The sequence below is a fragment of the Pempheris klunzingeri genome, chromosome 17 (assembly GCF_042242105.1).
Source record: "Pempheris klunzingeri isolate RE-2024b chromosome 17, fPemKlu1.hap1, whole genome shotgun sequence".
Taxonomy (NCBI): domain Eukaryota; kingdom Metazoa; phylum Chordata; class Actinopteri; order Acropomatiformes; family Pempheridae; genus Pempheris; species Pempheris klunzingeri.
Genome location: NC_092028.1, coordinates 20,305,362 through 20,375,427, shown reverse-complemented (window position 1 = coordinate 20,375,427; position 70,066 = coordinate 20,305,362). Strand labels below are relative to the sequence as shown.

The following is a 70,066-nucleotide window of genomic DNA, read 5'->3' as shown; positions in this document are numbered from 1 at the left end:
ATTATAAAGCAATCAGAAATACAGAATCATAAGTTTAGTAGGTGCAGAATAGCGTCTGATCTTGTTGGTTATGCGTGATGCCACTGGAGCGTCAGGATGTGGCAGGCAGGATGGTGCAAAAAGCTATTTTTTCACAGTGTTAAAATCTCAAGGTTACACTTCACTTGAATCAGTCAGTGCTCATATATTCTCCTCACATTCATTAACGTTAATTCAAGATGGTAGTGAGTTTTTTCATTTGCCTGTACGAAACAGAATTATAAGACAATAAGAAAAGCAGAAAGCAAAGTCTAGAAACCTAAATAGAAACTTTTCAATGAGAAATATGTAAAGAATATGTTAAAATATCTGGTTTTGTAATTATAGAGCTGTACAGTCTGTGCAGGATTGTGCAAAAATATGAAATATGAAATGTGAAAAATAAGGAATGTGATTGGCTGCTGTCTCTGTGTTGTCAGTGCTAACAGTTTACCGATAGTACTCACCCTCATTTCACAAACTGCTCCCAATGAAACAAAACAACTCGTGTTTCTCCACCCAAACATTGTTACGCTCTCACTATTGTCAGTTCATAATTATCTCCTTAAAGATTTGAGGCCTCAGTGTACGGTTCAGAGTACAGTATGTGACAGGTGGAAAATAGAACCATCGGCAGAGTCTACATTTGGTAGCTATTTCTCAGCTGCTGTCAGGGGTAATGCTGCTGAAATACATTTCTATCTGGCAGTGAGGAAATGGACTGTCATGCACCAGTGGAGTGTTGGCAGTGAGCAGGGACTTTGTTCTCTCTGGCTGACTGCCTGGAGTAAAAAGAGGCCACACTTCACAATTGCCCCATGTATGCACGTGGCCAGAAGGACGCGAACATGGTGGCACTGGTCGCCAAAACCCAGCTCACAAAATCTGTATTACCAATGTCTTGAGGAGAATGAGAGCTCATAGCCCAATCTAACAGATTTTTGTTATCTTTGACAGGCAATAGATGAGGAAAAGGGGTTTTGGGCTCCCTCTGGAACGTTTGAATCACTGCTTTCCACCGCTGTCCGTAGACTGATACAGCAGCATCACACCTGCCACTAGAAAGCACAGCTGGAGAGGCCAAGTACAGGACACATCCATGTGGCAAGCAATATCACCTCGCCTCTTGTAACCTTGCAAGGATTGCTGTCAAGAAAACAATAATCATCCCTGTGTTGTTGCCAGCTGTGTTACCCAGAATCCCCCCCCCCCATACATCCCTGTAAAATAGAGCAGCCAGCACACTGTGCCCTGGATCTCCATCTCCAAGGTCACCAAACACAAAGACACATACATCAGTATTTACTTCAGTGTGATATTATGTGCAATAACTAGCAAGTATTCAATAAATAAAACTTAACCCTAACCCCTTTTAGCGTGTATGCTGTAAAAACTCCTGTCTAAAATGCTCCACAGCAGCTCGTTCAGCGTGTCAACTGGGAGATGTCCATCATACAAAAGTAATCTTCTGGCTTCTGGTTTCTCCTAATTTAATTTCCCAATTGTGCACTTGATATTCTACAATGTGTGGATGAGGTCAATGCGAGTATAATACACTGCAAACTTACTCAGACTAGTAAATTAGTCATTCTTTGCAGATATGTAAATTAGTATGGTGTGAGCACAGGATAATTAGAATGCAGTGAATTGCCTTTACAATAATATCTGGGATCCACATTATCACAGATTTACACTAAATGTGTTAACATGAAGATATAATGACCATCAGGTATAACGTTGTTTTCTGATTATGATAAATTATGAGACATGATTGCACATTTTTAAAGCAGTTTCACCTTTTTATATTTAAGTGACAAAACCTTTAAATAGTGAGTGCACTTTTAATACAGTACAATTCACAAAAGTCATTGTGTTGTCATGCTGCATTGTAGGTCCTACTGCAATAGGTGATGAAAAGTATAATACTAGAGATGGTGTACAGTATCTCTTTCTAAAAAACTCTAACCGTCAAAGTTTTTGGCTTGTGATGAACTGCTAATTATTCTGTGAAGAGGTAAGGTAAGACAGAAAGTGCTCTGATTTCAGAATGATTAATTATCACCTCAGTGCCGACACCTCATCTCACCTGATTTTAGGGAGTAACAAGAATAAACTCGGCTAAAACAAAAAAGTCACCCAGCTCTTAAAATAGACATTTTTTAAGTTAGTTTTGTTTGAAGTTAAATTTCACTTCTCGCTTATATAATAATATTTACAGTAAATATGGTGGGAAAGTAAAATGTGTACACAACGTGGCAAGTTGACATAAATAATAACACTAAGAATAATAATAATGAGCCAAGCAATTACATGAATCACAAGCAAACAAACAAAAGAGGCAGCAAATAGCAAAAACAGGTATGCAAAGAACAATGTGAGAGATGGATATAGAACAAGCATAAGATAAGATATTCCTTTATTAGTCCCACGGCGGGGAAATGCACAAATATAAATATAACAAAGTAAGAGAGACACAGAGAGAAAACAGTCAGTGCTTATGTCCAGTTATTAACTGAGTGGTTTGATTACATAACTTTTTCTCACCCAAGCATTGGTACGATGTTGGGGATTATTCATCAAGAATTATTGGTTGAGGGCAGTTTAGGGTTTTAGATTAGAACTAATTTAGCTAAATCTGTCAGTATTTCTACTGTTTTTGCATCTAAACATAATGGAGAAGGTTCTGCTCAGCAGCTTGGGTTGACAAATGTATCATTTATTCTGTCATTTTCTTTTTTTTTGCATTCAAATTGATGAATTTAGATGAATTACAGGCACTGTCCACTCATTGAAAATGCTTAAATATTTGTGGAACTAAAGCCTGTCTATGTATGATGAGGCAGTTTGAGATAGGCAGTCATCTGTGTGCCAAGAGCAGGCAGGGTTTTATTCCAGCCACAGATTACACCAGGTGGTTTCACTAATGAGCAAACGCTCCAAACTAATCAGTGAAATCACCTACTGTACTTCCATAGCACATGATAACCACCAATATCTATTTGCATCTGCCTCAAATGAAACATCTTAAGAAGCGTCTAGATTAGGGAACATCAGCACATCACTTGTTTGCTTCATGCTGTAGTTCTTTTTACTGAGTCTTCACCTGGTTCGATGAGCTGTTTTATTGTTTCCTTGGCTTCTAACCTCTGCTGTACAGGATTCAATGTTTAATTTATTGACATATACTGCGTGATATTGGACCTAATCACTATCAGGAGAGTTAATCCTCCCTTGAGCCAAAGAACTTTGCATTTACCCTTTAAAAGTCACTTATTCATACCATGTTTCACTGTGTCTGTAACCCTTTTTTAATATGAGATGCCATTTGCCGTAATTACCCAGCTTGCAGAGAGAGAGAGAGAGAGAGAGAGTTCGGGGGGGGGAGGCAGAGAGACGTTTATTGACAAGAGCTGTCAAGGCAGTAAGCAGGTTAGCATTAATAAGAACTCTTTTCTGTCTGTGCATATCTGTGTGGGTGTGTGTAGGCGTTGGTGTTGATGTCTGAGAGACTGAGAGTGCGATATAACGTGTGAGGCCGCTTCATACAATAAGTGCTGGCTAAGAAACAGACCTCTAGGTTGTCGGTGGTAATTAGTGTGTATGTTAAGTGATTGCTGAGGGCATGACTAATTGCTTCACAAGCCTGCATGATTCTGGATGGACCTTTTTTGGACCACAGCTAAATTGGGAATAGCGGGTAAATTTAGGCTCACAATTTCAGGTTATTATTGTTTTTTAAAGTCTTTATTTGAGTCTTTATCTATTGAAATTGGTTGCATGATTCAGTTTGGTTTAACTCTGGCCATTAAAAGCAGATGGCAGATATATGAAGGCCAGCGTATACACGAGCTGCTCAGTCACGTGAGTGTGTATGTAGGTGTGTGGCCAGGTGCTGTGTGTGTGTGTGTGTGTGTGTGTGTGTGTACTTACGGAGACTGTTAAGTGTGACTCTGGTTTCTATGTTCTCATAGTGCTGGCCAAGTCCAATGTCGTCCGTATGTTCTGAGGCGGGATGACGAATGACATGTGCAAGAGCTCTGGAAAGATGAAGAACAATCTCAGAGAGGACAGCCTTCGGTAAATAACAAGTGCAGATTATTTTTTAGACCAGCAACACACTCCAGCTTTCACTGAAGAATCCTCATAAATCACAGTCTGTCTGTGACTGTTCTGAAATATGACCGAATGATTGGTGCATTGGTTTTATCTGATATCTGATCTTTCAGGGGTTATCTACTTGGTCAAGGTTGGAGAAAGATAACCTTCATGGTGATCAGAATACAAGTTTGACTGTTTGGGTTGAAGTCAAATGCTTTGTCTGTGGTTCAAAGCAGCACTGAAGCAATATAGTGTTCTTTTGTAAAACCCTGAGCATCTTAGGCTGAGACATGTTGACATTTAGTCCTTAGTATGGGCCAAACTCACTGCACTACTCTGGATCCTACATTTTCCCATGATGCAGCTCAATACCATCTTTCTTTAGACCCGTTCTGCTTCCTAAAGGCCCACATCTTACATAACCCTGAGGACATCACCAGGGTTATTTTCTCAGACGCTACAAAGCTCTCCCTCCAAAGCCACAACAACATCATGCAACAGTTTTCACAGACTGAGTGGCACTCGTCATGAATGCCCCGACTAAAGTTTCAGGTCCGGCCTCTCTAGCTACACAGAGAATCCAATAGATTCCTGATGGCACAGCCCAATACCCAGTGCAGGGCCTATTGATGGGCCAGTACTGTGTATTCATAGCTGACAAGCATCTCTGTTGGGTGTGATTGAGGTTGACCAAAACACTGAGTGCACCTCTAGTGCACTTCAGAAAGGTGAGACCTCTAACCAGTGGTGGTGAGAAAAAACAAGACTCTCAGGTGGTGTTACATTTGTCTTCCCAGTCACAGAGAAACAACTGTGGCAGGCCGCGTTTCTCAAATGTTGAAAGCTCACTCTAAACTGTGTCTTGGTGTATCGTGGGAACAGAGTGAGATAAATAGTATCCTGAGTAACCTGGGGTGCAATTCTGTAAAATATATGGAAATTGAGTTATTTTGTTTTGTTTTTTCATTTTAGGCTCCATACAGTAATATATTGTTTCCCTTTGGGACCTTTGTTCAGCACCGTCTGTCCAATTAACTCTTGTCACAGGTGTCAGCTGAGATTCAAATAACATTTTCTGTATTATATTATATTGTCTAACTCAACTGTCCTTCAGAATCCACCTCATCCAAATTACAATGCACAAGTTATCTCATCACGGTGCAGCAAGAAATGTCTCAAGTGAGTTAGTCCACAAAACATAAACCTTTAATGTTAGAGAATATATTTAAATAAGCTAAAATGACACAAAAGTATGTGAAATGTTTATTTGTTTTAATGGATGTAAACCAGCCTGGACTGCTGCGACTGATATTCTTTTGCAAAATAACAACATTGTCTAGTCAGTCAGTCTCCTGAGTAGGCTGCGAGGGAGCCATAAGCCTGTGTGTGTTAGTATGTGAAGTGTGTGTGTGTGTGTGTGTGTGTGTGTGTACCAGCTGTTTGCCTAATGAAGACTTGCCTGAGATCACAAACATGGCTGCATCAAACACTTGCAATTTTTTGGTATGTATTTCAAAGACAAAGGTCAGCATAAAGTGCCCTTTTAACAGACAAATGAATATTTTTCTTTCACCCAAACAGTGCAACACCACAGTGGCTGGCTTCAGTTGTAACCCAGTAGCAGAAAGTAGCAGCAAATGAACATCAAGAACAGTTTTGTCTGTAACTAAAATGTGCATGAGACTTACTGCTGTGCAGGCAGCTGTTAATGAGCAGGATGAGTCTCATCAAACTTGTTTCTAACTGAAGGAAACGGACATAAAACCCTTTTTTTTTTTTTTTTTTTAAATGCACTTACAGTGCAGTTTTACAGTTTTATTTACAAAACAACTTGTTGCTTTGTGACTTGGTTTTGATGAAATTATTTGGTTTTGCTCTCAGAGGCTCAGTGGCACAGAACAGATCAGCTTTTTATTTTATGTTCAGACAGATCCAGTCAGCTTGGTGGTAGGACAAACAACTCTAAAATAATTCTCAGTGGGAGAAACACAAACATGTTTTCAAACTCTAACCTACCTTGACATGTTTTCTCGGTGCGGACGGTGCGTCTTTTCCAAACCAAGCTTGGTGAAAATTCCTATCAGTGCCATTATGGCCACGACCCCGCATATGACATACACAATGAGGTTGGTTTTATCCTTCGCGGACTCCAGAGCCACGTCCACTTTCGGTGGGGGCTTTCCTGTCATCATCCACGGTGGGGTGTCGTAGTTCTTACAGGTGGTCTGGTCCAGCCGGGAGCTTTTAAACGCGCAGCAGAACCTGAAGCCACAGGTGCCGCAGCAGTACAGGTAGCTGCCCGTCCTGCACACGAACGGCGGATCCCATTGGCCCATCACGTCGTAGTAACCGCGGCACTTGTCCTCCATGTGCGGGCTCTCCGTGACTCCGCTCTCCCCCTCCTTTGAGTCGTTAAACCCGGTCACCATCAGGAAGTCGTCGATGGTCTGACCCTGCTCGCCCTCCGCGTCGCACACCATAACTTTCACCAAAAAGTAACCGAGCAGCAGCTCAGTTCCCCGCATCGTTGCTCACTTTTTTCCCCGCTCTTGACGCCCTGACGAGCTCTCATAAGCCCGGACGCATCTTCCAAAGAGACGAGACACAGCCATGCGTAAAAGGAATTAGGCTGATTCCAACTTCCATGCGTAAAAGCACAGTGCGCCCCTCTGCTTCTCTTTCCTTAGTAGGTTATTGTGCACAGGCAGTCGGGGCTCTTTCCAAAGGTGCAGCCTACTGTAGTAAATAGTTCAAGTGGCGTCTCATCACTGAAGTTGTGCACCTGGCTGCGCTGGAGGGTGTCAGACACCTCTGAGGCTGCTTCCCTCCACAGAGCCGGTTACAGAGAGCGAGAGAGAGAGAGAGAGAGAGAGAGAGAGAGAGAACAAGAAAGTAAGGGACCCCGATGAGTGAGTGAGTCAGGGGGAGAGAGAGAGAGAGAGCCAATGACAGAGAGAGCTGTGTGCAGAGGCTCTAATTACAACTCTCATAGCCATTTATTATTGTGTTGAGTCTTCAAATTGTCTGTAAAGGGCCAATCTGTGATTCAAATCACCCCTCCACCATAATTCAAAACAAAGGAATTGAACCTGCACTCTCGATGATGGAACCTCATTCACTGACAGGGCTACAATAGAAAGCCCTAAATCCAAGTCATTAATGAGACTTTTTAAACATTTGTTCACATTATTAATGTCTTTACATGGAAGTAAAGCACAGCTATATTTTGTAATTATTATTTTCTAAGTGAAATCTGTGTGAAGAGCTGTGTAATTCATTTTTGGCTGTGAATTTCTTTTCATGCACAAATGGGAAACATTTGCAGCATTGATGTGCTGCTCCATTATGCCTTTCAGAGTACATTTTGTGTATTAAGCCCTGTTTTGTTGATCCAGCCGTCCTCCTCAGAAAGGAAACATAGAAAAATATCTCAAACCCTGCCAAACTGATATATAGATGCTCATCCTTTGTGGTGATTTTTGTCGCACCCGACCTTTCATGTAGCACCAACTTAAATTAAAAATGTCTCACTGACCAATGCTTTGATCGTGACAAAAACCAATGTGTCAGAAATTAGGAAGGATCCCGGTTTGAATATATTGTAACAGCACCATATCAAACAAAGTCTGTTTGCAGCACAACAGATAAACTTGTTCTCTCCTCTTAGAAGTTAATACAATGAGAATATGATCAAATCTAACAGTTTTAATCGGAGCTGTAACCCTTCTGGCCTCTGTTATTATCACCTCTCCCACACAGTCGTAACACAAGTGATATCTACGGGAAAAAAAACTATAATTTTACCCGCTCCAATAAAGACACAGTCCTGTAGAGAACTCATCTTTGCAATTCTTTGGATTGGGTCAAGTTATCATTCTAAAAATGTCTGTAATCATTTGCAGAGCACTTTATTCCAGGGTTCGTTTCATGCAACAGACTATGAGCCAAACATGCACCCTCAGCTGTTAATTACTGATCGTTTACAAACAGTAACAGATGATGAAGGGGCATTGACAAGCCCCTCTGCACAAAAGCTAGTTGGCAATTTATTTATAGAGAAACCTTTTTATCTAAAATTATGATTAGTGAAAGGAGGCTCACCATCTGCCACCTGAGAAATCTCACTCTTTTTTTTGTTTGATGTCGACTCGTCTCAGCCATTGGAGGCTACTTTTATTTACAATTGGCTGTCAGGGGAGTTTTTCTTGTCTCGGCTTTGTGCGTCTTAAAAGTTCCCTATGAATAGTTTGCACGGTCCCCAAGGATGAAACTTAAGAGTTCCTTTAAAGTGAAAACACCACAGCTTTATTAGAACCGGATGGACTCCAGACGGTTACATTTCAAATAAATGTTCGATTATCAAGTGTAAATTAGTGCGCGAGTGCCAAATGAAGCAAACACAGAATAGCTTTGCTTCTTTTTATACCCTCCAACAGTTGGTATTCTCGGTGTGGGGCTGGTCAGCGTTACTGACACCCTCTGAAACCTTGTCGATGAGTCACTCACTTTATCATTATGCATCATACAGTGAAGTTAACAAAGTTAAAGTAGTCCCAGTTACTTTTCTATCTTCATCCACCCGTAAGTGAACTCTGGAGATACACTGCATGCATTAAATCTTATATAGAATTTCAGGGTATTTGATTTCATTACATTTTGTGCCAAAACGTCCACTTGGACTCAAAGTTGAACCGATTAGATTTTAGTGGTCAAAGGTCACGTGACCTCACAAAACACACTCACTTGGCCAAGACTCAAAAGCTCATACACTAATTATGGCGACATTTCACACAAATGTCTAACAGGATAAACTGATGACATTTCTTATCCAAAACATCAAAGGTCAATTTCACCGAGACATTATAATATTGTGTAAAAACATTTTTCCAGCCGTCACCCAACACCATAACTCAGGAACAGAAGGTGAGACTGTGACCGTATTTCACATTTGGCTGGATGCTGAACCGGTGACACTAATCTTGGGTCTAGACAGACATGGATGTAAACTGCAGCTTGACTGCTTGGTGAGGGACTAATTCTAGTTTGTGCATGAGGCACCGAGTTTGACATTTCATATTTCACATTATATCTGAGTGAAAACTGAATAAATACAAAGATGACATGGTGTAGCAATAAAATTGACCCCAACCATAATGAGAGGTGTTGGTTTTTGAAAGAGGAACAGGTTGAGACAGGAACGTATTTCTGCAGCACTACAGGAATCAAATATGTACAAGCATAAATTTCAACAGTTTGTGTTACAGGGTTGTGGCATGACAACCGTATGACTCCTGCAGGTACACCTTTGCCAGAAATTTAGTGCCATGAGTCACTCCATGCCATGCTTTAGGTGGGAGCAGGTGGGCAGACGAGAGTGTTGTAATTTCGCACAGACAGGGAGAGAGACTGATTAAATGCTCACACGGTGGGGGATTTTGATGTAATCCCTTTCTGTTACATTTGAGTAATGCAACTGTCACATAGGTCTGCTGAGGGCTGAGACGAGACATAAAGTTTAGTCTGCTCTTCCAGTGTGTTGGAGGCAGGTTTGTCCCGAAGGAAACCTGTAAACCACCTGTATGTATACTGTGACATCACTGTCTGAGGATATCTCTTCTTTTAACCTTAAAAATGTAAAAACATAAATATAAATGGCCTTTTTGAACTCCCAAAGAACTTTTTACATTTGATATTTTCCAAAAGTCCTGACATTTGCACTTCTTTAGATGACTAAAGATAAGCTTTTTTCCCTGTATCGTTTTCTTTAAGCAAGTCTTACCAAGCTCAGTAATTATACTGGTCTGTTAGAATATGTTATGGTCAAAACTATAAAAGAAATGTGCGGTGAATCATATTAGCATTTACACCCACTGTCACAGCAGTGTGACAGTATACCAAAGTGGTTTTGATGTTGCTTTTGTTAGCTTGAAAGTGGAAAAGGCTGCAAATTCATTGTTAAACTTTTGTGCACCAAAGGTTTTGAAGAGATGTGTCTGCTGTTCTTTTTTTAAGTCCAGTCGAGTCTAATCCTGCCCATTAAGGCTCTATATTTATCCGCTCTTTCTAAGCAAATGTCATTTTAACATCAGCGTTCTGAACAATTTGAAGGGAATCAGATTTCAAAAGTTTGCTCACAAGAATAAGAATAATGCAGCATTTTTACAGGACAAGTAAACACACATTTTCTCCTTTGATATTACGACATAACCTTGTTATCCAAGAGATAACTGATAGTTATAGATATCATACCACACACAGGATCCCTCCCAATATAAGGAGGCACTACCTAGTCTTTCTGTAGTCTGTGTTCAGCATCATGAGGTTTTCAACAAAGATCAGTAACAAAGTTAGTGAAACATATTATAAATACATATATAACTACCTACAGTAATCCTTTTAATTAAACTAAAACTATAAGAATCAACGGAAATATGAGGGTTGTATTTAACAGCTTGTAATATTTAATTAGGAAGTTTTGCTGTTAGCATGCTGAGCATTCATTACTGCATCATGCTCTATCATCCCAGTGTTTGGAAAGGTTTGTAGGAGGCTACTTCATGTCAAAGTGCTGTTGAGTTATATAAGCTACTTTGCTTTCATTTGGCATTATTTTGATCATCAGATGACATATTGTTATGTCTTAAATATGTGGCAAATTCAAATTTTCAGTCCTTTTCAGGCAAAAGTTACCCACATTTGATGTGTTGCAAGATTTAATGGGATATTTTGCTTTGTAGCATCATAATTTGAGCAGTAGCCTCTTTGCAAATGAACATTTGGTTTAGACTCTGGGATTTGACTTTGCTTCATGTTGCCTGCAGCCAGAGCTCCTCATCCAGCTTGTTGTTGACATTCACCTGCTTTAGGGCTGTTGTTTGATTGAGTAACTGACTTAACAGTAAAATAACAGTAATAATATCATAGTCAAGTCAGTAATTCAATGGAGCAACAGCTCTTCAAAAGACAATGAGCTGGATGATGAGCGGAAAATCCCTTTAAGTATCCCTTTAAGTGACAACAGTAAAATGTTTGCAGCCTCATTCCAGTAGAGTGTCTTTGAAAAAGGTTGTGAAATCCATATAAAGCAGGAGTGTCACGCAGACCGTCTTTTGTCATGTGACCCCGGTGTTACGGCCTCTGCTCACAGCTGTATGAGCTACTCGTGCCAGTGGGGCTCGGAGCTGTCCACTTCAAAGCGAGACACAAACAAATGTACATGACCTTCAGATTTGACTTTTCCCGCTCTATGGTTTCTTTTCATCTCCAGGTTCTCTTGATGCTGTATGAGCTGCTCATTGTTCTAACATGAGACAACATGCTGAGTCTTAGTGGGAGATGGATACTGTTATGAAGAAAGAGGCAGGATGCTTTATTTTTAAACCAGAGAATCTTCTTGCGTAGGACTGATTGCAACTAGCAGGTGGATTTTGTCAACTTCACCACATTCGTCACACAAACGGCAGGAAACAGCTAACCTGACTCCAAAAGTAACAAATCTATCCACCAAGACTACTTAACATTGTATATCTTGTTTTTGTAATCCAAAACTTTAATCACAATTTGGTGGTAAATACAGACCAAAGCCTTCATGCTCAACCCTGCAGGTTCTCAGGACTGTTGATCAAGTCATACTGGGTCAAAAAGCTGTGAGCCCTCCTTTAGGCTTTTGGACTCAGAGTAGGCCTTGGTGAATGGCCAGTGTTTATTTCACTCTTGTCCTAGTTACAGCAGGTACCAGGGGATGGTGGAAAAACAAGACACCCAACTTTGAGGGCTGCACCACAAAGTGCAGCTGACTGTGTGCCACAGTGTGAGACATCAAGGACTTGCAGCGCCTCTAAATCAACCTTTAAAACCAGAGACTCACACCATTTGACTGGTTTTATGGATGTAGGATGACAGTGAGGGATCGGCCCGTTAGATGGAGCGACACACTTTTCCACGACTATAGATAGCTGAGAACACTTAATTGGTGACATATGCAACAACTCAAACACATCAAGCTGACCCTTTGAGTAATTTGTAGTCAAAGTGGGCCAGTCAGTGGTGACTGTCTGTGTTCAATCGCTGCTTCTCAGCGTCTGACATTTTTTTCCCTTTGTCTTCTTGTTGTGTTTTCCACACAATCGAGAGGCAGAGGAGTGCAGAGAAATGTTGTCATGGTAACAGAAAAAATAGCCGGGATGACCATGAGTGAGACGGACCTGATGGCACACTCTGCTGTGCAAAGTATTTCATGACCCGATGCTACAGCTGCTGGATATTACTTTGAGATTTCCTGCAGATGAAAAAGATGCTGTAGTGAGACAGTTGTATGAGCTTCAAGGTCACTACTCTGTTGGAAACTGGCTTTTTGAAAACAGTCCTTGCCCTGAGATGTTAATTGTTAATACATCTCAATGTTACTCATGATGTCGAATGTGCATTTGGCAAAGCAGCGTAATTCTGAGCTTGGGTCGTCTCACTGCTCTCATAGTGGACTATTTAATCGCTTCTTTCTTTTTGTGTTTCCAATAATGTCTTCTGAAAACTGATTTCAAGCTATGTGGCTGGGAGAATTGCATAATTAGTTTTCTTTTTGTGTAGTCCAAACCAATCACTAGAAGGACAGCTCACAATGGTCCACAGCATTTTTCAGATTTATCACTGATAGCTTTCTGTGGTCGACACAAACCTTTGAAAGTGAGCGTGTCAAATTGAGTGTCTCTTAGAAGAGTCTCCTCAAAGCAGAAGGAAGCTGAACTAAATCTGATTAGTTAGGCGTCCAGCTGAGAGGGTTTGAGATGAAGTGACCTTTTGTGTTTAGATGATACACTTTTTTGTCACGAGAAAGAGGATCTTTTGAAAACTTACTCATAACAGGAAAAGCACAGAACTTAGTTTTGAAGCATTTAACACATGTTGTCATGAGCAGATTAGCGCTCAGCCCCTCATATGTTTCAGGCGCTGTAATTGCTATGCATATTTTTCTCTTCAGCTCTTTTTAAATCCCTTGGTCACTCTCAGTGCACACTGTCCCGTAGCGAGGCTGCTCCGTCTAACAGGAGAAAATATTCAAGCCGGGAACAGTTGAACATTGCTGATGTGTTCGGTCACTGACATACCTGCGGCTGTGTCTCCTTATTATTCTGACATCGACGAATAAGAACGACTTCACAATATCTGACTCTTCTACAGCTGGAAATAGCCACCAGAGAGACATCAAACTCTGTCTGAGTTTAAAGATGTGCTTGAAAAGAATGCGAGGAGAAACTTTTGGACATTTTTGTTATTTTTGTAAAAATGGCTATTTTAGAAACATGTCTCTTTTTCTCTTTTCTGCTCCTCTGTTCTCTTACTTTCTCTTCTCTTCTCTTCTTTTCTTTTCTCTTCATTCTCTCTGTGATGAAATGCATTTATTTGTTGTCTATAAGTCTATGTTTTTATGTTCTTAAGCATGAAAAGGATGAATCACACTAAAAATAACAGTGGAGCATATTGACAGAGCTAATTTAACCGTTTAATAAGATTAGACTATACAGACTTCTTTCATTTAAATGTCCAATATACAGCTTGCTAATTGTGAATGTCTTATGATGGCATTCATGGTAAAATGAAAAATAAGATTCTGATTAATTTAACAGAAAAAAAACCAAACATAGGCTACTGTGATTAAAACAATAAAACATAAAAATGAGGATGCTTCCCTTTCTCAAAAAACAGAAAAAGAAAAAGGCTTATGTGTTTAAATCTGACCTCTCCTGGTCTGAGGATCCTTTTAAAGGGCTGTCGCTGTACGAAGGTAATGAATTACAAAAACCTGGAGAGTTAGATGGATTATAACTAACTTCGGAAGTCCGTAACAAAGAGACTTCTGTTACTTTCCTTTTTTTCCTTCTTGGAAACTGCAAGATTCAACAGCTACCCTGCATTTGAGAAAATGTCAGAGAAAATCCTAAAAGAAGAGTGTATGTCTGTTGAATGTCAGGTCATCCTGCTCCACAGAGAGCAGTGGAAGCAGTGATGCCTGGCACTAGATACCTAACAGCCCATTCAGGACGCCATCAGACGCTCCGCTCATTTCCCTCAGCCGGCTGCGGAGCAACAGGGTGGCTGCCTCACTCCAAGTTGGCCGGCTTCATGCCAAAGTCTCCAGTGGAATGGCAGGCTCATTATAGCGGGATGAGAGTTCACCTCTTCTCTAACTATGTGAGCTTCACAGGGGATAATGAGCCGCCTGACCGCTGGAAGTAAATGCTTGTCTGGCTGCTTCAGTCTCTCAATGTCTAGCAGTGGAGATTTCACTCCTCGTTGTTTTTCTCATGCTCTCCTGAATTCCCTCAGCATACTTTCTGATAGACAGATGGGATGTACGGTGTATGATATATAATACTATGCTGTCGTAAGCCAAAAGTTTGACATTTTGGCAAATAATGGGAGTTAAATGAAGAAAATGATACCACTCTTCTATATCTAATAAATAAATATCTACATAAATATAAATAATATAAAAACAACTATATATAGATGTAAGAATCCAGTTAGCTTAGCAGAAAGATTCTAAATGGGGGGAAAGGGGCTTGTCTGGCCCTCTCTAAAAGTAAGAAAACACAGCTAAAGCTTCCTGATAAAAGTATATGTTGTGTCTATGATGCAGATGGAAACCAAATGATTCTTTGTTTTATGTTTCAGACTACTTCTTGGCTCTGAACAGCTGATAAGAGACTCCAGGAAGTCACTGATTATCGAGAGCCAAGATATATTCCAGCTCATAAGCCCCTGTAAAACAGCGAATTGTTGTTTTTAAACAAACAAGCTGTGGCATCTTAATTAGTGAGCTTTAGAGGCACCTCTTGGTGGATTTTGACAGAGCCAGACTAGCTGTTTCACCTTGTTTCCAGTCTTTATGCTGAGCTAAGCTAACCAGCTGCTCCCGCTGTGGCTTCATTTCTATTATATATCCATGAGAGTGGTATTAATCTTCCAAACTATTCCATGGTATGCTTTGAAATGCACAGGCCAAGGAGGTTTTTTTAAGATATTTATATCCCAGTATTATCCTGCTATTTGTTTTTAGTATCTTGCCACAGTATTAGACAGTGAGACAGAGGAGTGACTGGCTTCAGTGGATTCAAACCCATGACATAAAAGTTACACATTACACACCACTTTCCCAGGAGGCCCCATTGCCAGTCATTTGAAAAGTTCAGTAAAACAAATAGATGTGCACTCGTAGCTTCACTGTAGAGAGTTTTTCTTTCATTTCAAGAATCACAGCTGTAGGTGGTTATTTTCAGATGTCATTGACTATTCACCTTGCCTTTCAAAAGCAGTCTTGCTGCAGGCGATGCATTATGTGTGAGAGACCCAGATATGTGGGTCTGTGGGGGGGTTGTAATGCTTTTGGTGCTGGGAACATTAGCTGCTTGGAGGGAAAAAACTGTGGACCTGCCACAGCAGAGATATCCAGAATTGGGCTGCCAGCCTTGGCACATATCCCAGAGAATTGTGACTCAACTATAGCAATAATGTTTAAATGTCCGTCCAGTGCACTCCCAGGTGAGCCAGCCCACAAAATGCACATAACTATGTTTACTGTGCTTGTGGCTTCTTTTTTTTTTTTTAGAGGTTTTCAAAGCACAAGTGTAAGAGGCAAAGTCATCCTCAATGAAATAAAAACAACAAAAAAAACAGACACTGTGTTGCTCCAGGGAACGAGACGTTTATGACTCACCACTTCGAGTTGAGTGATAAGAAACAAATGTATAACATTTATTTGAACATTTACATCCCTAGAATTAACTAAATCTCATGAGCAAAAAGATATTAAAATTATAATTATACAACAACTTACATTACTTTTAAAGGCCAGGGGGGGAAAAAAAACAACAGTAACACTATAATTTAGATAATCTATACGTTTATACGCCAAACATTTAGTATTTGCACGTTTCACTGTCCTCCACTTCTGCTGGTTTATTGTGGCGATGATGTGACCTTGACTGGTGTCCTTTAAGAGTCGCCTGTGTGCTGTTTAGGAGAAGTGGAGACCTCAGTCTAGAAAAGTGAAGAGGACATCAGTAAGAGCTTCATCTGCATGGGTCTCCTGTGCAATGTAATATGAAACACTATTCTTCGATCAGGCCTATTTTCAGCCCACACATTTTACTGGAGCAAAGCTGATCTCCCCAACATGCACTCTGGGAGAATTTGGCAGGAGTGGGCATGCACACACACACACACACACACACACACACAGAGTAGACACTTGGCTGGGTTACTCAAATCAAATTGGGGCTAAATTTGACCTTTGAGGGAAAGTCTCAGGTCTGCCCAGCCGATCCTCATCTGCAAGTAGCATGTGAAAACATTCAGTCGCTTTAACACACAGTTCAGTCAGCAGTGTGATCTTTAGATACAAATTGTCATTCATTTAGCAGCTTTGTCTTACAAAAATCATTAATGTATACATCTCAATGCGCCGCTGAAGCCGTCCACTACATGTCAAAGCATGGTCTGTGACACTATTTTGACAACATGATCAAGTTTGCCAATTTGTGTCAGGACCAGAAGACCTTTTCTTTTTACGACAAATTGTTGTTTTATTCGCCTGAGCTCCCGTCAGAGCCGTATTTCACCACAGCTAGGACGGACATTTATTGCTGCTGTTGTCTATGTCTCTGCAAATTTACTTTCCCCAAGTCCTAAATCACTCCACGCTCGTCCCTCTGCCCAGTATTTTCACAGCTTTATTGCTTAAGTTGTTTGGGTGAGTTGAATGTAAAGTGACAACTGAAGGCATCACAGCAGTAAATTTCATGTTTGTGGAGCTTGTTTTCTGACAGCCTCACATATCTATTTGCAAGCAGCAAATGCAAATGAAATTTAAAAAATAACAGGTAATTAAGTACTCCTTTAATCACTAAAATGTAATGGCTATCTATCTAGCTGTCTAGCTATCTAGCTATCATGAGCTGAAAGTCTCCATATCCTCTTTCTAATTTCAAATTCCATCATCTTTAATCGAGAAGTGAAATGCAGACTAATAAGCAGTCTTGGCATCCAATTCGTCATCCATATTGCCCAGCACAAAGACGGTTGGCTGCGTCCTACCCTGGAATGAGAGATAATTACTGATATAATGTGGTGCAAAAACAAATGCTGGGCAGGGATCTATCTATCTATCTATCTATCTATCTATCTATCTATCTATCTATTGTTATGCTAATATTATGTGAGTTATAGTCACAGTGCATAAGACAAGCAGCTGGGGCCATGAGTAGCTAATTATGAATTATGACTAACTATACGGTGGCTTAACTACATCTGTGAACATCATGCTGACTAGTGAGAATAAACATTTTGTGGTAACAGTGAGTTCCACCAATCAGAAACATTGCCGCTACACTTTAGGATTGTGGGTAATGTAGTACATCTCTGTGACGTTGCGAACAAAGCATGTTTTTGCATGACCTTTGGCTGTTGAACTCTGTTGAAGGCCTACTTTTAATTACAGTTGTTTGTTTTGGTTTTAATTAAGTGTGTACCCACCTCAAGTACTGGTTAAACTGGTTAGTTTTCTAAATGTAGGTAAATACTAGCAGAGTGCAAAAGCTTGTGACTCAGAAAAACCTCTTGTAATCTGCCAAGTAAACAAATAGCTGTTTCATTAAGATGTGAGTTTGCTGATTTCTGTCACGGTGTGGTTGGTCTGGAAACACTAACAAACAACTATAAACTAAATGCTATATATTGCTTTAGGAAAAAAGGAAAAGTCTAATAAGCTTTTCAGCTATTGTACCCAGGGGGATTTCCTTTCAAGTCTTCAACTTTTATCTATTTATAACAAATGCCAGGCTTCTCCAGATGATAGCGCTCAGAAACCTTGGTGGCCACAGTTAAATTTTTGCCAAATGACAGTGTCTCACCTCTCAAATTGTTCTGACATTTACACTGAGTGAGAGTCAAGTCGAGGCTGGTTTATTTGTACGAACCTTAATCGCTGCTGCAAACTCTGAGGACGTCACTGCGGCAACGCTGAGAGAGCAGCATGTTGTGTTAAAATGAAATGATTCCTGAGCAATCAAATTACTCCTTCAATTAAGAGTTCAGCATGGATTGCTTTTAGAAATGGCTGCCTAGTAGTTGGCATCTTATAAAAACACAATATGTCTCCTAACTGATATGAAATGATAAACCAATTTAGCAATATCAGTTGCACTGCAGTCATATTTATGTCATGGATAGTCATGGATGCTTGGAAAAGTCTGTTTCATGCTACAGTTTGTGTCTAAAGTTAACGAAGCATCCTGAACAAGACTCATGAACAAGTAAAAGGGAATGGAGCTCTCGGGCTTGTAAGGTAATCGGGCCGTTAAGAAAAAAGGTGTGAGGGCATAGCTTTGGACAGAACAAGAGAGATGAGGCTTGGTCGAGAAGCTTGGCAGTAATTGTTTGATGATCATGCTTGTTGTTGCCCAATGTTTGCTGCAAGTAAAGAGAACTTCAGAACTCCTTCTGCCAAGGACTTCATGTTTTTAGTTCTGTTTATTTGCTTCTTTGTTCGTGTCAGGAACAACTTGAGGTACTTCAGTGAAATTTGATGTAAGTATAGGCCGAGTGTAGTCTTTTATGAGGGTCTGGACCAAATCATGACACTATATGTCCAATTTGGGAAAAAAAGAAAAATACCCATTCCCACATGGTTTTCACCAATTTTAGAAATTCTATTCAGTATTTCAAACTGTCTGAAAAGATTCTTTTAAAATATTCTCTACATCTCAGCATCTCAGACCAAAACAAAAGTGCTTCTCCTCTCTCTCAGCTCGCCGTTACCCAACTGTATCTCTACATATAGTTGTTTAACGCGCATTACTGTTCTGAATGTTGTATAGACAACCTTTGATATTGACATTGACATTTTCCAGTTGGCTGCCGAGTAGCCTCTTTGACATAAATGTCATAACTCTTGTGCAACCACATTTGAATGGCACACACACATATCAACTCTAAGCATTATTGCATATTTGATGACATTTTGCCTGCAGATTAGCAGTAACTCTGCTGACGGTGTGCATTCTCGAACAAAGCCCTAACGTAGCCCCACTTTCATTTTAAGACTCTGTTGGGCCCTCAGGTTGTCTTGGTGCCCAAGAGGCCACATAATTTGATAATGTAATGCTTACATTGCATTAGGTTGACACTCAAGGGGATGTAGAAACAGCAATTTTGTGTAGTACAGATTCAGAAGCTTTGGTTTTGTCTCAAACATAGTGAACGTCCATCCTAAATCCATCTTAAATACAGTAAGTACTTTAGTAGAACTTTTAATCTTCTCCCTTCATGCTTGACAAAGACAATGAATGTGACTATGCATTTAAATGCAGTTATCCTGATCATGATCATGGGTACCATTATGTTTGTATAGGTGGACATTTCAGAACAGATAACGTCTTGCAGAATCATGATGGATTCGCTCCAGTGATTCGCCTCGAAGAGACAGAATCACTGACTAATATCATCACACTCTTGTATAGCTTCATATTTGGCTCTATATTTGGACAGAGCTGATGGAGGGCATATGGACTGAAAATTATCACTGTGCGGTACTGAAGCAACACTCCAGATATAATTTTAACCTCCCTGATTCAAAGGAGCCAACTGAAAAGCTGCATCTCATAAAGACTTCACTGCCCCCCTGTGTCTGCCATTAAATCCAGCCTACTAAGCTTATCTGGTCCCTACTTTAAAAAGGATAAGGCGATTTAAAGGTTTAATGATCAATTTAACTTCATGTGTGCATTTGTCTATGAAAAGCAGCTTTTAGATGAAATGTTTTTGGTGAATACTTGTGTGATTTTTATTGGTAATTTATGCCTCCATCTTTAGGGTGACAGCCCAGAGTTCATCTGATGGTTTACTCCAAACAGCAGCTGATAATACATGATTTCTTATCATACCAATTTAAACAGCAAAATCAACAATGTGCCTGACCACTTGCTGGATGTTGTGATTATAGTTTCTCTGGTTGGTAGAGGAGCTAATAGACTGCAGCTGCTTTTAGTGTCATTCCTCAATAATGGGTCTGTGACAGGGACAATTATAGATCCTGAGTTAAAACAGGGCGAAGATGATAGAACTCCTTTGCTTCTCACTATTTGAGGTGGAAAGATCGGTTTACAGTGTGCTGATGGCACCTACAAGTGTCCCCTTCTATTACACTAGATGGCAGTATCAATGTAGGAAGGTACAGAGGGTGGGATACTCTTTGTGAATGTGATGGAGTAGAAAATCTGTTCCAACTGGCTTTTAGTTAAAGAGTTAAATTCACACCGTTCTCCTGAGAGATCTGGCTCATATACTGTCTAATGTCTCTATTATAGATGAGTCCTCAGATGATGGTTGTGAGGTTAGGTCCCCCCCCCAAGCCTATTAGAACCACTCACTGTTTGTAATATGCATTAGTCAGTTACAGGTAGACCTGCTGGATACATCTGCATATACTATAAACCTGCACATGTTAGAGTTCTTCACAAACAACAAACATGAGCTCATAGTGCCCCCTTCTGGTGAGACTCTCTCAGTGATTTGGGGCAAAAGTGCAGCTCAGTTTTGATGTAATTTCGTCCAACAATGCAAGCTGTTCCATACGGAGCCCCCTGCAGCAGGTGAATTTGCTTGATTGCTTGTGACAGTTGAAAATGTACAAACACGAAAACTATGTCCCTCTTTTTTGCCAGGGATTTTTTTCTAATTTGATTTAAGGAGCATAACAATGTTGTTCTTTGTTGATGTTTTAAATTCAGGTGAGGGTTAGTTCAGCATGAAGAGTGGTGAAGTCTTTTAAAGACACCTTGTTTTTCAAGTTGGAAACCTCAGGAAGTGGGCATGAAAACCATTTAGGATCCAGACATAGTTGTAACTACTTGGGGGAAATTTGGGGGGAGTTTTAAGGGGCCCGAAGCCAGAGGGGGATGTTCAGAGAGGCTGTACAGTTTTGTAAAGTAAATCCAGTCTTGCGTCTCTGGTCCCACTGCACCATTCATGGATTCGGGCTTTTGAAACACCAACCAGCTTGATCTGATTATCTAATTGCATCATGTCTCTTTCTTAAGAATATATTTTCTCTGTGTGCATGAGGAGGAGCTACTCTCCCAGGAACCCTTCACCTTTGCAGCCCATGATGCATATGCCATGTGGGTGTGGGATAAGCAGTTTACTGCTTCAGGCCTGAGTAAATACTGCTGCCATTCCAGGCATTGCTGTGAATGGAGGAGGAAGGAAATGTCTGTAATCAGGGTAACTTCACTGTTTCCCATAGCTGAGTCAGGAAGTAAATCAGCTGCAGGAGGATGACAGTAGATGAATAGAGAGAGCATATCTGACAGAGATCACTTCACAGTTCTGCATTAAAATGTATGTCAGTGTCATTTATTATATTAAAATCTAATATGTATAATTAATAGGGCATTATTTTAAAGTTTTATACCACATTCTGCACGTGTGTGAAGATCAGTGTTACTTTTATTTTACCTTGTGTTGCTGTTGGTGTATAAACCACATTTTACGCTGTCCTTTCTAAAACAACACTTAGCACTTAATATTCAAGGCATTTAAAGAGCAGCAAATGCGTCCCTTGAGGTCTGGACCATGTTCTCACAGCCCGCTGTTCTGACTGTCCGTCCCTCCTGAGGCTGAGGCCATGGTTACTCTGTTATTGTTACCTGTTATTTCAATGAGCAAATGCGATTCCTGATCTTTTTCTGGGGACACAAAAATGCAATGCATACCACTTGGCTAGAGCATATTGTTGTAGAGTCCAGGGGAAAGTGTTCCAAATTAAGATTTAGTAAACAGTATAAGACATCTGCATACTAGATTATAGCTCCTGAAATTAAGATTTTCCTGTCTCTCCAGTGTTCACACAACACATTTGAGTCCAAAAATCCCAAACTGAATAAGTGAAGAGGTTTTCACTTTCCACTCAGGCATGGAAAAGTTCTGTGGTGCCAAATGTTGGCATCACGCCTCCGTGTAAGTCCAGTGCATTAACAGTAATTTGAATTAATGACTTTTTTTCACACTTCAAGAACCTCAAAACTGTTTTTCTGACGACATCATCACATCACGCTGCAACTATGCCAAACACTAAAACCAGCTTTCTGCTAATGTCATTTGAATTAAAAGCACATGCATCTAATGCAAAAGCTGACATAAAGTATGGCTCACATAAAGTACAGCTGACATAAAGAAAGAGGCTTTCCCCTAGAGTCAGCAGAGCTGCTGTGATTGTATTACATTATATACATAACATAGGAGTCCACTAAGCAGCCCCACTGCTCTAATGCAAAGGTTTACTTAAGCTACTTAGAATAGCCTTTAGAAGGACTTTTTCAGAATTATTTTTCATCTCATAAAACACTAAAGAATAATTACTTTTAAATATGGATCTACTAATGTTAACCATCTTTTTCCCCTCTGCATGTGAACAGCCTGGTCTGTGCAGTATAATCCGTGATAAATCAGAGAGGGTGTGAGTTTCTTTTCAATGACTCAATTAAAACTTTTTACAGCCTTGACTACAGTTGTTAAAATAAGTGTTTTCTGTTGTCTTGGGGCTGCACAGCACCCACAGATCACTGTCACTTGGTTTCAGGATCTACTGTGACTCTAGACAAAAACAGAGTCCCTGTCTGGCTCCTATAACAACACCACGAGTTGCAGCATGCCAGTGAGCAAAACAAGAGGTTATTTCTGTCTGTGGTCGACCCCTAACCGACCCCCTGCCAAGCACGCTGCTAGCGGGGAGAGGGGAGGGCTCATGTTGTGTGCAACTGCTCTGAGTAACAGCCACCAGAGGGTTAATTAGACTTATGGGAAAGTTATGGTTGTTGAAATCAGGGAATGCTGGAGGGGAAGTGTGAAAGGAGTTGCCCGCCTTTCACTGCAGTTGTAGCATTTTGTTTTCTTACGTGATGTCCAGATTGTGGAGACACCATTGTACTCCAGACACACACAGAAACGGAAAAGATCTTTTTCCCCCCTCAACCAGCTGCTTGTTATATAGGATCAGCTATTTTTAGCAGCATAGTCTGCCCCTGCTTTATAGTGCAGAGTTAATGTGGTACGTGATTTTCCATTGCAGGATTTCTGTACCTCCTTTTTTCCTCTTCTATATGTCAATCCATTTTAAGTCTTATCTTGTGCCATCGTCCCTCGTATCCAACCTGAATCTAGATGAACTTGATGGCTGAGTCTGGCTAACTAATTTCCTTTTGTTTCCTGTAATCACAGCTTTCGTCTGACTACTTCTCCTGCATTCATTTCATCGTGCTTCACAAAGATCATTTTTCATTCTTCGTCAGCGTTTAACACAAAAGATGAGAATGATTCAGTAATATTGGTTCTGTAGTTGTAATATTTTGGTGTCACTGCAGCTGTACATGGCCAAGGATATGGTGACTTACGGCTTAAAATCCATGAGTTTTAATCACTTTAGTCTGTGTGAGTGTAAGAGAATAAACTATAGATTACTTTATAATAATGGGATGTTTCTCAATAAAATCCACAAATAATTGAATAAATGCCTCCATCTGCTCTGACATGACACAGTCACTTGTAGTCACTTTATTGCACAAGTTTTAGTTTTAGTCATTGTCAATTTCCAGGGTATTTGGATTTCATGGGAAAACGTCATTTTTTGCAAGACATAGCTTTTCCATGAATTGTTGAAAGTATTGACTGGATGTTAATTTTGGTTGGTCAACAGTCGGTCAGACTGGCAGCGTCATTATTTGCCAATGTTAAAACGTGGGAAGGAATGTCTTCGATTGCCCGTGGTCACGTAGTTCATCCAAAAGAGCAAGTACAAATGACACGTGCTTAAATGTAATTCCAGTGTGCCTTTGGGCAAATGTGAGCATGTTTACTTTTTGGTAAGTGTGTGTGTGTGTGTGTGTGTAATTAGCTGTTTTTGGTGATGATGTTAATGTGGCCAGAGCTGCCACAGGCCTCTCGTGGCAGCTGCATGTAGCGCAGCTTCAAAGAAAACTGGAGGCCTACAGGGATTTCCCTCTGGCTTTCCCACCATCTGCAGAGGCCTTCATGGTACTGGATGTTGTGAAGACTCCCTTGTGAAAATGAATATCCCCTTACTTTGCCTTTGACACATGCAATCTCCAATTCTTTAAATATGCTCACATTTAAAGCTCGATTTTCAGGCACCAGCCACCATACAGAATATTTCAACTTTCATCCCGTCATTAAAGCACATTCTTGGTTTATTGTCTTCAGCTAAACTCAGGTCCAGGTGTAATATGATACACTTGATGCGTTTTCACTAACATGATAAATAACTCCACTCTGAAGCTAGAAATATTAGTGTTTTGGAACCCTGCAATCAGTCATCCACGACCTAACACCTGATACTTCTACATGTATAAATAAGATAGTTTGATTAACAGATTCATGGTTTGATTGGACTGAACATCTGTCTCTAGTGTAGCAGCACATGCTCAACAACGTGCTTGCTAAACTCAATCGATCTTATTCAGTCTGACATCTTGGCTCGGAGTGGGCCAGAAATGAGATGTGTGTTATGGAAGGAGTCGTCTGCTTTGCATACCTGCACCAAGACCACGTCAAATGTGCGTCTTCTCCAGACCTTCCCTGGGATTCTTCCTGGAACCACCCCAGTGAAAATCCACAAGGAATTAGACGCAGTCTGGGTTTTATAGGAAATACCTATGTGAGCTGAAAGGGGCTGTATAGATGACTCCCTCATCACAGTGCACCTGAACTTCATTACAGTGTGCCCATCAGCAGTTTTAGCAGCAGAGCTGCTCCTAAAGCCTTTAAGTGGTCTTAGAGTGGCTTTGGACTTTCAAGAGTGTTTCTGAACTTCAGTGTTATTCTTTTTTTATGCGATGGAGGGTAAACGCACTGTTTGTCACTAAGTTTGGTTTGACCTCGACACTTTACTGTAGTATAAGAAAAATATGCTGAGCATGATTTTCGTAAATCTAAGTATGTGCATTAGTTTGAAGCCCCCGCATGGGACTTGATGTTAATGAGTGCTTTGATGTTCAAAGAAACTTTTATCTGGGAAAGAGAAATGTGGATTCTGGCTCTGAAGAATACTTTGGCACTGAGGGTCAAGAGTCTAATGAGATTGTCGGGATCACAGTGACGGGGTTGGAGTATACTTTCTCACCAGGACAACATTATGACTGCACAGCAGCACTGACTACTCTGACATCACTGGTACAAAATAACTGCAGGAAACATTGTGGACTGATGAATAATAATGGGCTTTTGTTTGTGTCTTATACTTTACTTTTTATCCTTCATTTCACAAAGGAACAAGAATCACTTCTATTTCAGTGAGCTGTCACGACAGGAGTAGCAAATATAGGTGGATGACAAACACAGGATGTGAAGTTATAGCAGACTATTATTGCGTCGTCAGTACTTCTCTAAAATAGTGCAATTATAGCAGTTAAATTTAGGATATCAAATAGACCTCAAACCAAGTGGGAACATACATGATGTGATAAGCTGACATAAGCTGTCATAAAACAGGGGAGAAGATGAAATATTTTAATGGAGTGAATGTGTTTTAATAATCAGTTTCTTAATGACCACTCATCAAGCTGTCAGTACATCACAGGTGTTAAGTATGGAGTCCAGTAATTGAAGCAGTTTAGCAGCATAATACAACACAGACGCAGCTAATAAAAGCCATACACTCAGAAGAATGTGAAGGAGTTGTGTTCTCCCCGAGGGACTCAACCTTCCCAAAGTCAATAATGCTCAATTCCCGATAGTTTAGCGCCGCTTAGTTCCTTTAATCTGTCCAACGGAGATGGCAATAACTCTTCTGATCAGTACATGATCAGACAGACTAGTGTACACCTAGAAAAGAGCCCATTTGTTATAAAAATTACATATCAAGGAAATTACAAGAAATTACCTATGAGTGAGCTTCTTATGCTCTAGAAATACATCAGTTTTAACTTCAAAGATTCACTGAAGCACACTAGTATTCTTACTTTGCTCTTACTTTAATAATCTGGTCAAAATACCCTCAGGCCAGAAGTGTTGGTGCTTTTTCCACATAAAGTGTAAACTAGAGAGAATAGCAAAGTCCCCGAGATCTAATATTTGGGCCACTTTGGCAATCTGGATCAAAACTTCTGTCATTTGTGCAAAGTTTACTTCATCTTGGTTATCTGTGGCAGCTGTAGAATGATCTTTGGCATGGTACTGTGTTGTAACGGTACTCCAAAATGACTGTTTCTTTGCTTATGTTTGTATAGAGCCAACAATGGTGACAAGGGACTTATACTGGACAGCATGCACTGCTGTGTCTTGAGATGAAGAAATGATGTACAGCAGTGAATAAAATTGCTACTTTCAGTGAAATAAATGGACAGCCACCAGAGAGTCGTACAGTAATCGATATTCTTTTCAGGCCTGCGTATAATAACCTCGATGATGAGAGGCACTGGGAATAAGAGTATAGATCTAACATGGGCAGCATATTGAAGGCTGCTGTTATTCCTGGCCAACATTCAAGCCTCATGTTACAAGTTGCCCAACAACACTGCATCGCACACCAACACTACAGCCCTTTTTCCTAAATGTTAGGTTTTTGCTTCCTAATGCCATGTATGTATTCTAATGTATTCTATTATAGCACTTATCTACTACCAAACTTTGTAGATATTTACGCAACTTTGAAGGAGTCAAGGACCATGCAACACGCCTGGTATCTCACTGAAAAAATCATTACACTGTGGTAATGGAAGCAATGAGAATGGCATTGTCCACCCTTGAGGAATCTGCAGCTTCTAATTACAGAGATTCACATCTAGAGGGGGAAGGCCAGGCTGAAATTTTGCAATGTTTGGCTCTGTGTCAGAGAAATTACTCATCCAACTGTCACTACGCCTAAGCTTTTCACATGAACACCAAACTTTATTATAAAGTACATCATTGGGTGTAATGGACATATATAAATTTCAATTTGGAGAACACTGGAAACAAGAAACTAATCTCAGATCTACACTTATAGTAACTTGAAACGGACTCTGTTTTTCCATGTGTTGTATGTAGACTAACAATATACGGTGCAGTATGAATGCAGATTCACAGCTCCCGGATGATAAGGAGTCATGTTTCTCTGACATTCAAGAGGGTTTTACTCCTCCTGTCTCGTCCTGCACAGCTAGCAGAACTGTCCCAACAGGCCTTCAGCCTCAAAGAGCGCAAGATCGGTGAACAGACCCAAAATGGGGCCGAATCTCAAACCAAAACATCAGAGTTTGGTAACACTTACTGTACGTATGTCCATTTAAGAGCAAGGCGACTCTGAGAAAACAAACTCTTTTCAGTGATTTGTTTGTGGAAATAAGTTAGGAATTAGATCAGAATTGCCTTTGGAAGCCAGCATGTAATCACAGCTTAAGTAGTTGCTGAAATCAAAGTTTTTCCTTGGGAACAAGGATTTGTTATGTACTTACAGCAGAGCTATCTTGCATTATTGCATCATTGAAATATTTTACCTTTGAATCAATGTTGCAAATATTTGCAAGTCTTTTTTTTTTTTTTACTTGGTACCTCCATACGTTTAAAATATCCCTGCTCTCACTGAGCCAGAACACATCACTATTAAAAATGAGGTATGATGAATAATGATTAATTGTAAATAACTTAAGCATTTCTGGTACATGTAGCAGTGCTGACCAACTAACAATGGAGATTAATGCCTCAGATTATAGCCTGGAAATTACGGTGTTGTTTTGAACTCATGGGCACCAAACAAAATGTCTACAGGCGTCTGCTGGTTCAAGAGTTATGGAACGAGGGTATCAATTCTGTGTTTAGCATTGATACAGAAATAAATTGCAGCGTAAGTAAGACAGAGAGTGCGTGGAAAACAGTCTTTAAGTAATTATAGGAGCATGATTTCTAGGAAAGATATGATAGTGATTGCAGTGTAGACTATGTGTAAATGTAAGCCTCTGGATAAAGCTGAATAAGTATCAATAACAAGTTTACCAGATGGGAAATGAATTGTGCCGTGAATTTTTTTCAGTGGTGACAAAACACAAGTTGAAGTTTACTGGGAAGCTTCTTTCCCAATCTCCTCCTCAGTCTTTCCATTGTACTGTAAGTATTTTAAAGTTACTAATTACTTGAATTTAAGGCTTTACACATCACATCTAACATTTGGTTTAAAGGATCTCAAGTGTGTTTGTTTAGTTTGGTTTGTTTAGGCTGGTGTCAAACTGTTGTGTGTCATGTGTAGGTGGTTTCATGGCAGAATAAAACCAAACCCAAACTCTGGTGGCGAGTAAACAACCAAGTCCTCTTTAAAAGACTGGAGGTCTCAATCGTGCGGTTCATTTGGGGTGCGACGGCAAAATGGACCAACCACGGTATTTTATAATAGCAGATGTGTGACTTAAGCAGGATTTCAAACTCTGAACTACTTTTTAATCTAGTCCCAAAAGACAGTGTTGTGCTCAGTGGGTAAATCCTGAGATGCACCCAACAAGAAAGAGTTGTGATTTGTGATTTGAAGTTATAGAACTTAATCTTTCTTCAACACAAACCTTTATCATCAATCAAACACTGTTTAGTGGCTGCAACTATAAACTCAAATGTGTTTACTCCATGTTAAACAAGTAATTATGAAGTTGTAAGGGAATGAAAAACAGCTGGCCAGTGGGAAGCAGATGGATGTAGTACTGTACTGAGGGTGATAATCATCAAGCTAAAATGTCTATCAACAGTGACATGCAGTGCTGAGAAGATGTTAAACTGTAGGTCGTCAGTCAAAGTGATTATTTTTCAAGTATATTTTTGTGTCAATGAACATCTTGAGTTAATACAAGCTACCTTGTGGTTAAAGACGACAAATTAGACTTTTAAATTGTTACTGAAAATGAGAAACAGCATTGTTCTGGGCAGAGATGAGAATTTAAGAGCCCAAAGCACACTTTGATACAGGAGAGGCTTTGATGGAGGGACAAAACAGGTGTAAAAGGCACTCATAAAATGTGTTGTTTTGTTTCTGTGGCCAACACACTTGCGAAATGTGTACTCAAAAGAATCCTGCGTATTTACAGACGCTGCGACATGGAGGAAGATGTTTGTCCACATTCCAAATGCTGCAGCTACTCTCATATTTTTATGGTCTTGCTCACCATTATTCAATCCCAGCGGTGAGCTGTCATAACATATTGTGCCTGATTGTACAAGTCCCATTTACTTTATCAACTCCATGTTTCCCCTGTCCCATGCTGTTTGACATGCATATTTCTTGATCCCGCAAACCGAATATTTTTTAATCCAGGACACAGCGGTGCTGTTCTCTCCCAGCATGCATTGTCCCGCTCAGTCACATCACAGGAACTGCCGGAGGACCGAGAGCATCCTGTGTCTCCGCAGCTTCACCTTGACATCAGATCCTCTGTGGGATTAGAAGTCTGTTCTTTAGCTTTGACATATTTTCTAAACAGCCTTCCTGGATCCACTGAGACACACAGAACTCGCCACAATTTGTGTAATTCCCTTTTATCTCATTTCCTGTTTGTGTGTTTTTAGTCATGGATGGCATCCAGCCACCATTGTAAGCCACTGCATTTGCTTCTTCTCCACAGTTTTTGAATAGATAGTCAGTCAGACACAAGTTGAATTTGCTGGAAACTAATACAGCAGCTAAGATGAAATTGATATTGGCTGCTATAAATCAATGGTGCTGCAATGGAAAATAACAAAGAAGAAGAATAACCACGGCACATGTAAAAAGAAAACCTCATAACTAACTCATCATTAAAAATGTTTAAAGATAACCTTCCGTGACCCTTATGACGCATGTGTGTTTGTTCTTGTCATTGCTATTTAGTGCTACATAAACCTCTTGCTGTTTCTCATGGAGATGTGCTCTCTCAAAACAGCTTGTTTTGATCAGCATGTATTGGTTACCAGTAAATCATTTGGTCCCCTGCTGATTATTTACAAACTAATGTCTGACGTTCCCCCTAGGTTTTGCGCTGTATTGTGATGTGTCTGCTGTGAGTTGTGCAAAAATGACCCAGCGAGGGTTAACACGAGCAGCGCTGTGTTCCCTCCTCCTGACATTGACGGAGCACACACACACTTTCTCCACTGAGGCCAGCAGAGAGCCAGAGAGGAGGGACTGTGTGCAGCTCTGAGAGCCAGCTGTCGTTCGCTCAGAGCTGGGTCTTTTCTCTCTCTGACTCCTCCGTTCTCCACTGGCCTCATCACTCCATGGGACTCCAGACCTGGCCGCCAAGTAAACCACCACTGTCCTCTATGGCCTGCCTTGATGTGGAGACCCCTTCCATCTGCAGGGGTAAATTCAAATCAGGTGCTTTTCCATTTTCTCGTCTAACCTAGATGCATTTCATTGTTTTATGTGAGTATCTGCTTAGAGTTACCTCAAGTCTTTTTTACTCTTGTTAATCTTTACTGATGCTGGCGGCAGTGGTGGGGGGTTGTAGTGACGTAGATGCAGCTCTAACAGGAAATGACAGAGCTACAGTAAAGCTCATCACAATGATTCATGCCAAGCGTTATTCTTACAGGAGAGACTATTGTCTCCTTATGGATAATAAATCAGTCTGTGAGGGTGAGACCTGGCAGAGAATACTCATAAGTTTGTACTGCCTCTGTTTATATTGGCACTCTATTGAACCACTGTTATGGTTTTCTTTCACATGATATAAGCGTGAGTTCACACCTGCAATGCAAGCACACACAATAAGCTTAACTCTAATTAAGTGTTATAAACAGATATGCTGCTGATCAAGATTCTGATCGTTATTTGCATATTTTAAAGACTGCAGCACCTTTCACTAGACCAGGCCTGGAGTATTGTGGATTCTTTTTAAAATGCAGCCCAACATAGCTGTCTTTCAGTGATAAAACCAATACTACACGTGTTTAGGTTCTGTACGTGATCATGGTGAACTTATTGTGACGTCTGTGAGGTCATATTTGACCGTACATGCACAACAATGCTTTTTACTTTTGCAAGAAGAAGCAAAAAGTGTGTTTATAGTGTGTGTAGCCTGCAAGATATGCATGTAAAACATGTTATTTAAATTGTACGTCAGTAAATTATTATTCATGAGCTGACTAAATATAACTTTCTAACCAGATTTAGACCAGTTTGCCAACAGAGTTGAAGGACACACCCACTTATGGGGAAGGAATGATTTCTGATGCGATTTCTCATCACTTAAAAATCTGGCTTCATTTTGAACAAATAATGCACCACTGGAACGTGGTTATAAATGACCTTCAACTCAAGATGTTGTTGACTCCCCATACAGACCTTTTATGTAGATATTCTTTATCAAGTTTGAAATAGTTAAAATCCAGTGTTCAGCATCTCCATATACATTCTCTGTCATAACATAATCATCACCTGATTCACCTGATTAAAATGAGTAATTGAGTAGTTTAACTTGTTGGACACTAGTTTCTGTTTACATGCCTGCATTTGGCAAACCATCAGTGTAAATTACTCATTTGAACCAATATGTGTAAAGACCTTGCAAATAATAACAAGCTGATTTGTTAATTTCTTACAGTATACAGTTTAAATTTAGCTCAGGCACACTTTGACCCAAGAGAGTGCAAGTTGTAGGAAAATGCATCTGTATCAGCTACTACACACAATTTACATTTTTGATAGATAAATATAATCTGTGTATTGGTGGTTTAGTCTGTCACTGGTCATGTGTGCCTCGATCTTTGCTAAAATCGGATTTTGTTTAGAGTCTTTGGTATTTATAACAGTAAAGTCAACAAAACCCAGTGTCAGTCTGTTTCTAAACTAAATTCAGCTTTGTCTGGGCAAGAAGTATCTGTAGCCACACTAAACAGTTTTTTATTTTATTTATACTGTTTCTTTAAAAAAGAGAAAAGTCAAATAAAATAAAAGATCTGATGGGAGACCTCCAGGGATGATTTGCTGAGAACAACATGGGTCTGAGATTAGAGATTACATCAGTAGGCAGGGATTTCAGCCGAGCCCTCTCTCTCTCTCTGTTTCTCCACAACCTCTGTTTATGCTCTGCTGGTGAGCTGCAGAGCGGAGCCAGTTTGCATGACGGAGAGGTTAACCAGGGTTCAGGTTGAACACAAGATGACACAAAGTGAGGAGGACCCCAGGCATGAGGTGTACCCCGATATTGATGCTCAAATTAAACTGGCTGGAAGGCAGCTTTTGGTGTTATTGATATGCACTTATATGCACTCATAAACTTTCTTGCCTGTGGCTTTTTTTTCCCAAGTCATAGTGGATATGAATATTGAGAAAAAGCAATGGCAATTTTTTACAATCTCCTGGTATGATCTGTCTCGGGCCGACTGTAACCCCTCTGGCCAGGGTTTGTAATAGGAAACACAGCAGGCGGGACAGGCACACTGTGTTCTCTGCTCCACAGTTGATGGGCTGCTCTGAGAGTAGACTCGGCCTCCCACCCTTTGCCTCAGCACTTGTCACTCTGCGTTCCCTTGCCCACCAGTGGAAGCCCGTGAACGTCCCCTCAGCTCTGCATATAACTGAAGATCCCACCCCCTTAACTACCCCCAAATTTCATGGTTCCCAGGCCTTGTTCTCACAGCTGCCCAGTTTATTTTTGCTAGAGTGAGTCACAGAGGCCTGTTCAGACGCAGCGCCTTTCCCAGGAGAGTTGAGCAGGTCTGCGTTGTGTGTGTGAGTGTGTGTTTGTGTGTGAGTGGGAGTAGCTGTTTCCCCTGAGCCACTCAGTAGCTCTCGCTAAGCCGGCTTCACTTCACTACGGTGGTGACGATAAGAGCCTCACGTACCTCACACTGCTGCCTCATTCATCACTATCACCCATTACCCTCCTCTTCAGACTGTGTTGTTTTCTGCACGTAGGGGTGTTATTCCACTGAATAACATGTCCACGCTCTCTTGTTTATAAATGTTTAAACTGAGATCTTACTACAGTTTATATTGATGGGAAATAACACTGACGACCATCCAAGTACTGTATGTGGGGCCTGCATGCTAGATTCAACAATTTCTGCTTGAAGATAGTCGTGGCTTTGATGTGTCTGCGTAGCATAAGTGATCGCCGCTTATCCACCCAAAACAATATTACAGTTTAAAAATGTATTAAATAGTCATGACTCACTTGTCATGAGCATTCCCAGGTTTGCTCTTTATCATGACTGCAGCCCTAACATGAATCCCTCTTTCATCTTTTGGTGTTCGTTCCTGCAGTTACTTTATTTGACTCCTCTGTGTATTTGCATCCCACACAGAGATATTGACTCCCATTGGGAGGACTTTCCACCAATCACATTACTCTGTTCAAGTCTAACTGTTATAAAACTTGCGGTGCAACAGGAAGTGAATAGGATGTCTGTGGTGGTGAACCGGGTTTACCCTTAAGCTTTTGGGGTAGTGTATTGATTGGGAAATAATAACTACTTTGTTTTATTTGAAGTCTTGCAGGTTTCACAGTTAAAGCCAGAGATGGTTGTTAGTTGACTCAGCGGACTTGGCTCTGAATGGTAAAAGTCCAGCTCTGACCTCTGTGTCTCCGCTCTCTCACAGTCCTCCAGCTCTGTCTGCAGCAGAGGAGAACTCGAGAGCAGCTTGTGGAGCAGGGCATCATGCCGCGTGAGTATAACCCAAAACTCATCCTATGCTTTGAGAAAAATCTGTGTCGATTGATATTGAAATTAGGAAATATTCTTTTTTTTTTTGTTTACTTTACTGAGATTCTTTGTAGCTCTCACAATATTAGAGATGAAATTCAGCTTTTGCTAACATCTTCATCAACTAAACATGTTCATGGCTTTTGGAGAGCATATTTGAAATGCCATTAAGACAGTAGCTCATTAAGTAGTTTGTGATTATGCACTTTACTTAAATTCAACATGATTACATTGCATCTGTTGATGCACTGATGTTAGAGCTCATGATGGTCTGTCAAATTTTAAAAGATTAAATTTGCAGTTTTTTGGGGAGAATCTTTTGCAAATGTAATCTTTTGGACTTTAATTCATACTTGTGTAAATGGCTTCGTAGCATTGTTTGTCTCTGCACAACAATAAGTTGCCTAATAGATGATGAAAATTGCTGGGCTGAAAGAGAGAGGATGCACTCCTACTTCAGCTCAGTCCCCGTGCTACACCTAATAAAAGATGAGCTGAGTCTGTGACAGAATCACGCTGATAGCTGGAAAGGTAGAAAGAGAAAAAGACAGAGCTCTTCTTCTCTGTCCTGTGCTTTCCTGAGAAGCAGCCCCCTACAGTCACGCTTTCAGCTCCTCTCTGGCTCCACACAGCCACATGAGTCAGCGACTGAGCCTTCAGTGGAGGTCAGTTGCCCCCTCTGCGGCCTGCCCAAGCGTGGCCTGCACACAAACCTCCCAGGCCATTCTCCACTAAAGCACTCTGCTGCTCCCACACTTAAAGGCTTATGGTAGGTATGCAGTGAGGTTTAGGTGACGAGCAGGAATGTTTTGCTTTGCTCCGCTGACACACTCCTCAGAGTGCCCCCCCGGCGAGTGTGTTCCCAAACCAAACAGTGTCCGTCATAGCAGAGGTGACTAGTCAGTGAGCCAGAGGGTGTAGTTAGGGTGAGTTTATTCTGTCAGATCAAAGAGTCACTCTCTCCATGGAACAATCTCTCTGCTTGAGTTAGTAAAGCTGGTACTTCCTGTTTGACTCCCATGAACTCATGCTTGTATTAATGTCACACTCATGCAGAACAACAATGAAAAACATGAAAATAATCATGTGAAAAATGGTTTAAACTGTACTGAAGTTAGTGTGGTAGTGTGGAGAACTGTACAGTAGAAATGATGAAGTTCATTACCACTTATATTGATTTATGGATATTTTAACATTAATGATGCTAAGATGACCCATCTGGTGTTTATTTGTATATCCACTCTTATTTCTTTAGTACTTCAGACCAATTTATACTGTTCCTCAGTTCACTGACTACATTTTTAGTCGTTGTGTAACTTTTTGCTGCTGGATGTCCATAATTTAAAACTCAATTCTAACTCAAACCTAAATATCAAGAGGACATCATGATTAAGTACATTACAGTAGGTATCCACATCTAGCATTGTTCATTCTCTACAGGGATGTAGCCCTCTTGTACTTTTGAGAAAGCAGCTGCGATAGCTTTAAACTGCTACTCAAGTAAGTACATTACAACAAGTGTGCACACTAGACATATTGTGTCGCTCACATTGCTCCACTTACTATGTTACATTATTATGTCTGTTGTTTAATAAGTGGTTTGCTAATCATGGTACTCTCTCATAACAACAAAAACAAAAGGAAATGGCTTTTTAGAAATATTAAGAAGGAGAAAACAAGTTCAGTCAATAATCACTTATTTTCAGATGGAAGGAGTTTGTCTGTGTGTAGAAATCCAGTTTTGTGACTGAAAAAAGTTGAAAATTTGGTTGATTAATCTTTTCACAGCTCTGAAAACACCCGCTGCCTTTCATGAGCAGATTCGCAACCTGGAAAGAGCCAGGGTAAGACACCAGCTACTGTCATCACACTGCAGCTCATGATTTCGTTCATCTAAATCTAGAAGATGCTTGAAAAACTTTAATTTTTCGAACAGACTGGGAACTTCTTGAAGCACAAACTCTGCAGCAGACCTGAGCGCTCTGAGCTGGTCCGTATGCACATCCTACAAGGTAATCATCGTCCTGGGTGTTCTTACTAGATAACAGAGATGAATAAGGCACTTATTCATCTAATCACACATATCGCCTGTTTAAATTTGTTTTACAAAGTTAGAACCAGATAAATGTCTTTGAGGCAGGAAGACATACGTTTGTGAGGTCTGGCTGAGCCTGCAGTGAGTCACCCTGACAAAGCAGTGAAGAGGCTGACTGATGCCGGCCGGATTCATAGCTAATGGTCCTCTGTGTGTTTATCAGAGACGCAGGCTGAACCATCGCTGCAGGCCACACAGATGAAGCTGAAGAGGGCCAGACTGGCTGATGATCTCAATGAGAAGATCGCCCAGCGGCCTGGACCCATGGAGCTGGTGGAGAAGAACATCCTGCCTGTCGACTCTGCTGTCGAAGAGGTCACCAATGGTAGATACTCAACAACACTATTGCATCCTCATTAGAACACGTGAGCTAGCTTTTGTAGGTTTTCACCACCAACAGCTGACTAACAGCAACAGTTTTGATCCATCATCCATGTTTTATACCTGTGTTCGAGAAGACAAACTCCTGCAGTGAGAATGGTCTCGCTTACCTGCCACTATCTCGCCATAATAAGCTCTGCTTGTCTGATGCTGACCCCACAGGCGCTAAGAAAACCTACTCGAAGTCACCAGATATTTACAGCTTTGATGAGGACAGCAGTGAAGCCTTATCACCACAACAGCCTGCCAGCCACCAATCTCCCAGCTCCACCGCTGCCTCTCCAAGGGAGTCTGGAGGGTCTGAGGCCGCCTCTACTTCTCCTCAGTTAAACTCTCCCATACAGGTACGCCAATAGAACCATCACAATTTATCTTCTTGACAAGTTATCTTGTCTAGCAGGATAAAACATCAGAAGCTTCTTCACTTTATTTAAAGAGTTGTTTAAATGGCCACTAGGAGAATTTTCCTCACTGAAATGATATTTTGAGACTAATTTACTGTACGCACACACCATGTGCTAACTGTGTATAACCTAAATCTATCATTTCAGAAACATTTTGTTCATTTTTCTGTGTTTATCAATCTGTTTTTGGTTATATGATTCACGTTGAGGTACTTTTCTGTAGTGGCATGGTATGATGATTAACAGGCATAGCGGCTTCACTGTTCTTACTGAACGGATCAAGTGGTTTCTCTCTGTCTCTGCTTTTCTTAGCACTCCCCACCACCCAGCTCACAGTCCACATCAGATTTCATCAACCTTGTTTCCACCAGTGAGCAACAAAGCAAACTACAAGCGCCTCAACCCACCGCCACAGTTGTCCCCAGTATCACACCAGGACCGTTGCTTGTGAAGGTGAGCTTTAGATGTTTTTTTTTAACATCTCCAACTTTCACCAAATGTATGTTAAAGTTGCCAAACTTCTTGCAAAGAGTGGTGATTTCTTAAGGATGAGTTCATTCAAGTAGTTCTTCACTCAGTTGTTGACATGACACCGACCTCTGGCACTGAGCTCTCTGTTTCTCAGATTTATTGACTGTGTTTTTTTGTTATTGTTTCCTTTGGAAATGTGATGCGAGATGCAATGTCAGAAGACACGGAGTCTGTGTTTTGCCATACTGAAAGTCACATCAGTTTTTGGGTGAACTGAATGTCAGCACTCGGCCAAGTTAAACACAGTTCAAAGAACAACAGGGTTTAAAGTCATTTCACAAATCCTTGAGCTTAAATCTGTGCCAGCCACAGTTTGTCTTCAATTAGGGTCAAATGACAGGCTGGCCTTCCTCATTCAGGCTGTGTAAAATGTAGACCAGAAATCAAGGGACGGGAGTAAAGTAATAACTTGTGCATTTATCATAATCCAGTTATCCTCTGAGCAGAAGATGAACTCTCCCTCCCTTGGAATACAATAGGGGAATGAGACAAATTGGAGGGTGTGTGCATGTTTAACTTCGCTTGTGTTTCTGGTTTCATAGCTAGAACCCACTGCTCTTATGCCAAGCCTTTGTGTGTATCCTGTAACTGCAGGTGGTAAAACAATAAGGGTCATTCTTTCACTACCCATTTCCTCATCCTGCAGCTCTCATCGGTTGTCAGAACAATGTTCCACCTTAACTCTTCAAGCTATAAAAATCCAGTATCAGTTCCAAGTCTTGCAGTGTTGGTACTGGCAATGCTAACTGTATTCCCTGATAAACTGGACAGAGATCAGTCACAGGGATCAAATATCTTCCAGATGGTCCTCTCAGGTTTTACATGCCCCTTTTCTGTTTTGTGTTGTGTAGCAAAGCCTGCCAAAGCTACCCGCCGATAAAAGCCGCAGCAAAAAGAGCAAAGAGCTCAAACCACGGGTGAAAAAGTTAAAATACCATCAGTACATCCCCCCAGACCAGAAGCAGGAGCTCAATGAAGCGCCGATGGACTCAACTTATGCCCGCCTCCTGCAGCAGCAGCAGCAGTTCCTGCAGCTCCAGATCTTACGGCAGCAACAGCAGTACAGCTACCAGGCCGTCCCGCCTGCCACACTCAAGTATGGCTCCATTTAGCAACACAAACACTTCTTTTACACAGACAGAGATATGATTTGGCTCACCCACAAAGATTACCTTTATGTATTTAGGCTGATAACTTTGTGCTGAATTCATTACTACTCAAACAACTCTAAAGTACAAATGCTGAAGTGCAAATTACTTCCTTTCAGAGTTAAATTATAATAATAACTATAATAAATTATCCATTCAGAGTTAAACAAATTCAATCAAAACATTACACCTGGTTTTACAGAAAGTAACTGTTTAACGACAGCTGCTATTTGTCTAAAATACTTTACATTTCCTGCCCAAGGCTTCCTACACAGAAGCTGTTGATTGTGAAAAATGGTTAATAGTTTAGATTTGCTCTTTAATCTGTACTCCCTTTTTCTTCCTGTCTTATTACAACAGACCAACAACTGAGGTACAAACCAGCTGTTCCAGTGTTGCTCTGAGTGGAAACGCTGTATCTACCCCTGTGCAGCCCCGGCACGCTCAGACGAACCGCAAACCGGATCATTTACCCGTTAATCTGGATGAGATGAAGGTGACACGTTGCAAGCTGCACCACTGTCTGGCTCTATGCACCTCGTGCATGCTGCAGAGGACAGCAAACTCAATTTTGAGAGGCGTTTTATAATAATCTGTTATCTTTACAGGTTGCTGAGCTGAAAATGGAACTAAAACTAAGATCTTTGCCTGTTTCTGGGACGAAGACAGATCTAATAGAGAGGCTGAAGTTATTTCAGGAGAACTCTAACATCCAGACTGCTGCTGCCATTGAGACTACAGCTGTCACATCAGCGGCACAGTCTGAAAACATAAAGTTAACTCCGCCTGTGTCACCTATAGTCTCAAAGGTGTGCAATCTTGGCATAGACGACAGTAGTACAGCAGACAGCACCATCAGGCTTCCACAGGATGAGCTTCCCACAGAGACAAGGTCCTATGAGAAGGACTCTGAGAAGGACAAACGTCTCCACGAGAAGGAGCGTCAGATTGAGGAGCTGATGAGGAAACTGGAGCAGGAGCAGAGGCTGGTGGAGGAGCTGAAAATGCAGCTGGAGGTTGAGAAGAGGAGTCAGCAAGGAGATTCTCCACCTCAACTGAGCCCTGTTGCTCCCATCCAGGTCAAAGAGGAAAACAGGACCCCTTCACACTGCTCAGCGTCCTGTAGTTCTCCTGGTCTTCCAGTGATGGTCAAACAAGAGGAGGTGACAGATCAGAGCCACGTAGCTTCTCAAAATCAGTTCATCATCAGCCACCAGACTATCAAGCAGCCAGAAACCCTGCAACATGTCCAGGCTGGAGCTCAGATCCTCCTGCCTGCATCCATTCCTGCCTCAGCAGTCACTATCCAGCTCCCTCCCAACAGCATCAAATTACACACTACTGTAAGCAGCGCAGCCACAGGCCTCATCCAGACCTCTGGACAGGTGCCACAGAAAATAGAGGCCTCAGCAGCATTACAACAGCAATGCAGCACTCAGACTCAGCCACTGACAAAGGTGAGAAAACACTAATGCTTGCACAGGCTGCCTCGGTCCATCTCTCTATTAGTCATCAGTATCAACTATGATTCTCTGGTAGTTTGGGATTTCTTTAAAATGTGAGTGATGTGATCATCCCGACAGCATGTGAGTGCAGCTGAAATCATAAATTCTGTGTTCTATGCAGTAAATTCAGATCAGGCTGCCCATCACACATCTGGTGCAGTGTTTTCGGTGGCACTGTCTAATCACATATAAGATTTTTTTTGTTTTTTTACACATCGCTGCTGCTGTATCATGGGTAATGCATATCTCTTGTTGTCACAGTAATAACAGGCCTCAGCTGGGTGGTGAAACCCTTCCCTATTCACATCAAAAGAAGGCTTGTGGAAACTTGGGTTACTGGAGCAGGTGCTGAGTGAAGGCTGACAGTGCCCTGACTGCCCTCTGTCGTCCCTCTGCGCTGAGCCAAACGAGCAGCCAGAATTAGCAACAGAAACCACAGCTCAATGCTTACTGAGGAGAGCGCTCACGAGCTACACTGCATAGCACTGCGTACATTGCTGTCGCTAATGGAGTGAAACGTGGTGATATTTCAACTGAAGACGGCCCAATTAAATTCAACTAAAGTAACAACGCTATAGAGGAGGGAGTGCAGAGCAGACTTCATTTAAGTTGCCCACAATTCCCAACCTTTGTGCCTCAAAAGACCTTGGTTACTACTACAGATGTGTTTGTGGCTCCCACAAGCACAGTGGGTGTTGCAGTGCACTACTTTTTCTTGCAAGTAGGAGAGAGCATTTCACAACAGTGATGGCATTAATGCATTTGTCCATGTGCATCTCCATGCTGACCTGTCAATATTTCTCTGCAGACTTGGAGGATCGATTGTACAGCACAAAGCATACTCAACACATTCCCAGCGAGTGGATGTCCTGTGGGAGCCTCCTCTAGCCAAGCTGGTCCTAAAGGGCCTACAACCAAGGTAGAGGATGATCCTATAGTCTCTTTGGCTTTCTCTTCTTTCCTTTTCTGTAAAGCACTTTGAAAAGGACTGAGTGTGTTTCACTTATTTATGTGTACACCTGTATTTGCATGCTATGTATCCTGTTTTTCATTTGGTGTAAAGGACTGTTGTCTTTTCCTGTTAAACAGTCTCCATGTTCGAACCAGCCAGCTTTGATTCTGCGGCAGCCAAAATTCACAGACCACGTGTCCAAGTGTAAAGACCCGCCCCGCTACGAGGATGCAGTGAAACAGACGCGCAGAATGCTAACAGCTGCTCAGGTGTCAGATAAATCCACTATTTAATATGGTATATCCTTTAAATTCTTACTATAGCCACAAACATTTACTGATCTTTTTATTTCTGTACAGGGACCCACTGCAGCTAGCCAGCAGATGGATGACCTGTTTGATGTGTTAATCGAGAGCGGTGGTGAGAAATACTGCAACCTTTCTTTTTGCATCGAAATGGTAAAAACAAGACATGAAGTACTAATGACTGATGGATTCTTACACTTTATATTCTGTGCTTGTGTTTCAGAGATCTCCCCCTTCATCAGACAGGATCCTCCAAGCCTGGACAAGCCCCTCCCAGTGACAGCCAGCGTAACCACCCTTCCCATCAACACGGTTTTATCCCGCCCTCCACCTGTGGTCCAAGTGGCCCAGCTGCCTGCTGCCCCGCTCAACCCCTCAACCAGCTTGGCAGCCCTGAACTCGGACTCCCAGCTAGAAACGCTCCTGGATGGGACGCTGGCTGCCCACACTGAGCCGCCCACACTGAAGCTGATGGAGGAGCTACACTCACCTATAGTTAGCATGGAGCTGGACTTTAATGAAAACACACAACCCTCTGCTTTGAACCTGCACAGCACCAACATGGACAATATGGATTGGCTGGACCTTACCCTGTCTGTGCCAGCAGAGAGTGTGAACCCTTTGGACATGTCAACGCCAGTGGGCGTCTTCTCGACTGACTTCCTGGACTCACATGAACTGCACTTGAACTGGGACTGAGTGCTGTTGATGTTAATTCTCACACCTATCAGACTGTTTCCTATGAACTTACTTTTTACGCAAGAAAGGCTGGCTTTTGTTTCCTATGTGGAAAGATAAGAGCTTTTGGAGCTTGGGACAGCTCTGTTTCGCTTTCTGACCGTGTAAATCAGCTCAGTAATAATCGAATTGTGCAGCATCACTTTAGAAGTTGCTGCACTGCTTCCTTTGAGGTCTTTAAACCCTCTGATTGTATTGGGAGACAGACATAAAGTCGGACTGGTACTGGCAGAGTGAGTTGACAGTGGAGGTAGCCTTTAGAATTTAAATCTTAAGTTATGCCTCTTATTTGTTATCAATCCGTTCTGGTGTTAATGGTTTCTCTTTGTCCTCTGATCTTAATGAATGTACAGTGCTATGCTGACCGTGGTAACAGAGGAAAAGAGCAGGAAAACGTCCTAATCCTGGTTAAATAACTAATGGACAAACACTGCATGTAGCTGGGGGCTGTTACTGTATGAAGTTCACTCCACCCTGTCTTGGAATGATTATCACTATCAAAACAGATAGTAAACACACAACTGCTAAATGTTTCCTGTGTGTTTTTAATTGTGAAGCATAAATCAGATGTTTAACTGAATTGGGAGAGTGAATGGGATAACACTAGAGTGCCTTATATAAGGCCACTTAGTTACCACAGGGTCAATGGAAGTGCCCCTGCTGCACTGACCAAACCAGTAGTCACTAAAAAAAAAAAATACTCTGTCAGCATTGGTTCATTTTTGACCCACTTCAGACACCATCTCTTGCTGTGTGTAGAAAAAACATGATGAATATGTTTTTGTAAAACCAATATCCCTCTGAACTTAAGAAGGAGAATCCTTTCTTGCAGGTTTGGGCAAGTAGTCACAAGAGTCGTCCTCTGTGCTCTACTAAGACTATTCTAGTGAAAGATGACGGAGTCGGCTTGTTTTTTTGTTTTGGTTGTTTATTCAAGACGTTTAAGCATACCGGACCACAATGCAGCATTACAGTCATACAGACACATCCTGCAGAAGAAAAGGCAAAGTCCATCAGAATGAGCCACTCCTCATTTGTCCTATTAACTCTTTTCATATAACCATAATGCATTACTGTTGGTTTGTATTGTAGTGACATCTGCTGGCCACGACCAACTCTAATCAGCTCGAGCGGGCAAAGTCTGTTGACTGTCTGGTTTTATTTTTAAGTTGCAAAAGATGACTCCTGGTATGAGAAAAATATAATTCTGTGTCAAAGAAACCATGATGCACAGCAGCAGGATGGTTTCTGGGCGCAGAGTTTGAGCCACTTCTGTGTTATTTAGCTGAAGCATCACTGTCTGCCTCTGCAGGTACCTGGAGCGTTGCTGATGAACTGAATGTTGAAGGAGCTGTTGTGAAAAGGACATTGGTTATTTCTATGTTTTTATTTTCCTGTCAGCACATTAGTGCCTCATTTGACGATCCAAATGTTGCCCTTAAAGGGGGATTACGTGCTGGAATGAGAAAGATTTTGTCAACACGAAGAAACATTGTTATGCATAGTTTACAGATCTCTCTTGAAGTGGCGTTTGCTTCAAAACCAACTTCCTGCCTCTTTGGAGGCTCTGACCATTTGTGGGACCTACACTGCTGAATATTAATTCATCACTTGTGATCTCAGTCTCTGTATCATTGTCAACCATTCTATCCTCCTATTCTTTTTAATGCTTGTGTCTCCGATACTTTCAGCCAGCACATTTAACAGTAATCATTTTGACCTTTCCAGTCTGCTTTCAGGGCCTGTCACACAACTGAAACTGCTCTTACTAAAGTGGTGAGTGATCTTCATCTTGACGTGGATTCAGATTCCATCTTAGTGCATCTATCGCTGGATCTCAGTGCAGCTTTTGACACCTTAGATCACTGTTCACTCCTGGAGAATGAATTTGTCATCTCTGGCCAGGATCTTGTGTGTTTAAAGTCTTACTTTTTCAAAAGAACACAATGTTTCATACAGTAATACTACATCCAAATTTTCTGATGTGAAATATGGAAATGTTATTCACATAATATCCTCCTCCTAATTCTGATAAAAACTGATTTGCAAATCATTAGCCCTCCTTGACATAGCCAGGTTAAGTCAGTTTATTTATACAGCCAAGTATCACAAACCATAAACTTGCTTTTACAATCTGTACAGCATTCGACACCCTCTGTCCTTAGATCCTTGATTCAGATTAGGAAAAAGCAAAAAACAGGAATAAATTAAAGCCACTGACTTAAGTTTGATGAAGCAAATCTAACTTTCTTCCTTTCTCTTCCCCCCGTTAAAGACGTTTTTTTTAACCAAACTGGTACTCTGAGGATGGAGGGTGTTGGATAAACACTGTACAGAGTGTAAAAGCCCTTTAGAGCACATTTGTTATTTGTGATATTGGGCAATATAGATAAAACTGACTTGTCTTTGTTTGCCATATGTTTTTGTATGTCCTATATTTGTGTGTCATATGTCACAGTTTATATGCAGATTTGATTTGATTTTGTAAATACAGAGATTATTTGGAAATTCACATTAGGCCTATGCCCATCCAGAGTTTACCCTTTAGTGACTTATTATTTAAAATCTATACAAGGACAGGGTTTATTTTTGTAGTTGGACAAACAAACAGCTCAATTTTAAGCCTTAATAGACAACAGAATTTTTACATCATTTCATAGATTTGAAGATTTGAACCACAGTATATTCATTCATTGATCCTTCTTTTTTTTTTTTTTTAAATCAGTGAAAGATCAATTTGAATATATACATACACCCTAAAAATCTAGTATGATGTACGTTTAGATACAGGAAGACTAGATTAGTCAGCACCACATGTCCCCTCTGACATGTGGCCCCATTAAACCAAAGTGACAAACATTATCCCTCAACCACTGGTATTCAGTGCATCCTGCACAATAGAGAGTGATTATCCTGATAATAAACAGATAAACTCCATGCTGCTGAAATACTACTTCACCATTCGGTTGTAGCCTGATGCTCTTTCAGTCTGAGCTTCAAGTTCCTATCAGCTGCTTTTCTCTCAGAGCTTGTTAATGGTTCGGATTGACGTTCGACACTTAGGACATCTGTGTGTGATGGATTTGAAGTTGTCAACGCAGAAGGGGATGAGGCAACAACCGGCCACACAGCTGCAAAGGAAGAAACAGGAACAAAATAAAATGTAAATAAACTGTAGCTAATGCCAATAGCTGAATCACTGTCTGCAAAAACAAGAACAAGGTCTCATTGTATCTTCATGTAAATATTTAACCAGGGTAAGGTTTCGTACCCTATCAAAGCTGTTATGAAACACACCAGCCAGGTCACTGTGTTGACAGACGTAAAAGTCTCTGTCATGATGAACTGCCGACACTCCGGACACTGAGTCCTGCATGGACACGGTGGAAGGTTTTCCAAGTCCAGAATCACTTTAGGGGCTGTCAATAAAAGTAAGAATTCATTATGAGTCAATCAAGAATCTTAATTTCTCAGTTAAGTGTTATCATGCACGAGGAAGAAATCACATGGCAAAATATTTAAGATGAGAGAGGATGGGGGTAAATGTTGTTAAATTGTCAACCACATTAAAGAAAAGTAGTTTTACAAACTCCACATTTATTGTGACTAAATATCCCCAATATTTATTATGTCAAATCTTTTCTGCAAGGAAAAAAACGTACATGTGGACACCGGCCACTACACTGCCATTACATTTTTGCTCTTGTGCACCTCCAGGGGTGCTCGCACTAAACTTTAGAAATCTAAACCTTCCAGAAGTAAAGCTCTGGAAAAAAAAACAGCCACTCAGGACATAGTGAGTGCACTTTAGTGGCTGTTGAAAGTCTCCAGTTAGTTTCACTTACATACATTTTACACAGCAGCTTTTGTAGGTGTTGAAAGAACCAGTTGGCATAATTTTTGCATTAAGACGATTCAGACTCGTACTCAGGGGCACAGGCCACTCTATCAGCAGTGTGTAAATGAACGAGAAACTTGATCAGAGTGAAAAATGTTTGTACTGATGAGGCTCAGAAAGCTGATAACAGACGGACGCAGGGTGAAGAGCCTGTTCTCACTAGATGTGATGTGAAGTGTGGCTTTGTGAGGAGTGCATCACTCACTTTGCTCTCTGAGGTGCACGACTTGCTGTGTTAAGACAACATCCTTAATTGAGCAGTTTAACTGAGCGTTTGTACATCACTGACTCACCAGGGATAGTAGGGGGAGCCTCGACATAGAAAATATTCACGCCGGAGACAGGAACAGGAGGCACAGGCACCGTCTTCTGGCTGGAGCTGAAACTAACGTCTGGCAAAGAGGAAAAAAGGTAGCTACAAAAACCAAAGTGTGACGGATGGAGTGATGATTTGCTGCAGTAAAGTTGGACTCACTGTTATTGTTGTTTTTCTTTTCTTTGGCATTGAGGACGTAATCGTGGCGTTTTTGGAGTTCAACCTTCTTCTCTGTCAGTTGTCTCAGTTTGTCATCAATGCTGTCGATCTCATCCTGATGTGAGGCTGCCTCCTCTGGCAGAAACAAACACACTCATGCATGACATGTGGTTCAGCAGAGGGACTTAAAGGATCTGTTGAGGTAACTGCTTCACAGCGTGAACATTGTCATGGTTTTATTCGGTAAAAAGAAAATACCTTTAGGCAGCTCTCAACAGCTGGAAATAATCTGGAACTGCAGTTACAGGACGGAGCAGTAACAGCTGATTTGTGTGGATATGAATGATTTGAGCAGTGCAGTCTGAACTCTATGATTATGCTTCCCCCATAACACAATGCTCCCTTATACAAGAACCATGTGATTTCCTTATATTGTAAGTAAAAAACACACCTGGATTTACAGAATCACAAAACTAAAACTATGCTACAGTATGTTTCTAACTTTAGATTTCAGTGTAGCCGTGTAAACAAGACATGACAATCTCTTGTTATTGCACACAAAATCTAGATCACTGGCAGGAGAAGGTTTGGATTGTACTTATTTTAGATATCTGCAGTTCAGATATTTGCAACATTTTCATGTTTTAGTAGAGAATTTATTTCATCTATCATAAGTCACCCGTCTGTCCAAATTCAGCACGATTCTTCAACTCCTGAAACACAGAGTGGAGTTTCTTCCTCTGCAGAAGTTGTTGTCTCTTGAGTGACAGATGTTTCAACTCTGTGGAAATGTTCTTTAGTTCGCTGTCTGAAGAAGTCATGGTTGATGCTGAAAACATCAAGTACAAGTATTTATTCAGCAGTAGATAAATAATATTGACATGAATAGAATTTAAAGCAATTTTCCACACTTTTTGGACATTGACAGACGTCATGTGGCCTAAATTAATAATCTATTGTAGTTGTGGAGGCAATTGAATATCACACCCAGACAGAGGTGTGTTTCTGTGACATAAAGAGGGACAGAATAATGCACAGTCGATCTATAGGAAATACAAACTCAGGTAACTTTTGATTTGTTTCTTCAGACACTCAAACTGTACACAGACTTCATTCTTTGTAAATAAATCAAACCGTAGGCCACTGTGGGTTAATATTCTCAAACTCCTGCATATTTTAATCCACAACAGGCAAATCTATTTACAGGTAACCTCTGTCATCTGAAATATGAACCACAAACTGTGTTATCCATTTATGGCTTTATTTTGAGGTCAATTAAGCAAAGTAGTAAATGCCATAAAATACACACTGTACAGTGTACTTCTACTACACCTCATATGAAGTACTAGATTAAATTCATTGTTTTAATACTGAGTGTCATTTTCACACTGCGAAAAAAATAAGAAAGACAGAAGTGATAATCATAATAGAGAGTTCTCTATTAAAATCTCTCTAAAAAGTCTATAAAAGTCTGGTTTGATTTATCAAAAATACCATAATGATCATTAAGACTTTTAGATGAAACGATGTAATAGGCTTTTGAAGCAACACTTCAATAACACGTCTTAAGTCCAACTTTACTGTACTCACTGCCAAGAGGTTAAAATTATTACTGAAACATGTCAACTCCCACTTAAACTGTATAAAAGATCATTTTACATTAAAGAGAAAGAGTGTTACCACATTTCCTGAGCTGCTCCCTGTGTGTCCTGTCCAAGCACCATTCAAACTAGGTCAACAAGGGCATGTAGTGTTCACTTCTACCAGGAAATATTCAAATCAGGCTACGTGGAAAATGTTTCTCATGTTGAGATGCAACCTCACATAAAAACACACAAAAATAAAATACTGTAATATATTTAATATTTTCAGGCAACCATAAAAAAACAGACGGTAAACTAACATTCAGCACTCCTGATATCTTATTTACACGTAGCCTCTCTGAGGAGCAGCTTACTCTTAATCTGGATAATTATTTGGGGTTTGCAGTGTGCACAGAGACATCACGTCCAAAACACTTCAAATAAAACAAGTCTTGCAAGCATGAATACTTTGTTAAAGTCGTTTCGAGTATTCGTAACCGGCGTGACAAGTGTTGTCTTTTCACTTTTTCCTGAGTCTCTTCATGAACGTCACCTCGTCTCTGTTCCTGATCCCGTAGCTAAAGATGTAAAGAAACACAGAAAGGGAGAAATAAGACGGATGATAATAACAGCATCCAAAAAGTGATGTGAGTATTTTTATGCACGTACTCTTTAAGCCTCATCTTGTCCTCTTCAAGCTTTTCCCCCTGAAACACTAAATGATAACTCCTCCAGACGTATCTCCTGTAAAAGTGAAGAGGCAAACAGTGGGGATTTTTTTTTTAATTTCACATCCCTGTTATGTTGTTGAGTTGTTGAGTGTGTGACTATTTACCAGCTGACGTGTTTCACTCCCCCCTCACGTTGTTGTTTCAGCTCCATAAATCTGCAAATGGCCTTCTTCAGGTCGAGGACGGTAGCGTTTTGCACCACCACGATGGCTTAGGGACAAAAAATACACAAAGAATCATTATAACGTGAATTAATAATAATACAGCTGCATCCTGTGTGGTGATGTTCAGTACAGAGGATTATGTGATCAGAAAACACTGAACAATCTCAGGACTTACGCATTATTTCACCGTCTGCCTTTAAGACCCTCACAGTCATCGCCTGGCCATACTCCAAGGCAATCTGAGAATTGACCTCCTCCAGAGTCACCTAAAGATAAAGATCCATCTGACTTTGAAGAAACAGCACAGTTTTCCTGAAGCATCAACAGAATATAAGTGAAAAGGCTGACCTGGAAAGAAACAGGTAGATAAATGATCTTCAGGAATTGAAATTACTGCTGAAACAATAATTCAACTGCAAATTAAATTTGAATAATTTGTCGGCCGACACCAATTTTTCCAATTTAGTTTCACTTTAGGCTTGGTTTGTTCTAACTAGAAAAGTCTGTCAATCATTATTATTACCACTTCCTTGGATAATAGGTTAAATATTACATTAATTTAGAAAAGAAATTAAATAGCTCGGGTTTTTTTTTTGAAGCAATAGGAAGAGACTTGATGATCAACTTTTCAGCCACTGTGATAACTTTAAACTCTTCAGACATGTTGATGCTGTTTATTTGATCTGTACATACATGCAGAAGTACAAGTGAAACTTAATTAACTGATTTAATTACATTTAACCAAACGTGAGTATTTTATTTAAATCAGATAAATGAAACTGCAACAGGTTTAAAGATATTTCAGGAAAGATTAAAGGAAGCAGGAGTGTGGACACACGCCGCATGTAGAGGTGATACTTCTGTAATTTAACTATTATTTTACAAAATTGCATGTCAGGTGTAAGAACCTGGATCGGTAGATCACAGAGTAAAGGATCCTGCACCAGTCGAGCAAGTCCCTCCTCGAAAATATCCAAAATCTCTGAGTGAGGAAGAGCCTCCTCATCTTCCTCCTCTGTGTCTGGAGCTGCCACCTCCGTCAGGTCCTCGTTGTCCACCTTTTCATCCTTCACAGACTGTCCTCCTGCACCAGAGTCCTCCTGACTCTGCTCCTCCATCTTCCTCTTCAGCCACTAAAGTCATGCAGCAAACAGCCCGCTGGTGGTAAAACTACTAGATTTGTAGTTTTTAATGTAAAAGACTACAAAGTTTAGCGTGAGACTCAGACTATATAAATCAAAAAATACTTTAACTGGAATTTTTTTTGCGGCAAGAAGCCATGAAATAAACAAACAATGTGTGCCGTCAAGATTATGTACCGGAAGGAAACCGTAGCTCCATTAAAAAGGTTCCACTTAATGTACGTAAATCAGACACCACTTTAGTATTTTCTCAAACAACCAAACATTGAGGTTGCTTAATAATATTAATCGGTGATATTATCTAATCAGTGATGTTATTTTGGAGTGTAGTAGGTGAATTAATATAAAGCGGACTTTTCCGTTTCTATTTTGTTTCCCACCGAGCGATAAAAACAGTAGCACCTGCTCCCATCAGCTCCTCTTCCGTTGCTCCACATGCGTCAAACAGCTGAAACCAGGGAGATTAAAACTGTGAAACAGCGAACTAAATATTGAGTTTGTTGCTCATATTTCCTGACTAACATGCTGCTTTTCTGTCCGACCTGCGGGAACGTTTTAATCGTGGAGGAGGGCCAGAAGTGCATGAGGTTCGCCTGTAACACCTGTCCGTATGTGCACAACATCACCAGAAAGGTGAGTTATGATGCGTTCAGGTGGAGCATCACGACACACGGTGGCTGTAGTGTCTGGGAGCTTCACGTGGCTTTCTGTTCTACAGGTAAATAACAGGAAGTACCCGAAGCTGAAGGAGGTGGATGATGTTCTTGGTGGAGCTGCAGCGTGGGAGAACGTGGACTCAACTCCAGGTGAGTGGCGTTAAAATAATCCGTGGTGCGTTTGAAGACTTGAGTTTATCTCTGTAACTATCAGAGGGCAGAGACTGACCTTCACTCCGGACCTTTCACTCGGGTTTCCCCGGTGTTGGCAGCAGCAGGACGGTCAGCTGACCTCCTCAGAGACCCTCAGTTCATTAATTAACACAAAATATTTTACTACCTTCATGTGAAAAATATTATTAAAAGATATGTTAGATTGATTTAATGTAGTTTACTTATTACTGTTCATGTGTAGATTATTTTACATAAATATTTTATTAAAATATATCACTAAACTGGACAAATAGACACTTCTCTTCAAACTGTTTTGTTTTTATAAATATGTTTATGGGAAATTTAGGATTTATTTTTTCTTCAAAAGCTTCCATATGACAAATTTAATCAAAATATATATCAAAATATATCACAGGCCAAATAGGACACACCTCTACATAAAAATGAATTTTCTTTATAAATATTTCTAAAGAAAATTCATGGTTTGTGCTTCAGTAGCTTCCATGTAAAGTGACGCAGTGGCTCCAAATTAAATCAGAATCTCCTAAATCATAAATTATTATTACACTGAACAAATAGGACACACTTCTGCATACTGGATCCTAATGTTTGTGTATATAAACAGATTCAAAAAACAGGCCTGAGAATTATTAGACATTTGACAACATATCACATAATGCAGAATATCTTGTGTTGCCATCGTCCTCGTGGGGAATAATGCTGTGATATCATCAATAATTCTCAGGCCTGTTTTTATGCAACAGTCGCTGATTTCAGAGATCAATTAAACTCACATCTCATACTTTCTGAATTTAAACTGTCCTACAACCTAAAATCCTTTGAGATCCATTAATCCTTTATTAAAGAGTAAATCAACGATTAGCGTTTAAAATCTTATTAAATATTTCTGTGACTGTTTTTTTCACACAGTATAAACTAAAGCTCCGGGAGTTCTTCTGATCCCAAACTGACACTTAAACTATTTATATCCGTTCACAGAAACGTGTCCTAAGTGCGGACATCTTCGGGCGTATTTCATGCAGATTCAGACCAGATCAGCTGATGAACCGATGACGACTTTCTACAAATGCTGCAATGCCCAGTGTGGACACAGATGGAGAGACTGAAACCTTTGCACTTTATTCCCCTCATTTCTCAGCCTGTATTTATACTGATATTCTACTGATCTTTGTCTTTTGCAGAGGATATTTACACACCGCATTCACTTGTACAGTTAATTTTCCAAATGACATTAAAATGAGTTTCAATGAAGAATCATATTCTGATTTTTATTGATAAAATAGTACCTGTATACAACAGTCAAACAAATTTTGACTTACATAGTTATACATATCACAGACATTTAGAGAGCAATGCAGACCAGCATTATCCACGACAATGGCATACAGTACTTCGTATTAAAAGTTCAATGCAATCCTTCAACTCAAAATCAGCTTTCTTGCACAGTTTAGCTAGCCTGAAGAGAAAAAAAATCAAATGCACATAGAGTCAAGGAGCTAGTCAGTGAGAATTATTTATTTTCATGTGTGGCTCATGCAGACAAACTCTGCACTTGGTGGGTGGAAGTGAATGGCAGTTGGGGCATGCTGTGGTGAAACGATGGTCGTTTCATTGTTAGTTGTCGTAATCTCAATGGAATGTCACAATGTCGTTTTGCAAAATGTCTGATACAATCATTTATTTGAAGCTTATTCCTAGTGGAGAGATCACTATTCAGTATTAGTCAGGTGACATCTTACTTCTTATCTAACATGCATCTGAGCAACGCAGGTACTCTTGAAGGAACGATGCCGTATTAGGTTTATGTGATGACGGTGCCACCGCTGATGTTTGCCAACATGGTTATTTTTTTTCTATTTTAAACTAGCTATCTGTTTACTGTGGCACCGATCAGAACAAGACAATCAGCCAGCGGTATCAGTGAGAAGATAATCTAGAGTGGAGCGGTGCATCAGACGGAGACACAAGATAACTAATGTCATGCAGTGTGTCTCCATCAGTGTCGGTGAGACTGCCTGCCAGCTCTACTTTAAGTCTACTATACTCTGAGTAAGTGCATGTATGGTGGGATTCACTCAGCTAACAACAAACCAAAGCAAAAGCCATAAGTATACGCTGCTTTTACTCATGAGATGCCACTCTACAGTTTTTTTGTTTTTTTTTCTTTAAACTTAAAATCAAAAGTCTCTAGAAGACTAATGATAGCTGAGGTTAATCGTTTTCAATGCATCAGAGGGGGAAAAGTGAATTCCAACTTAAAGTGCAAATCTTGGCTTTATTATCAAAGTTCGGTACATCGTGGACTGAGGGCATTAATGCAAAACAGCTCAACCGTCGATCACTGAACACTTTGTGACCTCTGATTGAAGCCCAGAAGATTAATAAGTATAGCAAGTTAACACCAATCTTGGGCAAATCTTCCCAAAGAAGCAAATACATCAGTTTATCGAGCTGAAAATGGTTCGTTAGTTTGCTCACATTCAAAAAGGGATTATGATAAAAGGAAAAAAAAAAATAAACTAGGTCTGTTAGAACAAAATTATCAGACATGGACAAAAATGTTCACAGTTCTCAAATATTAACTTGTTAAAATATTGGATAAAATATGTGAAATAAATAGGAAAAAAAACAAGAAGGCTAATCTAGCATTTTTAACTTCTCACAGATGATTTCAAATAAATAAAGTGACCGTTTTTACAGCTTTCTCTAACTGAAGCCGTTTGCCTTTTTTTTTTTTTTTTCCTTCATAAACGTGTAACATCACAAGCCTTGTTTCCATTTTTCCAGACAGTATCAGATGCACCTGCTGCCTATATCCATCCCCGTGGATGCTTTAGTGACCTACATCTTCTGTAGTTCAGTGAGATTTGTACATTTCAAATGCATGTTTATACATGAAAGAATTATGCTTAAGATATATACAGTAAATATTCTGTGAACTAATGAGAAAACTGCACTTTTAACAATTTAAGAGGGCTACACAACACTTTGCAAAAATGAGGGGAGAAGCCTGTCACTACCAGCAGGAGGAGCTGTGACTTTGTTTGTGTGCATGTACATGTCTCTGTAGCATACAGCTGTCGGTGGTTAGCATATACGCTTGTATGTGTAAATGTAGCCCTTACAGTAAGGGCAGGTGTGTGTCACATCCTTAAGGTCGTCAATCAGACAGGGAATCAAGCAGCAGCCGAGATCACACCTGAAAACGAAGAGCAGACAGACGAATACAGGTTACACACAGTTATGTGCCCAGAAAAGAGGAAGTGGGTGTTTCAGCGGAGAGAAAAATACTTTTTTCTGAAGAAACACACAGCCGGATTCAGGCTAGGGTTGGGCTGATGTAATATCAGACCTCAAACCGGTCTGATAGTCACGCAGACTGGACCAGACAGGAAATTATCAAATTTTACCACAAGATGATACAAGTGGCTCCAGAGTGGAACATATGACAGTGTAGTGCAGCGGCGCCTCGATCAGGACAGCTGAACCGCCATTCAACCTTTCCTCTAATAAAGATTAACACCACAATAAAAAAGGATGCTGAACTTGCTGACACAGGAATCAGGCCCACAGGAGGCGATCAGCAGGGTTGTGAGGAAAGTGAAAGTTCGCAGCAGGTGTCTGTTCCGCCCAGCTGATCTTTGTTTTTGGCCTTAGGGGCTAACACGGCTAATGTTAGCATCTGCCATGTGTGCGCAGCATCTAAAGTCTGACTTTTACCAGATAAAACCTCGTACAGAGCTTCATCCAGCTCGTCTGTCTGTGCGTTAGTTCTCAGGGTTTATCCAGTGAAATCGAAACCATCAGTTCTCAGACAGTGACGGTTCCTGTAAAAACCTTAAAACCACGTTAATCATGTTGTACGCTACTTTTTAAGTTTGACAAGTGCCAGCTTAAGTCGGTTTGTGTTAAATCAAACCAGCTTAAGCTCTTGCACTGAAACCGGACCTGCAAACCTGAAAACTGACCTAACCCTACTCAGCAAAGCTCCTGTGACAAGAGAAACTTAAGTTATAGTTGTCACAGCTGCTGTTGTCCCTGCCGAGGGATCCTGAAGGAAGTGAGTGAGTATTTGCATCCTACTGGAGCCGACATTACAGGCAGCTCTGTGTGTGTGCACAATACACAGCAGACTGAATGAAGAACAAGCTAGTAAAACTCTGTATATGGCTTCATATTCAGAGCATGTTTTGTCTTCTACTGTTTTAATTTGCACGTCACAACATGAATAGGTGCCTTTGCTTTGCATATAAACAGGTGGGTGAGTGTGAACTAACAGAGTTTGACTACTGGTGAAAGGAGCTCTGTGTATTTCAGAACTGCTGTCAATTTTAGGTGTTACTTTCTTTAGTCTCGTGTGTGTGTGATGCGTATTAATAGAGCAGAGGGTGTGAAGCCAATAGAAACGTAGCGACTGTTAGGCGACTTTAATCCATCTGCCGTCTGACCTCTTTTCTTTTCTGGCCTGTGAGTTACTTACCCTACAAAGAAGCAGAAGAGGCAGAAGAGTGTGTTCATGAGTCCGACATCGTGGGAGATGCGGGTGATGATTGCCTGCTGGCAGTGCGGACACACAGTCTGCACCGGTGAGGTCTGGAACATTTCCCCCTGCAGTACGGTCACAGTGGTGGCTGCTCCTGGAGGAGCCAGGACGGTCGCTGTGTGACCTCCCATGTGGACAAAGTGACTGGGACCGGGACCCATCTGTCCTGGCATCGGGTGAGGAAAGTGACCGGGCGGAGGTGGATAGTGGCCACCTGTACAGGAGGAAATGGCATTTAATATGCTGTATTTGTATGAGTTAAAGCACAGTTTAAACATGTACTGATATGACGGGACACACAATTATCTATCAGTGGCGTGGTATGGTCTGTTTGGATCGGGCCGATTGCTTTTCTTCTGGAAGAACCGCTCATCCAATCGACATCGCACTCGACGCCGTACTTCTTTGGGTCCTCAGAAATACGCCTGCCAAGTGTGAAGTCGATCGGACAAACTGTTCTCGAGATGCGCAAACAAATCTGAGGTAGACAGGCCGCCATATTGGACAGCTCTAGACAGGCTAAATGTTTTATTTCAGTGATATCTTTAACATTTCACATCCAAATATCTTCACACTCTTCACTGCACTTCCTCAGGTCCCGAGCCACACGCCTGCCAAGTGCGAAGTCAATTGGAGGAACAGTTGTTGAGGAAAACAGACTCCTGCCGTAGTTATCGGGGTTTTAAACAGGAATTTGATTTGTTAGTGTGAGGAGCTCACAGTGATGAGGCATTAGCCAAGAGGAATAAACAAATTAATGTCTTTCATGACCTTAAAAAAAAGTGATCAACAATAAATCCAGCTGACTCATGTTCAGGCTGCCACACCAGCTGTGATTTAAACATCCATCACTGCAGTTCTGTGTAGCTTTTTAGCCATTTTATACTCTCAGTTCTGGTTTCCAGCTCCTACAATATGAATAACAATAATAATCACATCACGTTAAGTGACCAAAAACATGGCTTCATCTGTCTAAAAGTAGGGAATCACTTATTAGCAACAGGCGCTGTGTGTGTGTGTGTGTGTGTGTGTGTGTGTGTGAGTGTGTGTGTGTGTGTGTGTCCACATGCTTTGATGCTTTAGGTGTTAATTTATATCCGCAGACTGACTGAGCACCTGGTGGTGGTGGAGGCATTGGCATAGGCATGGGTCCTTCTCCAGGGACATGCGGGGGAAGGAAGCCTGGCTGTGAGGCCTCGTAGGGTGGAGGACCGTAGTCTGGGGGCAGGGGTTGTCCCTGTATAGGTGCAGTTCTTACAGGAGCTGTTTCACATGTGATAAAAGAAAGAAATGACACTGAAATCAGGAGCGCACTACAAATAATCCTACAAATGTATCAGTGAGCGCCAGTTAACATTCACCACAATCCTTCATGTGTAGTTTTCTTACCAGGTTGTCCATTCTTCTCCTCGATGAGTGGGGCACTGGGACCTCCAGGGTACGGAGGAGGAGGGTCACTGGACATACTGGCCGGATGTCTGTTCAGGGAAAGGGGTTGGACACGGAGCTCCCCTCACAACTCTCCTGTGGACTTTTGTTCTGTGAGAGAGAAAAAAAAAACACCCATGCATAGTCAGAGTCCCGTGGCTCATTACTCTCTGACACAGACTGCTTCCAAGTCGTAAAACGTTCCAACAACAGTCCGAGTCGCTAATGAAGTACGTTGTGTAACTGCTGCTGCACATGTGCCACACGTTTCAGGATAAGTGCAATGAAATGCAGAGGAGTTTTAAGCAAAAACTGAGGTTTTTTGGGGGCTTATTTGTTGCCCTGGTTTATCAGAGCACTGCCTGATATTGTTGAGAAATCAAACAATCCAAAGCTTAATACAAAACTGTAAAATACTTCATATCTGTAGCCTGTTTTTGTGCAAAGCTGATGAATTAACTGATGTTTTGTGGGGAGCATTTCATATATTCTATCATGAAATGTTGATGGATGCAAGTAAAATCAGTCGACAATCCAGAAAAACAGATGATCAGCTCAGCAAAAGAGGAATCAACAGCTACTTTAGAGGGCGGGAAGACAACAACACTACAAGTAGGAGCTTGCTGGTTCCGTCTCAGGGGTTAAATTTCAGCAGGAAGCTTGACTTTCACTCCATTTAAATAATACATGCAGTGGCTGAAAGAACACTCAACAAATATCTTCGAGAATCAAATGTCTAGGACTTTACAGTAAAGTCTGCTATGCTATTATTCAGAGAGCTGTAAAGAAACGTGATCATTTAACACAGCAAACAAAGAGGTCCGTGAAACTTCCTGCAGCTTAAAAATGTGCTTGTGAAAATGCTTTCCACGTGTAACAGATGGGCAGGCTCTTCCACTTTCCATCTGGTGAGTCAGATAAGGAACTTACACTAAAAAAAATAAGAGTAAAGCACAGAAGTGTGGGTCGTTACACTTCTGTATGAATCTACACATCCCGATACAAGGATTCAATAACAGAAGACCTGTGTACGATCTAAAAAACAGCCCTGAAATAAACTCAAAATGTGTGAAGCATTGTGTTTAACTTCCTTGAGACTGTGTGAGTGAGACATTGCTGCTGATCCACTAATACTAGGAATAATACTAATAATAATAATAATAGGAAAGAGAACATACCTGCTACAGAGAAAAGAAGGATCCCACCTGAGGAATCTGGAAAACCACAGGCCACAACCTGTTTTATTGAAATAAACATATATTTCTTTTTTTAATGAGGTGAATCTGCAATGATAGACAACATCAGAACAACTCAGATTAAAGTGACTACAGAGATTTAATGTATTCTGACAATAAACAGGAGTTGATTGAGTAATTTTCCAATAATAAATGATATTAAAAATTAATAATATCACTTTAGTGGCTGAGGTATTAGACAATTTAAAAACAAAAGTGAAACACTCTTGCAGTATTATATAATTAATGAAGAGTTGCTGCAAGTCTCTGGTAGAAAACAGCCTCCATCATATCTGCTGGGAAGAATCTCCCATTCAAATCAATGCTAACGCTTCTCAGCTAACCAACAACTAGCTGGTGGTTTTATTTAATCCTTTCTCTCATAATCCAGCTCAAAGCTACTTGCACAACTAACCATGAATAACTTAGTTACGTAATGAAGGCAGTCGGAAGTCAGTACTGATGTCCACATTGTTTTAAGACGCTTATTTAATGGATGAATCTGACATTATCATCATTATTATTAACGTTAACTGGACCGTTAGCTAACGGGATTAGCGCGGAAGGATGTCACCGTTAACTGAGATTGGCTAATTGGCAGCTCACGGAGAACTTGTCTCATCTGGCTCTTTTAAATAAATTCAGGAAGGACCACGAGTGTGTGATTGTTTGCACTCAGCTGTTTTCGGTAACTTAGAAGACGAGGACGTGTGTTTGTCCAGTTTTAGGTTTCAGCTAAAGCAAAGCAAAGCATGTTTGCTAGCTGACGTTAGCTTGCTAGTTAGCTAGCTTGCTAGCTAGCGCCGCCATTCTAGACGCAGAAACAGCTGACTGGAAATAATGCCTGAAACTTGTAAAATAAATGGACTAAACGTCTACAGCATTGTGAAACACTGCGTCTGGTCTCGGCTGTAGCGGCGCAGGTGTCAGTGTGCTAAAAGAGAAATTACCTGTTTTCTTTTTTTTAGCGAGAAGCGCAGCCTGTCCGCGGTGTTACTGAAGTAGTTTGTTTGACGTTTAAGCTCCGACCCTCCGGATGAGAGTCAACATCCGGATTCATTACGATTTATCCACACGACGCCGTTAATTATGATTTATTCACACATACACGGGATTAATCAGCATGAATGATTGCTGACAAATGCTCGTTATTAACGTTATTATAGTTACTCCCACAAGAAACACTAAGATTGTGCAAACAAAAGCAGTAAAACAAGTATTCTGAAACCACATGTCACATTAGTTTGTTTTAAGTTTCAAACATGATATTATGTTATAAATAAATAATGAAAAAAAAAAGATAAATCTATTAGATAAAACATAAATAAAGCTAGAAAATGCATTTATTTTGAAAATCATCACCGGAAATGTTCTATCGGTGCTTTGACGCTGGTTTAACACATGAAGCATGTAGGCACCAAATCAATACTACTTATAAAAGATATTTATATTGATGAATGAAACTGATTATTAGGTTATTGAGCTGTTTAACTAACAGCAGGTTGATCTGGTTTTTACCAGAAGATTCCAGGAGGATATAAAGGTTGAACTGAGTGTATTTACAGTGTTTACTGCCCCCTAGTGGCCACAATAGGAACATCACTATGTTAAATTCATGGCTAACATACAATGCTAATAAATCCTTATCAATATCAATTTACGAGTCGTTATTTGTGCTATTATTAAAAATAATTTTTAAAAAAATTGATGGTGATTGATATTTTTCTATTTATACATCTATTTTTTTTTAAATCCTGAAGCAGCATCGAAGGTGAAAGGAACTTGAAACTTGTTTTTATCTGCACTTATGACAATAAAACGACTGAATTAAAACGATTGAGTAGAATAAAAGGTGATTGATCTGTATTGAGTTTTTACTGCCCTCCAGTGGACACAGTGAGGAACTGCAACAGTATTTAATAGCTACAGCGATATAAGCATAAAACTAAAATAAGCAACAAATCATTAGCGTCTTTATTAAGAATAACAACAATAGAATCAATATTGGTGATTAATGTATTAATAAAAATGTAAAGAAGTCTACTGAGAGGACTATTGATTATTTAGAATTGTGTTTGCTGCCATCTAGCGGTCACATCTAGGAACTGCAAAAACAGTTTTTTTTTATCAAGCTGGCGTCAATTAAAATATTAAACAATGGTGCAACTTCCGCTAAGTACTTTCAAAATAATGTGATCAAGCCAAATTTGCATCAAATTGTCAATTTCATTATCTGTTAGAGGCCACAGTTGGAAACAACATCTCCACGTCCTTCAGCGGGAATGATATAAGTATTTTTTTTATTTGTCACTCACAGTTAGCACTAATGACGTCCATAATTGTACTAACACGAGCCACATAATGTTATCAAAACAATGGTAGATAAATACTCAAGTCTTCTAAAGTTTTAGTTTGATATTGTATCTTGTAGTTAAGGAGTTTAAAACATGTAAATAAGTGTAAAGCTATAAAAAATATAAGTGTTTAGCACAGATTAACTCAAGAATGAGGACAAATTATTACCCTGTAGTGGTCACAGTGCGGAACTACACTAAAGTCTTGTTTTTCTTTTTTACATCACACTAATAATGTAATTTACATGTTGATATAAATCATTTATTAAACATTATGGTGTGTAAAATAATCCTAATTGTTATGACTGTTGAAATTAGCCACAAATTGAATATTGAGCGACTGTGTTTAATGTTGCAGTGTTAAACTAGAGGTCACCACAGCCACCAAACCTTCACCACATCAATACAATAATTAGCAATATAGATAATACTGCTGTTATTAGTCTTTAATGGCACTAATAATGAGCTAAACATTGATTTTACATTGATTATGCATTGATAATAACACTTGCAGTTCTTCTCTATGACCACTAGAGGGCGGTGATAATTCACGCCTCCACTCATAAATCATCAACTTAATGTCGCTCTCCATCGTGCATAAAACCACATTAACCCTTCGGATAAACACGTGGGGTGTTGTCAGAGACTCCATCTACTTTATTCCTCCATCTTTTAGTAAAAAACCTGCACCGACGCCCTTGCGCTGACCCCTTCCCCTCCTGACCTCCTCCCCGCCGGGCGGTCCCACCGCACAGAGCGAACGCCCCCAATCTCTCCTGGAATCAGCCAATCAGGTGGCTCCGCTGCTGCGTTAGCATAGCTGTGGCAAAACAACAGCCCGTCCCTCAGTTTGCTTCCTGTTAGCATTAGCACCCACAACATTGCCAGTGAATCCTCACAAACGTGTTAAAATGTCAAATTAACGAAAGCGTTTCTTTCTGGTTGATGTTACCTTTGTTTTTTGGGGTTAGTGGACGCTGAAGGCGGAGCTAATCGGAGCTGTTAGCTGCCGAGCTGCTGGCTAGCTAGCTATAGCTAACATCGGCGACCCACCAGAGGAAGATGGGGTCCATCCTGAGCCGCCGAATCGCTGGTGTCGAGGATATCGATATCCAGGCCAACTCGGCCTATCGATTCCCACCCAAATCTGGTGAGTGATCGGCGGTGTTGCTGAACTAGGATGTCCTTTAGAGTCAGATCTGCTGCAGCAAGAGCCGAGCGCACACTAGCTAGTGAAGTTAGCCTCGAATTACTTGTCTATTCTGTTGATTAACATCAGCTTAGTAGTTAGTTAATGATTGGAAACACGTATGAGCCTGTAGGAATGTGACTTTTTGCTGCCAATAGGTCACAAGACATTTAGGAAATACTGTGGCATTATTGTAGTTTCATGTAGCGGACACTGTGCCCCTGCCGAGACCTGTCAGGCCAGAGCAAGTTGGTTTATTATGAAGTTTTTCCAGCATTGTGATCATAATGCATGAGGCTTTGCATGTGCAACAACAAAACCGAGTGTACAGATTTCCATTGGCAGCTTTAGCCGCATTAAATTGATGTTACAAGACCTGAGGGACAGATGACATGTCAACAAATGATGATCAGCCTCCAAAACAAAAGCCCCTCAAGGCTAATCTTCCTGTTAGTGTGCTGTTTCATAGGCATTCAAAACAAGTCTGTCTTTGATTTCATTACACATTCAGTTTGTTATGAAGATATTTATGGCATTATGGAGAGAGGAGTGTCAGAAACTTGACTCAGTTTACAGCCCATAAAAACCAGCAGACATGTTATTGTCACCTGGTCATTAAACCTCCTGGATCTCAGTGATACACCTCCAAGGATGATGTGGTGCTAATGAAGTTACTGGAAATCTGATTTTCTTGTTTGTAGGTGATCAATACTTATTTTATTATTCATTACGCCTTCTGCTGAATTATAGAAATACATGAAATGTAAAAAGAAAAACTTCCAACTGCATTATTAAATATGGAAAATGCTTAATTTTAACAGTTGTGTTTTCAAGGTTTGTAAAAGGCTCAAATTTGCATAATGTACTCTTTGAAGAGTCCTTTTTTTTTCAACATGAACCCTAGGAAGCATTAAATAGTTATTAAATCAGTTAACATGAACAGCTGGTTAAATAAACAGTGACAAATGCAGTGATTGCTGTGGGTATGAAGGAAATCTATATATTGTTTTACAGTTTTTGTAATAAAATCTAAATGTGATGATTAAGCCTTCAAGAGCCTGAAATGTTTTTCAGGCTTAGGTGCCTTGAAAATGCTTGAATTCAGCTGTTAAAAAGCTGCATGAACCCTGCTCATGCTCTCATACGCTAAAAAAAACAAACCTGTGTTGCTCCAAAGAGTCACTATACATCACACTTCAGCCAACAGTATGTTCAGCTGAACCATTTATTTTTACGGAAGGGTCTTTTGAAGTAACTGCATATGAATTGAGTTTTCTTCCGTCCTCAGGGAATTATTTTGCGAGCCACTTCTTCATGGGAGGAGAGAAATTCGACACGCCACATCCAGAGGGATATCTGTTTGGGGAAAACATGGACCTGAATTTTCTTGGAAATAGGCCAGTGCAGGTGAGAACAGATGCTTCTCCATCCCAGTTATTTTAATCATGTGAGGATTCAGCGCTGCACCGTAAATATCCTCATTCACGTTGTTATCGTTTCTCTAGTTTCCATATGTGACGCCTGCACCCCACGAGCCTGTGAAAACCCTGAGGAGTCTGGTCAACATTAGGAAGGACTCTTTGCGTTTGGTCAGGTAAAGTCAGCCACAATACAAACCACAGGAAAGAGTAAAGAGAAGAGTTCCCACTGTGCCGACCTGATGTTTGTTAAATCTCCTGATTTTAGGTACAAAGACGACTCTGACACACCGACGGAGGACGGTGGAAAACCAAAGGTTCAGTACGGCGTGGAGTTCACCTTTGATGCTGATGCTCGTGTGGCCATCACCCTCTACTGCCAAGCGTTTGAGGAGTTCTCCAATGGGATGGCAGTGTAAGGATTTGATCTCTTTTTGTGCGAGTCAGATGAAGATTTAGCTACCAGTAGCACAAAAAGATGAAGTCTTATCTCAAAGGTTGTTATGTCTCTCTGTGACAGGACCAGCTGTCCAGATTTTAACCAAACAAACAGATGAATCTAACTGACTCACAAGCGTCGTTTTAGTGGAAGGCGTCGTGCCGCAGACATTTAGACTCTGTTTAATGGGTGGGGGTGAGATTCAAGCCTCGGAGCACAAACACTAGAATAGATACGGCGGGTCCTTAGCAACCACCAGTCGCCATGGATACTGCAGATAAGACTTAGACGAAGATGAAAGTAATATTTCGTACTGAAGTTAGTGTGTCATGATGAAACTGAAAGAGGATACATGCTTCCGGGATCAGAAAGCTCAGATGTCACTGCTGCTGCTGCTGCTGCTGCTAATTGATGACTGTATTGAATATAATGCCTAAAGATGGCTTCCTTACTAATACATGTCTAAATGTCAGTGTGTGATGTTGTGAGTCCTTCCACTTATCATCTTTCTGTGTAACAAACTGTGTGCAGGTACAGCCCAAAGAATCCGTCACTGGTCTCTGAAACGGTGCATTACAAGCGAGGGGTCAGCCAACAGTTCTCCATGCCGTCTTTCAAAATAGACTTCAGCGAGTGGAAAGAGGAAGATGTAAGTATGTGCAGCAGTTACTAAGTGGAGTTTGTTACAGGATCACTCATGACAAAAACACATAGTGTCCCCTGGGGTTGGTTTTTGTCTGTTAATATCCTGTTTTCTCTTTCACTGCACAATCTTTGACTGACTGCACACGTAGATGCATGTCCTCTGGTCGTAACCGTGTCTCACTGGATAATAAACTCTATGTGTCTTTCCCTTAAAGCTGAACTTTGACCTGGACCGAGGAGTGTTTCCCATGGTAATCCAGGCTGTGGTTGACGAAGGAGACGGTAGGTTACTGGAGCCGCAATCAGGACAAAGTATCTTCTCTAGTGAGTTTGGCTGGACAGAAACAAAAGGCCCATTTATGAAATAGTGTGATTCCATATTACTGTTCTATGTCACTATAGTTCATGAATTCTGTTGTTAAATACACATTTCGGTTAGCATCCATATTAATGACGATACTGTGTGTTCTTTTCAAGACTGTCTTGGACACGCTCACGTGCTTTTGGCAGCCTTTGAACGAGTATGTATACATGTAAAGAAAAATACTTCTAGTCTGCATAAAACAAGTTTTTACAGAAGCTACAAATATGTTTGTTTTCCCACCTCCAGCACGTTGATGGCAGTTTCTCCGTCAAGCCTCTGAAGCAGAAGCAGATCGTAGGTTTATTTATGTTCTTACTTCAATACTTCCTTCAGCAAACTATTAAAGTTAGAAGTGGAATCTGTGGTGCATGTCCTCACTTTGCTTTAATGAATTCATTTTTTTTAATCGCCCTAAATCCAAGTCAGTATGCAGATAGTGTATGTGCTGCAGCAGGTTGTTAATGCCTGGTAGGATGTTTTAGTCAGAGCGTCAGTGACCCTCTCACACTCATCTACAGCATATGAAAAATCTGTGCCGAGACCCCCGGGAGTCTGGCAATAACGCAGATCTCTAAAGTAGACGCTGAGTATAGACTTGGATAACAAAAAACTCAAGTAATTTCATGTTAGACAGATGATTTAAATTCTCATTCCTCTCTGCAATTTAAAAATATGAGGGTAAGACAAGACAGTGGAGAGAAATGTATGTTTTGAGTTCTTGGACCTCGTTGTGTATGACTGTACTGTGTGTTTGTAGGTGGACCGTGTGAGCTACCTCTTACAGGAGATCTACGGGATTGAGAATAAAAACAACCAAGAAACCAAGGTTTGAGTGGGAATATTACCATATACAGTAATCGCAGGGCTGTTAAGGTTCATCAGTGTTTTATTTGTGTGAATTTTCTTTTTTTTTTTTTTCTCCAGCCATCAGATGATGAGAACAGCGACAACAGCAACGAGTGTGTTGTCTGTCTGTCTGACCTGCGAGACACACTCATCCTGCCCTGCAGACATTTGTGCCTCTGCAACTCCTGCGCAGACACTCTGCGTTACCAGGCCAACAACTGTCCGATCTGCCGGCTGCGTAAGAAGTGTTACACTATTTCAATAAATTCTGCTCTTTAAGGTGTTTTATTAACACTGGTCAAAGTTTGGCGTAATGACTTCACATTGTTACTGTGTTTAATTTGACCCTGTTTGCCCCTCACCAGCCTTCAGAGCCCTGCTGCAGATCAGAGCGGTGAGGAAAAAGCCAGGGGCTCTTTCTCCTGTGTCCTTCAGCCCGGTTCTGGCTCAGACTATGGACCACGACGAGCACTCAGTAAGTCCCGTACTCATCTGTGTACAATCAGTTAAAATCTGCTAAAACTGGCTAAGATGTACAGCAATATCCAGGGAATACTGGGCAATACAGAGTGCTGCAGTAAAAACATTACTGTGAGGTTCAGTATTGGAAGAGATGAAAGTCACTAAATTAAGCTCACTAAAAAAGTCAAATAGTGAGACGAACATCTCATACAAGCCTCGTAGCTTTCAGGCTTCAGAAAGCAAGACAAACTGTTGCATTAGCCACCAAAAGCCTATTTTCTGGTGCTCTATATGAATATGCAGCCATGTGTTTATCAGTCTGTGTCCACGTGTCTTCGCAGGGCACAGATTCAGTCCCTCCAGGCTTTGAACCCATCTCGCTGTTAGAGGCTTTGAATGGTCTGCGGTCAGTGTCTCCCGCCATCCCATCCGCCCCCCTCTATGATGAAATCAACTTCTCAGGGGGTGTGGGAGGTGACAGCAGACAGCTGAGCTCCCCGGAGCATTTAAGTGACGGGAGTCTGCAGAAAGGCAAAGTCAGCAAGTCACCTGACAGGTAATGTTTTATTAATCATTAGTTAATAGTTTAAGTAATCGGGTTTGACCAGGAAATGTGTAACATTGGTGAAACATCACTTTACATTATGCTTGGATATAATAATGTGGTGTTCAGTTACATTTCTCAGTAGAAAATTGGTTTTCTTCCACAGAGGGCAGGTTTATCGTTAGTTTTTCAAAGGTAGTTGTGTAATTAGAGTGAAAATCTGTCCATGTTTTTCTGTATTCATGCATTTGTTTGTCTTGTCTCCCACTCCAGCACCCTTAGGTCTCCCTCCTCCCCCATCCAGGAGGAAGATGAGGAGAAGCTGTCCGAGATGTCTGATGCTCAGCCACACACGATGCTGTCCAGCAGCCCCGCCCCCACAGACGTAAGCCACTGCTTCAACACTTGACTCAAACTTCGACTCTGTGGCAAACAAAAGTTTTGACAAGTTCCTTTGTTCGTCTTCCAGGCCACAGCGACAGAGGACGTGGCAGAATCCCTGTCTCCAGATGACGGTGAGTTCTGTGACGCTTGAAAAGATTTGTTGCCGTTGAGAGTTTCAGATTGATTGACATTTACTCTCCTGGGTGATCCAGAGGACAGGATGCATTCTGGAGGAGACATCCTGCAGGACTGCAGCAGTGAACACAGCAGCTTGACCAAAACGGAGAGCGACCCACCGGGCGACTTATCTCTGCCAGGTGAGAGAAACCTAGCAAGAGAGATCTTTAAGCTCCTGCAAACAGGAAAGAAATAAAAGAAGAGGAAGGAGTGGAATATGCACTATGTATATAATCTCTTTATTTATAAATCCATACAGTAAATTGACTACAAATCGTCTGATTCTTGCTTTTTCTTTGACTTCTTTCTAGTTGATGAATCTGTTCTGGTTCTCCACTGTTTTTCTTCTTAAATCCAAGACTCGGCTGTGATTGCCTGCGCTTGGCATCTAACCTGTGTGCTTCTCTGTTTCCTAACACTCCTCCTCTGTCCCCTGCCACCCTGTCCCTCCGTGCCACCTCACTTTGGGCAGCTCTAGGTCCTGATTCCTGCTCTATTGGTATGGAGGAGTAACTGTGGTATGTAGGCTTTCCTGTCTGCTCTGCTTCTCTTTGTTTGAGGTCTACTGCTCTTACTCCTGCTCCCCATAAATATTTCCGCAGTCATCTGTCGCAGCTAGAAGAAAAAAACAAGATCCAGCAGGAGTTATTACATAAAGTTTTTAATGCAGACATCTTATCAAGAATAACAACCATTTCTTATGGGCTTCTCTGTTTATTTGAATTCTAGTGGAAACTTCGCTTTGAGCCATGTTGCTTATCTGTTGCTTCTTCCTCTCCAGGGTCATCAGAGTCAACAGAAAGCCTGAAAAGTCAGAGCACCAACTGCTCCAGCCAGCCTCTCCTGTGTCCCTCGAGCAGCCTTCATATGGAGGATGAGCACCTCAACCCCTGACTCTGATCCAGCCTTCTCCCTCCCACCCACCAGGACAGATTTATGCTTTAAAAACATCACCCTCTTTTTCTTTTACCTCCCCAACCCTCCGCTTCTGTGAGCTCGTCCACCAAGACGAGGGAGGACTGATTATTCTCTGGCATTCGAAAAGAAATTTGACTCCCGCAAAGATGCTTCTAGTACTTTACTCTATGACTGATGTTTAAAAAGAAAAAGATATTGTTTTCCCGGCTTTGAAAACATTTCGTTAACCGTCAGATGGTGTTCAGTTGTGTGTCTTGGCCAGAGTTGTGGTCTAGTAATGTGGATTCCTGAGATATTTCACTACCTGTCACGGTGGTGCTTTTAAGCACACTTACTTTAAATTAACTCTGTATCAACTGCGTGACACTAAATTCAGAAGAATTTATAAATACAGTTTGTGTTTAGATATTGTATTCATCGGTGACATAAATTAATAACTTGAGAACTTGTTTTTCCCAGTCAGGTTGATTTGGAGCAGAAATCTGAAAACATTACTTGTGCGTCTGTGTGTCCATTTGAAGTGATTTTGCACTCCAACTAAATCGTTTATAATCCATTCCTTATAACAAGAGTTTATGATGAGATTAGTTTTCTGCAAGTCTTAAACATCTACAAGTCAGTTTTTTTTTATTATTATTATTTCAAATGATGTGATATCTGTGTATCATAACTGTACTAGAATCCTGTGTAGTTACTTCCAAAATTGTATACTTGCGTATTACATAGGGGGAAAAAAAATCCTGATATTGAAGTAATGGAACTATATTCAGTTAACATGCACATTATTAAATACTTGGATAATCGAAAAGAGCTACAGATTCATATCCTAACAGCTGAACTCAAAGATAGCTAAAGCCTGCAACAAGCATAGATGCTCCAGCTACATGTATGCTGACTCAGTTTGGCACAGCAAGTGTGCTTGTCGTGGATGTGGCAGATCTCTCTACAGTCTTTTTGTGGCAATGCCAGTGTCTGCTTCTGTGGTGTAGCTGCAAAAACAAGGGGGTCGGGTGTTTGTGTGGCTGCAACGTCTTTACTTACCTCGGCCCTGTATGTGTAGCGCCCTGCATTTAGATCTATGTGCCTTGAATTGATATGGCTGCCTGCATTGGACATTAGTGTTCTTATTAATGCTACAATATACAAGTTTTCAGCCCGTTGACAGGATTTTCGATGCTGATGTACAGAGCCTTTTTTTCTATCGCAAACTTCACGCTACTGGAAAAATGTATCTTGTTATTGCAATATTAAATTTTACTGTTCATTTACTATGTCATGGCCATGTATCACCATCAGTTATGCATTTAATCTTAGTATTTAGGTTCAAGTGGATTCTCTTAATGTGCGTTTCAGTGGAAGGACCACATCCAATGCAATAAATGCTAATTTGCATTTTAATAATTGGGCTAGCATTTGCATGTGAACTTGTAGAGGCTTAAACCTCTCACGGCTTTTAAGTGACATGGTTATTTTGTCTTTCCCCCTTCCTCTTCTGTGCCATTTCAACTTGACACTGTGCCTTCCTGTTCCTGTTCTGACCACTATTGACCTGGTATCCAGGATAACTCCACAGTAGGTGGCTTGTGGCTCTCTGTAAAATCGATACCTGTCTTTCCTCGTGTGTATAGCAGCATGTGTATAACAATAAAGAAAAAAAGACTCAGTACTTCAACTGCATTTGTTCTCTGATTCTTATACAGAAGAGTTTGGACCACACCAAAATAAAATGTGTATGATCAATGTTATGTGCAGATTACTATTGTTTTATTTTTTAAATTTGTATTTAAAATTCAGTCGTCTCTTCTTGTAAAAGTGAAATTTATGATTCAAAAAATGCTAAATTAATTTAATGCATCACTTATTTTGATTGCTAGTCTGTAATTTTTTATTTGACATATTTTGATTGAAATTAGTTTTTTAAGGCAGTAACTTCAAATTAATACCACAAGTTATTGATAGGCCACATATCAGTGCTCCTCCTATTTTTTCATTAATTTAATGAGGGTTTTTTTTTTTTCCAATAGCCTCATGTAATATGATGCACTGACGCCAAATCAGTACCAGAAATTATTCCTATTTGTGTACTAGAGTGTATTAGATTTTAATTTTTATAAATTGTTCTAGAAAATTCTTTTGTTTTTTCAATAGTTTCCATGTAATTTAAATCAATAACTCAAAATCAATACCATTTATAATTAGGCCTACAACACAGGGAACACCTCGTCATATTCAATTTTAGTGCTTCTTCTATTTTTTATACATGTTTTTATGAAAAATTCATGAGTTTTTTGTCTCAATAGCTTCAATTAATGTGAGGGAATGACTCCAAATCAATAATCCTCCATGTGGCTGAGCAGTGCCCTCTGCTGGCGGAGCAGGAAACCAAACTGTC

At 40.7% G+C, this 70,066-nt stretch overlaps 6 protein-coding genes and 1 long non-coding RNA gene across 10 annotated transcripts in view; 3 read left to right on the top strand and 4 right to left on the bottom strand.

Annotated features, from left to right (window-relative positions):
* shisa9b (shisa family member 9b) overlaps positions 1-6,641 on the bottom strand; it is a 13,096-nt gene extending 6,455 nt beyond the window's left edge. The window contains exons 1-2 of the mRNA XM_070848674.1: positions 6,133-6,641; positions 3,949-4,055 (exon numbers count right to left, since the gene is read on the bottom strand). Of these exons, the coding sequence (XP_070704775.1) occupies positions 3,949-4,055; positions 6,133-6,641 (616 nt within the window). The remainder of the gene's footprint in view (positions 1-3,948; positions 4,056-6,132) is intronic.
* A 23,661-nt stretch (positions 6,642-30,302) lies between these two features.
* On the top strand, positions 30,303-42,096 carry mrtfbb (myocardin related transcription factor Bb). Its single transcript, XM_070847733.1, has 14 exons — positions 30,303-30,493; positions 33,722-33,787; positions 35,614-35,669; positions 35,762-35,837; positions 36,084-36,245; positions 36,464-36,645; positions 37,018-37,158; positions 38,088-38,332; positions 38,745-38,880; positions 38,993-39,841; positions 40,698-40,808; positions 40,979-41,110; positions 41,201-41,261; positions 41,370-42,096. Exons 1-14 carry the CDS (start codon positions 30,394-30,396, stop codon positions 41,843-41,845), a joined length of 2,793 nt encoding a protein of 930 aa, XP_070703834.1. The 5' UTR covers positions 30,303-30,393; the 3' UTR covers positions 41,846-42,096.
* Positions 42,097-45,236: 3,140 nt separating this feature from the next.
* On the bottom strand, positions 45,237-46,387 carry LOC139217318 (uncharacterized). Its single transcript, XR_011585602.1, has 3 exons — positions 46,258-46,387; positions 46,076-46,174; positions 45,237-45,303 (listed from the first exon to the last, which is right to left on the bottom strand). It is a non-coding gene; the product is annotated as an uncharacterized lncRNA (long non-coding RNA).
* Positions 46,388-48,103: 1,716 nt separating this feature from the next.
* snrnp25 (small nuclear ribonucleoprotein 25) lies at positions 48,104-49,942 on the bottom strand. Its single transcript, XM_070848367.1, has 5 exons — positions 49,644-49,942; positions 48,911-49,001; positions 48,676-48,781; positions 48,510-48,584; positions 48,104-48,418 (listed from the first exon to the last, which is right to left on the bottom strand). Exons 1-5 carry the CDS (start codon positions 49,851-49,853, stop codon positions 48,361-48,363), a joined length of 540 nt encoding a protein of 179 aa, XP_070704468.1. The 5' UTR covers positions 49,854-49,942; the 3' UTR covers positions 48,104-48,360.
* A 341-nt stretch (positions 49,943-50,283) lies between these two features.
* On the top strand, positions 50,284-52,001 carry polr3k (polymerase (RNA) III (DNA directed) polypeptide K). The gene is made up of 3 exons (XM_070848466.1): positions 50,284-50,510; positions 50,596-50,683; positions 51,707-52,001. Exons 1-3 carry the CDS (start codon positions 50,400-50,402, stop codon positions 51,832-51,834), a joined length of 327 nt encoding a protein of 108 aa, XP_070704567.1. The 5' UTR covers positions 50,284-50,399; the 3' UTR covers positions 51,835-52,001.
* Positions 52,002-52,573: 572 nt separating this feature from the next.
* cdip1 (cell death-inducing p53 target 1) lies at positions 52,574-59,007 on the bottom strand. The gene is made up of 6 exons (XM_070848464.1): positions 58,885-59,007; positions 57,878-57,935; positions 56,661-56,810; positions 56,388-56,534; positions 55,209-55,485; positions 52,574-53,927 (listed from the first exon to the last, which is right to left on the bottom strand). Exons 3-6 carry the CDS (start codon positions 56,734-56,736, stop codon positions 53,816-53,818), a joined length of 612 nt encoding a protein of 203 aa, XP_070704565.1. The 5' UTR covers positions 56,737-56,810; positions 57,878-57,935; positions 58,885-59,007; the 3' UTR covers positions 52,574-53,815.
* Positions 59,008-61,097: 2,090 nt separating this feature from the next.
* On the top strand, positions 61,098-69,340 carry mgrn1b (mahogunin, ring finger 1b). Of its 4 annotated transcripts, none has more exons than XM_070847883.1 (17): positions 61,098-61,438; positions 62,766-62,884; positions 62,983-63,071; positions 63,164-63,310; positions 63,866-63,983; positions 64,195-64,261; positions 64,457-64,500; positions 64,590-64,637; positions 65,101-65,169; positions 65,268-65,427; positions 65,555-65,664; positions 65,993-66,207; positions 66,469-66,580; positions 66,665-66,710; positions 66,792-66,896; positions 67,229-67,274; positions 67,538-67,657. In XM_070847883.1, the coding sequence occupies exons 1-16, from the start codon at positions 61,351-61,353 to the stop codon at positions 67,267-67,269; spliced, it is 1,578 nt and encodes a 525-aa protein (XP_070703984.1). In that variant the 5' UTR covers positions 61,098-61,350; the 3' UTR covers positions 67,270-67,274; positions 67,538-67,657. The 4 variants fall into 4 exon arrangements, with proteins under 4 accessions (XP_070703984.1, XP_070703983.1, XP_070703982.1 ...); XM_070847882.1 differs by having other exon boundaries at positions 64,195-64,303; XM_070847881.1 differs by lacking the exon at positions 67,229-67,274 and having other exon boundaries at positions 67,538-69,340.
* Positions 69,341-70,066: the final 726 nt, after the last annotated feature.

Coding starts and splice junctions, on each gene's coding strand:
- cdip1 (XM_070848464.1), bottom strand. CDS start 56,736: ATGTCCAGTGACCCTCCTCCTCCGTACCCTGGAGGTCCCAGTGCCCCA. Junction 56,535..56,660: donor GGAGAAGAATGGACAACCTG/GTAAGAAAACTA, acceptor CATGTGAAACAG/CTCCTGTAAGAACTGCACCT. Junction 53,928..55,208: donor CTCTTCTGCTTCTTTGTAGG/GTAAGTAACTCA, acceptor CTTCGTTTTCAG/GTGTGATCTCGGCTGCTGCT.
- snrnp25 (XM_070848367.1), bottom strand. CDS start 49,853: ATGGAGGAGCAGAGTCAGGAGGACTCTGGTGCAGGAGGACAGTCTGTG. Junction 48,782..48,910: donor GGCAGACGGTGAAATAATGC/GTAAGTCCTGAG, acceptor TTTGTCCCTAAG/CCATCGTGGTGGTGCAAAAC. Junction 48,585..48,675: donor GGAGTGAAACACGTCAGCTG/GTAAATAGTCAC, acceptor TCACTTTTACAG/GAGATACGTCTGGAGGAGTT.
- polr3k (XM_070848466.1), top strand. CDS start 50,400: ATGCTGCTTTTCTGTCCGACCTGCGGGAACGTTTTAATCGTGGAGGAG. Junction 50,511..50,595: donor TGCACAACATCACCAGAAAG/GTGAGTTATGAT, acceptor TCTGTTCTACAG/GTAAATAACAGGAAGTACCC. Junction 50,684..51,706: donor GAACGTGGACTCAACTCCAG/GTGAGTGGCGTT, acceptor ATCCGTTCACAG/AAACGTGTCCTAAGTGCGGA.
- mgrn1b (XM_070847880.1), top strand. CDS start 61,351: ATGGGGTCCATCCTGAGCCGCCGAATCGCTGGTGTCGAGGATATCGAT. Junction 65,428..65,554: donor CTGTCCGATCTGCCGGCTGC/GTAAGAAGTGTT, acceptor GCCCCTCACCAG/CCTTCAGAGCCCTGCTGCAG. Junction 66,711..66,791: donor ATCCCTGTCTCCAGATGACG/GTGAGTTCTGTG, acceptor TGGGTGATCCAG/AGGACAGGATGCATTCTGGA.
- mrtfbb (XM_070847733.1), top strand. CDS start 30,394: ATGGGACTCCAGACCTGGCCGCCAAGTAAACCACCACTGTCCTCTATG. Junction 33,788..35,613: donor GGAGCAGGGCATCATGCCGC/GTGAGTATAACC, acceptor ATCTTTTCACAG/CTCTGAAAACACCCGCTGCC. Junction 41,111..41,200: donor GAATGCTAACAGCTGCTCAG/GTGTCAGATAAA, acceptor ATTTCTGTACAG/GGACCCACTGCAGCTAGCCA.